Source organism: Microtus oregoni, unplaced genomic scaffold (assembly GCF_018167655.1).
Source record: "Microtus oregoni isolate MIOR12 unplaced genomic scaffold, Mior012 000060F_ref0000265, whole genome shotgun sequence".
NCBI classification, from domain to species: Eukaryota; Metazoa; Chordata; class Mammalia; order Rodentia; family Cricetidae; genus Microtus; species Microtus oregoni.
The window spans coordinates 11,565,221-11,637,309 of record NW_024543870.1 but is presented as its reverse complement, the minus strand read 5'-3'; the positions used below and the strand labels follow the sequence as shown (position 1 = coordinate 11,637,309).

General features: G+C 40.4%; 1 protein-coding gene and 2 pseudogenes across 1 annotated transcript; 2 read left to right on the top strand and 1 right to left on the bottom strand.

The window, feature by feature from the left end:
* Positions 1 to 12,879: 12,879 nt before the first annotated feature.
* LOC121439245 lies at positions 12,880 to 13,931 on the top strand (annotated as a pseudogene).
* Positions 13,932 to 27,466: 13,535 nt separating this feature from the next.
* Positions 27,467 to 28,537, top strand: LOC121439349 (annotated as a pseudogene).
* A 17,156-nt stretch (positions 28,538 to 45,693) lies between these two features.
* Positions 45,694 to 46,638, bottom strand: LOC121439357 (olfactory receptor 1009). The gene has a single exon (XM_041639873.1). The coding sequence runs from the start codon at positions 46,636 to 46,638 to the stop codon at positions 45,694 to 45,696; it is 945 nt and encodes a 314-aa protein (XP_041495807.1).
* Between the last annotated feature and the right edge of the window lie 25,451 nt (positions 46,639 to 72,089).

Below are 72,089 nucleotides of genomic sequence, written 5' to 3'. Positions count from 1 at the left end.
TATATAGTGTTCTGGGCACCAGATCTCATTATAGATGGGTGTGAGCCATCATGTGGTTGCTGGGAATTGAACTCAGGACCTCTAGAACAGCAGTCAGTTCTCTTAACCTCTGAGCCATCTCTCCAGCCCTCCATTTTTTTTTAATTGGATTATTTGTTCTTTTGATGACCAATTTCTCGAGTCCTTTGTGTATTTTGGAGATCAGACCTCTGTCTGATGTGGGGTTAGTGAAGATCTTTTCCCATTCTGTAAGGCCGTCATTTTGTCTTGTTGGCCATGTTCTTTGCTTTACAGAAGCTTTTCAGTTTCAGGAGGTCTCTCTCACTTATTAATTGTTTCTCTCAGTGTCTGTGCTACTGGGGTTCTATTTAGGAAGCGGTCTCCTGTGCCGATGCGTTCAAGTGCATTTGATATTTTTATTTTTATATTCTTTTATTGTGGATGAAGTCAATTATTTGAACTCTCAAATATTTTTATTGTTATTATCTCTTTATTTGTTTGTTTATTTGTGGTTGTTCAACATAAGGTTTCCTTGTGTACCCTTGTATGCCCTGGGACTCACTTTGTAGACAAGACTGGCCTCAGACTCACAGAGAGTCATCTGCCTCTTCCTCCTGGTGCTGAGATTAAAGGCATGCACTAAACACCTCTTTTATATATTTATTTTCCTAATAATTTATTTTATCGGCATTGGTGTTTTGCCTGCATGTATGTCTATCTGAGGGTGTCAGATCTTGGAGTTATCGACAGCTGTTGACTGCCATGTGGGTGGTAGGAATTGAACCTGGGTCCTCTGGAAGAGCAGTCAGCACTCTTAGCCACAGAGTCATGTCTCTCCAGCCCCCACCTTTTTTTTTTTTTTTTTTTTTGAAAACAGGGTTTCTCTGTGTCGCTTTGCCTGTCCTGAATCTCAATCTGCAGAACAAGGGAGCCTTAAACTCACAGTGATCTGCCTGCCTTGGTCTCCCTGATCTTGGAGGTGTTTTTATCATCTCTCTGTCTGGCTATGTAGCTATCTATCCATTCGTTTATTTTTTTGTTTTCTGAGACAGGATTTCTCTCTAGCTTTGGAGTCTGTCCTGGATTCAGACCTGGTCACAGCTGTACCTGGAAACAAAACAAAACAAAAACAAAGCAAAGCAAAGCAAAAGCCAGGCAGGACTGTAATGGTTGACCTTCCCTTTCCCCCTCCCCCATGGGCTCCTCAGAGGGGGTCAGGCCTCCTCCAGGGAATCCACAGAGCCTCTGCCCAAGGCTCTCCAGGGGACCCACTCTCTCTCTCCCTTTCCCCCAGCCCCAGGGCTGCCGGCCACATCTATCTCAGGCAGAGGTGGCGGGCACTCTGGCTATCCAGGCTGTGACAGACACAGATACACACAAGCAGGGAGGAAAGGTGCCCACTCTTTCACTAGGTGTAGGCATGCAGGAGGAACAATGAAAGGATGAGAACTGGAGAGATGGAATTTCTGGAATGTCCAGAAACCACATGGTGGGGATCTAGTGCCCTCTTCTGGTGACAGGGAGTACAGCACAGATTTGGGTTCTTGTGCTCCTGAGACCTACCCCAATTTAATACTGACATTATCCTATCATACCCTATATATCACATATAGGCTTGCTTGATATCACACGCATACACTGCCTACGTTTCTGCCTGACCCCTGTGAGAGAGCCTGGTACCTTCAGAAGGCAGAAGATGGGGTGTGGGTCTGTCTGTCTGTCTGTCTGTCTATCTGTCCATCTATTCTTCCATAAAGTATTTATGTAATACTTTATTCCTTTGTTTGTTTTGTGACAGGGTTTCTCTCTAGTTCTCTCTAATTGAGTCAGTCCTGGAACTAGCTCTTGGAGACCAGACCGAGTGCTGGAATTAAAGGCGTGTACCACCATTACCCGGTTAGAAGTCTTTTTAAAAAGTAGGCAATTAGAGCTACAAATTTCCTCATAGGACTGATTTTACTGTGTGCCAGGGTTTGTGTAGGGTTTTGCTTTCATTTTCTTGAGTGAACCTCCGCCCCCCCCCCCCCCCCCCCCCCCCCGTCTCTCTTATTCTAGAGCTCTGTTTTGTCTTCCATGAGCTCTGAGGGGTACTTGGCTTGAGTGTGATATACACACACAGACTCACTATTAAGGAAAGTTCAAGATCAAGATCCTTTCCTAACTCTGTGACCTTGCAACAGAGAAGTTTCATGGGGTGTGAAGGGTGTGCCTACTGACACTGGCATTCATTTTATCTGCTAGGCAGCAAATGCTATGGATTGTGTGTGTGTGTGTCTCTGTTAGTTTAGGTGTCTTTCCAGTCCACGTTGGTGTAATTACCGTGCGTGTGTATATTCAGTGCTCTGATCCTTTCAAATGGTTGTGAAGGAAGGCCTAGCCTAGGAATGACTTCAGTGACGTGTTGTTATTTTCCTTTCCTAACTCTGTGACCTTGGGACAGAGAAGTTTCAAAGGGTGTGAAGGGTGTGCCTACAGCTCCACTGGCCTTCCTTGATGTGTACATCTGTTGCCTTTCCTGTAGTAAACATTCTTGTTGGAGTTGGGAAATTGCTGATTCGAACTCAGCCAATTTCATGGAATAGCCCTGGCTGTCCTGGAACTCATTTTTATAGACCAGGCTGTCCTTTTGGTGACGTTCTATTTTTTTTTTTCTTCCTCTTATTTTTCTATCTGCAGTCAACATTGGTGTAAGGACTGTGTACCTGTATATTCACTGCTCTGTTCCTTCTTCCTTCCTTCCTTTCTTCCTTTCTTTCATATGTCTGCCCTCTCCCGAAAACCCAAAAATTTCTAGCCTCCCAACGCAATTAAAAATAACTAAAATTTTAGTAAACTGGCATTTAAAAAAGGAAGGCAGGCAGGCAGGCAGGCAGGCAGGCAGGCAGGCAGGCAGGCCTGGATGGTGGTTGTGAAGGGAGCCCTGGCCTAGTCATATCCTCTGCCATGACTGTAACCCCAGTACTCAGGAGCTCTAAAGGGTCTGAGAAGCTGCTTTCATGCTTCTGCTGCTGGGCATTTATTTATTTATCTATCTGGCTTATGTGGGAGGGGAAGGGAAAGCCAGAGCCTTGTCCTATGGGCTCCACGCTCTCAGTAGTGTCTCATAAACTCGAGTGTGAGGGCCCATGTCTGTCATGTCAGCAGCACTCAGAAACTGAAAACACGAGGATCAGGAGATCATCTTCAGCAACTCAGCAAGTGAGAACCATCGTGGTGGGGAAACAGACCCTCTCCAAGAAATGACTAAAGTGACCTGTTTATTTTTTCTGTCCTAAGTGACACATCACTATGACGATATTATTCCCGGAAATGAAATTCGAGTGGGATTTTTTTCAAAACTATTTTTATTTCATTATTATTATTATGATTATTATTTTTTTAAAAAAAACTATTCCACGGCTGTTTTAATTTTCTCCGACTCGGTATTTAGTCTGAGAAGTGTGGGCTGAGGGTGTGGGGAGTGGGGTGAAGAAAAAGAACCGCAAGCAAGCAAGCAAGCAAGCAAGCAAGCAAGCAAGCAAGCAGTGGCCATGGTGAAAGGAGACTTAGATGGCAGGGAACTGCCGTTGCCGCCTCCCTCGGTCCCCCTCGGTCCCCCTCGGTCCCTCCTTCTCACCATGCCCTAATGGTTGCAGAAGCCCCTGGCCTGTCAGACACACTCTTTGTTTCCCGTGAGCAAGCGAGCGAACGATCGATTCGCCTGTTTTCCTAGCTGCCTGTGGTCTCGGTCGTACTTTCGTTTTCGTAGCCCCGAATGTCCAGCCCGGCCCACGTTCACCGTGTTCGGGGGTGGGGTGGGGGAACCGACAGGGGAGTTCCCTGTCCTGCTGTGGGCCCGTGCCACCTCCGGGCGTGAGCGTGGGAGGACGCTGTCACGCCAGAGAAGGTGAAGACGCCGCCGCCGCCGCCGCCGCGGCCGAGCGAGCGAGCGAGCGAGCGAGCGATCTATGGCGGTCGGTTGTCGGGCGCCCCCTAGCGGTGGCCTTTTTCTCCTGGTCCTCGGTCGGTGACGAGGACGGGGCGAAACGGCTTTTGTGAGGCGGAAAGAGTGACGAGAGTCCCGGCCTGGCAGGCGGGTGTGTCCCGGAGTCGGTGTCGTGCTTGGGAACGGTCTCTGTGTAGGAGGTTGTGCCGGAAGTCACCCATGGGTGCATGCGTGCGTGCGTTGGGGATGGAACCGAGTGACGGGACCAGCTGGAGAGGGTGCTGGGAGACTCGAGCGGGTCGACCAGAAGGCTTCAGTCGTTCGCGTACCCCCGCTAGGTGTCGGGTCCTCCCGGGCCCAGGATCGGTGAAATACCCCGGCTTTAAAAGTTGCTTTTCCCTTGCCTTTTCTCTCTTCTAAGAGCCCTGGGACCCGGCGACCCGAGGCCGAGAGGAGGCGATGGTTGATCCCGGCTTCCCCGCTGGGGTCTCGGACATTTTTTTTTCCTCTTGCGAGAACCATCGGTCCTCAGTGCCGGACTTCCTCATCTTGAGGCCGAGAGGAGGCGGTGGTCCCGGCTTTCTCGCCTCCCTGTTCCGGACTCTCGGAGCTTTTTATTCATTTTCTTCCTCTTGTCAGGAACCCTCGGTCCTCAGTGGCGGGCTTTGCCATCCTGAGACCGAGAGGAGGCCGTGGTGCCGGCTTCCTCGCCTCCCTGGTCCGGACTCGTTGGGGTCTCGGAGCTCTACCCCGCCCCTTTCTCCTGCCCTCGGTCTTGCGAGAGCCCAGCGGCGGGCCTCGTGTTGTCGAGGCCGAGAGGAGGGTGGTGGTCCCGGCTCCCCTGTTCACTGGTCCCCGGTTTCTTGGACTCGAGATTTTTTTTTTCCAAGTTTTTTCTTCTTGCCCTTCTCCATTCCTAGCGGCTGGTCGCAGGGTCCTCGGCCGGGAGGAGGCTGGGCGCCCGGCTTTCTGACATGTCCACCTCGCTCTCTCGGTCCTTTCATGGTTATGAGGTCGACCAGTTGTTCCTTTGAGGGTCGGTTCTCTTGTTTATGGGGACATTTTTGGGACATTTCACCCAGCCTCACTTTCAGGAGTTCTGTGTGGTCTGTGAATGACTCCCCGTACCTGTTGTCATTCTTCTAATGGTTGCTATCTGTCCTTATTGTACCTGCAGATAGGTGCTGACACGCTGTCCTTTAATTGGGTGACATTAAAGGACGCTAGGTGGCGGTCTCTCTTCTGAGCCTCACTGGGTGTTATTTTTCCCGTCTAGCCCAGCCCGCGTCTCGCTGCCTTTTGGGGCTGGGCCTGTGTGTGCTTTTCCCGTGCGGCTTTTTGAGATGACCGGCTTCCTTGCAACGGGTCGACCAGTTGTCTGTTTTTATGCACTAATCTCTGCAGGTTTTCCCCAGCATAACCTTGTTATTATCCTTCTTATAAGTTGATCCCTTTTTTTCAAAAATCATCCGGTATGCTTTTCTAAAGTCATTTTTTTGCAGCCTCTGGCAGGGGCATGGAATGTGTTTACTGATGGGTCTTCTACCAGGTGAGCTGATTTTGATATTCAGCCTGTTAATGCTAAATCTGCTCAGGTGGCTGAATTCATCGCCTTACAAATGGCCTTAGAGAAATATGCTGAAATATCCTTTTAACTTTTTTACTGGCAGTCAATATATAAGCAAAATTCTTGCTCCTTTGGAAACTGCAGCTTATATTGCCTTTGTATCTCAAGTCCAGATTTAGTTATTGGCTATTCAATCTTTGCTTTGAGCCCAATCTGTTCCCATTTACATAGGGTATTTGCAGGCTCATACTGATTTTCCTGGTCCCTTGAGCAAGGGGAATACATTGGCTGATCAGCTTACCCACCAAATTTGTACAGTGAGTCAAAAATTTTATAAAGCTACAGAAAAAGCTCATAAGCATTTTCATCTCAATGCTGAGTCTTTAAGATTTCATTTAAAGATTTCTCAAGAACAAGCCACTGATATTGTTTAAAAAATGTTCTCTGTGTACAGAACTTTTAACTGTTCCCCGTTTAGGAATTAATCCTTGTGGGCTTGCTCCTAATCATTTATGGCAAATGGATGTTACCCATGTTCCTTTTTTTGAGTGCATGCAATATGTTCATGTAACTGTGGATACATATTCTCATCTTATTTTTGCCTCAGCCCATACAGGAGAAAAATTACAAGATGTTAGAAGTCACTGTCTCCAGGCTTTTGTCTGGAACATAGGAGTTCCAAAAAACTGTAAAAACTGGCAATGGGCCAGCCTACACCAGTACTGGCTTTGCTAATTTTTGCTGAGTTCTCCATTTCTCATAAAACAGGAATACCCTATTCCTCAAGAACAAGCTATAGGGGAGCGAGCACATCGCTCAAAGCCTATTTGCATAAAACAAAAAAGGGGGAATATGGTTGCACCCCCAGAGACCATTTGTCTTTTATTTTATACATTTTAAATTTTTTGACTGTTGATGCTCAATCTCATCAATTTTTTGACTGCTTCGACTGGCATTGGTGGCCAGATTCTTCCAGGATGCCTCATGTCAAAAGGAAGAATCTAGCAGATGGCACCTGGTATGGTCCAGATCCTGTACTGGTGTGGGGAAGAGGGGCTGTTTGTGTTTTCCCACAGGATACTGACAGTCCAATATAGGTACCTGAGCGTCTGGTGCGTGCTGTGAATTTTTCTGTCCAGAAGCCTAAAGACAGTATAGAGCCAAGAGATCAAATAGACACTGGCTTGTCAACTGAAGAGTTGCTGGGATCCTGAGGAGCTGGCTGTGGTGGTCCAAATGCTAAGGATTATTCCTCTATAAACCCATCCCATGATTATGGTGGTGATTGCTCTGGCTGTCAGAGCGGCTATGGCTGCTAGAGTTTTCATTAGTCAGTTGCTTCTGCTAGCACAATGGATACCTTCTCAGGGCAGGTTGCAAATGCCTTGGCCATCCAAATTGAGCTAAATTTACAAATGAATATTGCAGTTAATTATGTATTGGTTGTGGTTGAAGGACACTGCTAGGTTATATAGCAAAAGGATTATTGCTGTTTTTCACAGACCCTGGAGTGCACTATTTACAAATTGGCTCTTGAGATTATTCTAGTTAACTATACCAGGGTTCCTCCCACCAGTGCTGAAATTTTACTTAAAGGGCTCCAATTTGTAGGCAGACTTATTAAGGACTGAGCAGGTACAGCCTCCTTAAGGAGTGCTTCTAGGTGCTGGAGTATCATCTTCATGGTTTCACGGTGCCAGAGCCAAAGGCAAGCTCAGGTAAATCTCTCTCTCTCTCTCTCTCTCTCTCTCTCTCTCTCTCTCTCTCTTTGGTTTTTCGAGACAGGGTTTCTCTGTGGTTTTGGGGCCTGTCCTGGAACTAGCTCTTGTAGACCAGGCTGGTCTCAAACTCACAGAGATCCTCCTGCCTCTGCCTCCCAAGTGCTGGGATTAAAGGCGTGTGCCACCACCGCCCAGCTCAGGTAAATCTCTTATGTGTTCTTTCAATCTCCAGGCCCTTGCCTGACTCATGTACTGTATAGTGGCACATCAACTGTACTGAGAGGGTAACACAGAATCAGGTGTTCTACCAGTATTGGGGTCTCAGAGATCAAACTAATGTCATCAGACTTGGCAACAGGAGCCTTTGCCCAATGGGCCATTTTGCTAGCACTTGACCAAAACTTCCTGCACAGTATTTATTTAACTAGTTTTTCCTCCTAATAAACACATTGCTCAATTGTACATGCTTCTGCCTCTTCATCTGTGTAATGCCTGTAAGACTGTTTTTATTGTTGTGTTTTCATAATTTATAATTTCATCTTTAGTCAGATATCATGGGTATTGGCAGTATATATTTGGCAGGAAATTGGGTCCCCCCCACCCCACACACAATCCTCTTTCTTCCATCTTTAAATTCAGGCAAGTGGTTGGTAATCTCAGGCTTTAGAAAGAAGAGGATAGGAGTAACAAAAGAGATGTCTTGATGGGGGGGCATTTTGGGGTTAGGGAAAAACATGGTGCCAGGGAAACTCTCAGAAACCCACAAAAATGACCCCATCTAAGACTCCTAGCAATGGTGGAGATGGTGCCTGAACTGGCCATCTACTGTAAGCAGATTGGTGACTTCCTAATTGGCATCAGAGATACTCTATCCAGTAACTGATTGAAGCAGATGCAGAGATCCACAGAAAAGTCTTGAGGAAGAAAGGGAGGAGGGATTGTACTACCCAAGGGGGTCTTGATGGGGGAACCCACAGAGACAGCTCATGGATTCTAAACCAACAGTCAGAGAGCCTGAATGGGACTGACCTAGGCCCCCTGCATGTGTGTGACCATTCTGTATCTTGGTGTCTTAGTAAGGCTTCTCACAGAGCAGAACTTCCCCTGGTAACTTGATGGATTCCCTGGCCCTGGCAGGGGAGGAACTTGGACCTGTCTCAACTTGATGGCCATGCTTTGTGCAAGCCCATAGGAGCCCTGTCCCTTTCTGAATGGAGATGGGGGAGGAGTGGATAGGGAGAGAGGTAGATGAAAAAGAAAGGGGACAGGAGGAGAGGGGGGAGGGAAAATTCTTGGTATGTAAAATAAATTTTAAAATGTTATTTAAATAAAAGAAAATAGAGAAGAGCACAGGCTTCTTTATAATGGAATAAGGGTGAGAAAATCTAAGAATAAAAGATAAATTAGGAACCACTGATGGATTTTAAAATTCGAGAGCACATACACATTGTTTGGTGAAAAGAAAAATTGGATAGAACACAATGTGGGAGAAGTTGTACAAATGGAAGCTGCAGGAAGGGTTAACTGCTGCTCAGGAGGAACAGAGATACAGAAAGCAGGTACACTGTGGATTCTGAATGTTGAATTTGCAGAAGAAAGGTTGCCCCTAAAGGGAAACCGGCATCAGAGCGGGCTGCTTCTGATGGGGACACAAAGCAGACCAACACAAAACAGTGTCACCTTACACAGAACAGAGAGGAGCCATCTAAACAGGTCAGCAGAGAAAGCAGGAGACATTGACAGAGTAGGAGGCAGGGAGGCAAAAACAATTGATGCAGTCATTCTTTCCAAGTAAGGTCAAGGACAAAACAAGGCACAATGAGTTCCCAAAGTGACCCGGTAAGGGTACATAAGGCGAAGTCGCAGGATAAAATGGCTGAAGACTCAAAGAGACAGAGAGACCAGAGAGGACCAGACAAGAAAGCTGAAATTTTAGATAAGAAAATCAAGCTGGGTTTCACTTTCTTTCGGGCCTGGAAGAAAGTACCCCATTAGAACCTAAGTGGGAAGGAATATTGCACATGGCATTGAGGAAACCAAAGACTGTAAAATACCCACAAGAACAAGTTCTGTCAGACTGAGGAGTGCCCAGCACTGAGTGGAACCAGGCCACATGTCTGTGTGACTTTCTCCTGCAGTGTTTGGCAGCCTGGGACTGGGAGGCAAGAAGGCAGATGACGGTACTTACCCATTCTTGGGAATTAGAATGGCAGCTCTTGGGCACGAGAGTGTGACAATCTAATAAAACGACTGACCCTAACGTCAAGGCTGCTTAGGCAAGCAAATGAAGCTCGAAGAGGGACTGACGATCTGTGACAGTGGTGTGCTATCAAGGGATGGGAAGTAATAATGAGACGGAGAACCAGATTTCATTAGCAGAGGAGACATGTGAGACTTCTAATGAAAGGCATTTGTGTGCAGAGTCTGTTGCAGTTTGTATTGGAACTGGTCGGGAAGAGAAAAGTCACAAAGTGATAATTCTAGAATTAAAGATTTGGGGTATGGTTGACCTCATCCAAAGCCACATAATCAATGCCTTCAATTTAATAATATGAATAGTAGCACACAGTGTAAGCTTTGACTAACTAAATAGTCAAAAAGATTCAAGTGTCCATCTGTCTTTACCTTTTGATTGATTATAGGAGGACTAAGCTGTATGAGCTATAATTAGTCCTATTTTTTCTTTTTTATATTTTATTGAGCTATACATTTTTCTCTGTTCCCTCCCTCTCCTGTCCCCTCCCCTGCTGACTGCTGAACTTGCCTAAAGGTGAGATGATCCTTTGGGGTCCCTGCTTCATGAAAGAGTCTGCTAGACATTCTGCAGGATACAGAAGAAAAAAAGGGACAAAGAAACTGCCAATATAGGTGAAACTGTCTTTGAGTTTTCCTGCTTCATGAACATTCATGCTGGATATTATGGGTCTGTAGACTGAAGATAGATGTCCCAATGGTACAGAAAAACTTTGGTTGGCTTTCAAGGCAGCGAGATGTCTGTCCATTCTAGAGTTTTGGAAGTTGTTTACAATGCATCTCCTGTTTACTTAAGTAATATTATATCCTTCTGGAATCTTTGATGAAGTTGAAGAATTTATAATGATAGTTATAGTTTTCATGAGTTATGATAATAGATAAAGTAGATATAAATATTGTAACTGTAATTTTTGCTTGATACCTGTTATATGTAAGTTTACTATGTTAAAGTTATAACCTTCCTTTTTATTTAAACAGAAAACAGGAGGTGATGTGGGAGTCCCTTCTATGTGTTGTAATTGCCATTAATGAATAAAGAAACTGCCTTGGCCTGCTGATAACACAGAACTTAGGTAGGTATGGAGGACTGGACTAAATGGGGAGAAAGAAGGATGGAGTCAGAGAGATGCCATGGAGCCGCTGGAGTCAGACATGCTGAGTCTTTGCTGGTAGACCACAACATCGTGGTAATAAACAGATTAATATAAATGGGTTAAATTAAGATGTGAGAGTTAGCCAATAAGAAGTTAGAGCTAATGGGCCAAGCAGTGATTTAATTAATACAGTATCAGTGAGGTTATTTCAGGATGGGAGGCTGGGATGTACAGGTGGCCTGCTGCTACTCTCTGTTGTAACTACCACCAACTTGTAAAGACCTTTTCTTCCATGAACAAGGTTCATGACCAACAGTAGCTAACTGACATAAAGACAGATGTTTAGAAATCATTTGACATACGTACCATAGCTATTTAACCAAACAATAGACGTTAACTCCTGGCTAGGATCTATGACAACTGTATATATGTTATTTATTTATTTATTTATTTATTTATTTATTATTTATTTATTTTTGGTTTTTCAAGACAGGGTTTCTCTGTAGCTTTGGAGCCTGTCCTGGAACTCCCTTTGTTGACCAGGCTGGACTCGAACTCATAGAGATCCACCTGCCTCTGCCTCCCGAGTGCTGGGATTAAAGGCGTGTGCCACCACTTGTTCCTCATTCACAGGCTTTGTTGTAGGGGATAAACAGGTTTCAGATATAACTTCAGAGGTTTACAGTTTTAGCACTGAAAATGCAGTCCTGATGAACTGATAGGGCCATGACTGCAAGAAGTTTTCTGTAGTGCTTAACTTTCTGCTGATTTTACTGGTCCCAGCTTTAAAACACAGGTTAGGATAAGAGAGGGAATAGAACCCTATAGGTATGTTCAGTTTCATCCTCCTCCACTCACTCGACCTCTTTTGTTCAATGAATTTAGACTTAAATGTTTGTTTCATCTGGCTAAAACCATGCCGTAGGAAAAATGACTTTTAATCAAAGACTTTTGCTTTGACAACAAGTGTAAACCTGTCCCAGTTGTTTTAAAGACACCTGCAGGTTCCTGGGACATGTTCTGCTACTGTGTCAAGAAATTTGGTCTGCTGGAAACAGTCTCCAGAGCCCCTCTTTGACCCTACCTATTTTCAAGCACATTTTGTAGGTTCACTCCTCTTGCCACAGGGGGTCCTCCAGATACATCAGCTCCGGCATCATCTTCATGGATGCTAACTGGGCAAGTAATGGTAGGTTGATCTCAGCCACAAGCCCACTAATAAAGGCACATTATCTGTTAACTTTTATTAACACCTTTAGAGGATGGATGTATTCACCACCTTTGTTGAAGTAGCAGATATGATGCCTCAAGTACTTCTGAAGAACACATCATCCATCCATTTGGCATGCTACCTCCAGCTCCCAAGCTCCTGGGACATCAGTGCTGGTACCACCTTTCCACATTAGAGCAGACATCTATCGAGCAACTGGGACCTAGTTTTCCAAACATGTCACAATAAAGAGCATATCTACTCTCATGTCTCACTCTTTCAGTCTTTTGTACAACCAGGGTACTTATCTGCTCCATTCTTTCTGCCAGTCTTCTTTCTTCCCATGGCTAGTCCAGTTCATAGGGCTGGTGATAATCTATTGTTTCCTTACCAGCCTTTCTTCTTACCCTCCTTAAGGAACAGATGCCTGAGGTCTCTAGGATGACAATTAGCTGCTTTTCCACGCATACCACCTGATAAGCCTGGGCCCACAGACTCCTATCTACCCCTTCCCCTTGTTGTCCCATGCCTCCAGGAATTAGTCAGACTTGAATGTGTACCCATATATCTAAGAACTCTGGGATGTTTATATGGAAGCCCCACCCAGTCTCATTCCTCCCATTCCAGACCCCACCCCTTCAGAAAGCCTGTCAAGGGTCAATTCCTCCTCTGACAAGCACAGGACTGTGCCTACAATACTTATGATGCAATAACCCACCTGCCTCATGGTTACCCCTCATGGTATTCTACTTCCTCACTGAGGCCACCCAGGAGCTGCTTTGGACATTAACTGTAGACTTTTAATTCAGCTTGATCTGATTTTTTGCATCTACAGAAAGACTTAATATCGGGGTATGGAAACATTTCAAGTATAAATGAGAAATTATTAGATGAAGGTTTTAAAACAATTGGATATTATTTTAAGAAAAATGTATTCTTTAATATGTCTTTTTACTAAAATTGCTAGATAGCTAATTTTCAGTGTGTTTTCACCACAATTTCCAGGTATCTAGTTAAAAATTAGCAGGTTTGGAGGGAGAGAGGTTTAAGCAGTCCCTAGGTGAGCCCTCCTTCCGTCAGGCCCCCGGCTTGGGGTGCCCCCCTTCCCTATGGCTGGACACCTGGCTTCAGACTTCACCTTCTCACCCCCACCTGGTGGGGGTGATAGGTCGGGAGGGCTGGAGCCAGGCTGTTTGGACCCTCAGACTTGGATAAGCTTCCAAGGGCCTCCAGGTGGGCCTGGAATCGGGCCAGAGGTTGGGCCAGGCTAAGAGGTGTTGGGGAATCTCCTCTTGTCCCCCGCCGTATGAATTCTGAGGAGGGATGGCATACTGTGGACCTCAGGTTGGACTGGGCCTAGTGCCCCAAGTTGGCCTGGAGACTTCGCAGCCTGAGGATCAGGCAGGAGCAGGAGTGGAGAGCAAGTAGGAGGGGGCCTCCCCTGAGCCCGGCACTGTCCGCCTCGGTGCTGTGAAATTGGAGAAGGTGGAACCAAGTCACGAGGAGTCCCAGGACATGAAAGATCTGCAGAAGGAGCTAGAGCAGTTTGCCAAGGTGCTGAAGCAGAAGAGGATCACCTTGGGGTACACCCTGGGTATTCTCTTTGGAAAGGTGTTCAGCCAGACCACCATCTGCCGCTTTGAAGAGCTGCAACTCAGCTTCAAGAACATGTGCAAGATGCGCCCCCTGCTGGAGAAGTGGGTAGAGGAAGCCGACAATAACGAGAACCTTCAGGAGATATGCAAAGCGGAGACCCTGGTGCAGGTTTGAAAGAGAAAGCGGAAGAACATTGAGAACCGCGTGAGGAGGAACCTGGAAAGCATGTTTCTGCAGTGCTCGAAGCCCACCTTTCAGGAGATAAGCATTATCGCCAAGTAGCTCTGCCTGGAGAAGGATGTGGTCCAGTGTGGTTTTGTAACCGTCGCCAGAAGGGCGAAGATCAAGCACTGATTATTCCCAAGGAGAAGAGTATGAGGCTGCCGGGTCCCCTTTCCCAGGGGGACCTGTATCTTTTCCTCTACCCCCAGGGCCCCATTTTGGTGCCCCAAGCTATGGGAGCCCCCACTTTACCACACTCTACTCTCCAGTCCCGTTTCCTGAGGGCCAGGCCATTCCTACTGTTCCAGTAGCTGCTCCGGGCTCTCCCATGCATTCAAACTGAAGCGCCAGCCCTGCTTGGGGATGAGGTGAGCTAAGACGAGGGGGAGAGAGGTAGACAGAACCTGGAGCCACCACAGTTTTGGGGTGAAGCTCCTTTACTGAGGAGGGGTCGCAAGCACAAAAAGGGTGGGGAAGATGAAGTTCAGTGATGCTGTTTTGATCGTGAGCCTGTCACTCATTTTGTTCTTAAATAATAAATAAAGCCTGGGACACATTGGATGGCAAAAATAAATAAATAAATAAATAAATAAAATAAAATTAGTAGGTTTGAAAGCTATAGAAGACTGGATTCCTGCTTAACTATGCTTTGGATATAATACCATGTGTTCTTGTTAACACTTAACTTTTTAAAGAAGAAAGAAGCATCAAATTATCACTCCATGGATTTTAAAATATTGTGATCAATCACCAGTAATCTCCTTGACAAAAGGGTCATGCAGTTCATAATACCTTCTGACAAGAACTCCAGAGAGGTTCACTGGCACAACTAAAGAAGCCTATGAGTAGAAGAAAATCAAGTATTACACCCTGATCAGAGCAGCATGACTCCAGAGGGAGAAAATAAACATGATGCATGTGAAACATAGTAAGAAGGGAGGACTGTCTCCCGGATGAGATATGCTTTAATATCCCCAGAAGCCCCTCTGACTAATGTAGTTGCTTGCAGACCTTCACTGCTAAGATACCTGTTTTATGCCTTCCAACCCAGAAACATTTTCTTTTTTTTTAATATTTATTTATTTATTTATTATGCATACAATATTCTGTCCAGACCTCATTACAGATGGTTGTCAGCCACCATGTGGTTGCTAGGAATTGAACTCAGGACCTTTGGAAGAGCAGGCAATGCTCTTAACCGCTGAGCCATCTCTCCAGCCCCCATTTTCTTTTTTTTTTTCTTTCCTGATCTTATCTCAGCACAATGGACCAAACCCTAAGCTGCATGCCCTGAAACCCTAGACATTCTTTCTGAATACATCCCATTTCCCATTAGATTGTTTACAGGATTCTTTTACTAAATCTGAGAGTGTTTTTTATTATAACTTAAAAAGCCTAATTTCCCCTATTTATTCTTTCTACAAGGAGCTGGGGGCTATCTCTAGCTTGTCTACTCTATTCGTTTGTTTTGGGTTTTGTTTCATTTTTCATTTCCATATTTTGATGTGATCTAACTCAAGTATCTGAGTAATGTTTATTTTATCTAAGAAGACCTGAAAAATGAAAACATCTGTTTCCAATGATTTGGGTTTGTAAAACGAATGGAGAGGTTATTTTCTTAAAGTGAGATTCAGAGCTCTGTATTCACACTAATCCTCAGAGAAATTGTTAACAATTCTGTGATCTTGAAATGTATCTTCTGGGTGGCTGGAGAGATGGCTCAGAGGAATAGAGCACTGGCTGCTCTTCCAGAGGTCCTGAGTTCAATTCCCAGCAACCACATGGTGGCTCACAACCATCTGTAATAAGATCTGGTGTCCTCTTCTGTACTGCAGGATACATGAAGGAAGAAACCTATATATACACAATAAATAAAAATCTTATTTTTTTAAAAAAGAAATGTATCTTCTGTAGACCACAGAATAGACTTTAGGTTTTATCACTCAAAACTTCCCTTCCTGATAATATTTAACAACTACTTTCCAAATTCACCATGCAAGCTACAATTTCTCCACATCCCCCATCCAAGGTAGTAAGGCTAATTTAAGGCCATACATTGAAGCAAAAATTCATGATTCAAATTCTCTTGTACCAATAATGTTTCCTCCTTTTTTATTTTTGGTCCTAATATTGTCTTCACTACTCACTCATACATTTGTATTTTTTCTACTCTGGCAACTTTAATGCAAATTTTTTGTCCTAACTCCTTTCTTGTTAGTGAATTCAAGGATGATTCATTTAATATTGCTATAGTCTAAACAGACAGTGTAAATTAGATGTATTATAGTCTCTGGAATGGTTTTGACTAGCTGCAAAGGGGAAATCTCAGGTGATAATGCTACAAATAACATCAATGTTCTGTAACAGTATGTGCTAATGTAGTCCCTCTGGAGGGCAGAAAAATATTTTTTTCAAGAATCCTGTGGGTTGGCTGCTATTAAAAGGTGTTGGGCAGGTGAGACTTATGTAGCTGGTCCTCTAACAGGTGAGAGAGATTACCTCCACATTGTGAGTCCAGACATACATTACTACAGATTTGGTAAATATACATATTTTAATATGTTTCAATACACTGTGTGAAATATATGTTTACTCCACTATGCTTTGGAAAAGAAACATTAACTTTAAAAGGACAGTATACTTTTAAAGGATTATTGTTATGATAAATATGAAGTCCTGTCTTTGGAATGAAGCAAATCTCTAAAGTCAATAAATACCACGTAAGAAATGGATATGTGAAAGTTAATCATTATTGTGTGGGAAGAATAGGATACATCTGATATATTAAAATTTAAGATTGTTTCTTGACCTGCTAAAGTATAGAAACATTCCCAAATGTTTTTCTGTAACATTTCTGTTTAAGATCAGATTGACCAAGAACTATTCATGTACACGAAAAACCCAGAAGATTGTATCTCTAACTAAAATTTGGAGAAAAAGTTTGATATGGAATAATGGACAGCACTTCTGGGAGCAGCAGCTTTGTGATGAGCAAGTACAATACTTGAGCAGAGGACTGTATGTCATTGCATAGTATGAATATTCTTTACATGCTTCTAAGGTGATATTATAATAGATATACACCTGAAATTTACTTTAAGAAGTTGACTAACATCTTAAATTTAGATAAATTTCAGACAAACCAAAATGGTAAGGACACATTTTACATATGCAATTAATAATAATAATAAGTAATAATAGTATAGGTGTAATAATAATAATGTATGGGGTGTTCCTGAAATCTCACTGAGAAACTGCTTTTATATGAATGTCAGGTATCACCTTTTCAATCCTAAATCCTTCACAATGTACCTGCTATCTGTCTAGTAAAACTCAAAAAAACCTTGCATAGTAATTACTGACAATTGAGGGAACTAGATGCAGAAAGTCTACTTTAAATGTATTGAATTTGTGTGTTTCTGTATCTCTGCCCAGGAATTTCCCATTGCTCATTTTTGATGATATAGCATGAATCATGGGATTAAGTAACATAGCTTGAGAGGTTTGAGAAGGGTTTATTATGTAACTCTTTAATTTAAGCTCTAAAATGCTAAAGAAATTATGACAGCTAGTTAATATTCTCAGACTGTGCTAACTGATGAATAGAAGTATATTTAGGAGTGAGAGTCTCTGAAAGACACAAAGACAGTGCCACTGAATTCAGGACAGGTGATAAGATAGCATCCTGGAAAAGCAGATTCTTCCCAGTACAGTCTCTTCAAAGCAGTGTAGATCCATGGAAGGGGCCAACAGACACTAATTTCCATCTTTCTGTATTTGCTGCCTTTTGTGGTTTGCTGTTATTTCAGATCTTATCCATCACATCCAATACCTACATAACCTGAGTTTACTATATTTTAACCAGTGTAGCCATTCTAAAGTTATTTGATCTTATTTGAAAAGTTTAGGTTAAGTACAGTTGTTTCCAGAAATTACGCTGTATTCTCCTGCTGTTTGTATTGAGGACATTGAGGTACATTTTAATGACTAATAACCTGAAAAATTGAATTTTTTGCTACTTTTGGGGAGAAATGGAGACAGATATTATTTATAGGTATAAAAACCAAAATATAAATAACAATAATAAATAAAACTCCAAACTAAAACAAAACACCCACAAATCCAAAGATTAAACAAATAAATATGCAAACAAACAATAAACTCATAGTATAGTCAAAGGTGAATATTGTTTTTAACATTATCCTTGCATGCTTCAAAGGTCAAGTACTGATGTCTCAGTTTGTTATGTTAAAACAGCCATTCTTCCGGAAGACAGCATCTCATACTATTCTAAGACGTACAGCACATGGGCCCTTCCATTCCAAGTCATTTAGGAAACTCATTAAGATATTTTTATAAATCTCAGTTTTGTTGGTTCTGTTTGAGTTTTTGTCTTGAATGAATTTGTTATCTTCTGTACATGATTGATAAAATCATCAATACATTAGTTATGTGAATGTCTTCATAATGTGAATGACATTAACGATATTAGATAATTATCACTGCATTCAAATTTTAATAGAGACTATTTCACTTGAAACACCACGAACCTTCTACATTGCAAAAGACACTGAATTTATCTCTGAGAGTATTGCTGAAGATACGTAGATTTCCACAAAAGAAGCTATGTGAAAGGTATGCATAATTATATTTTTCCAATAATGCATAATTTTATGAAAAAGTAAAAAATAAATTCTAAAGAAGTAACTTTATAAACAAACTACAAGTAGAATGTGGATATGAGAAATATATTTTTCTTAAAATACTTCCTCATACCACATAGAAAATTAATTTCTTTATTGACTAGAAATGAATTATATTACATTTACTTTCTTATTCGAAAAATCTTGGAGTTCTTCTATTTAGAGAGATGCAAAACAATTTTTACCCGTCAAATGTAATCATACTTGTCTTTATACATGTTTCTTGTTTGAAGCTTTAAATCTATCACGGATGGAAAAATGATTAAGCAAGACTGAACTTTGTATAAATTAGTCATTAAATGCTTGATGAAGACTCACAATTATATTTATGTTATTCAAATATGAATCTATAATTTTTAGTTTATTTTTAAATATTTACCTGAATGCATAAAGAAACTAACTTCATTATAGAAGTTGACAATATATAGATTGATGATAAACAGACCAAAAGCTATATAGTCAATGAAACTGTAAATCATTAGTATTTATAGGAGTGAGTTTTTCTTCATAATTTGGTCTTGAAAGACCACCTTATATCCTCAGGTTTATTTTTCATTTTATAGAAAAATTTTAAGTAGGAAGGTGAAGGCGTAAGTCACAAACAATGCCACACCAATTCGGGGTTATGATTATTAGGGTGGTATTTATTTAAAGGGGAAAAAACTTACAGATCACTGTCCCAGGCAACAGCCCTCTACACAACCAGGAAAGGAGTCTAGTTCGCAGGCGGAGCAGGAAGTGAAGAGAGAGGAGAGGGAAGTGGCCGCTTTTTTAAAGGGAGAGAAACCACGCCCCAATGGGCTGGTACCTCAGCGGTGATAGGCTGGAGGAATGGGAGGATCTCCCGCAACACCTCCCCCTTTGTTTAAATAAGAGAGTTCTAAACCTACTATGAAATTATATACAATAAGTACAAATATCCTATTCTAACTAGCTTAGGTCTTGTATAATAAATAACTTGGCCAAGTCATGAGAGAAAGTAACTACATTTATATAGTCTTCAACCCCATTAAAGATCTGAGAAGGGAAATAATGTTACCTGGGTAATTAGGAAGTTCAGTAAAACAACTTCCAAAACATGCAACAAATCACAGAGACAACTGGCTACCTGGGCAATCACCCAAAATCACGTTAGCAGCGTTGAAGCAACCAACTTTGGCTAAGGCCTAACATAACTGACATACCATTTTCAAAGGCAAGCAACTTTTCAAAACTATCTTACCCTGTCTTGGCAGGATATGACAGCCCTGTTTTATCCATTGATGCACGCTCTGTATCTTTGTCAATTGTTGAGGTATGGGCATTTCTTTGCCCCAAGGCCAGTTCTGCCAAAAAGAAGGCTCCAGGTGGAGTGTCTTTGGTGCTCAACATTCTCTCGGGAATAGAGTGGTGTTGCCAGGAGCAATTGTGTCTCACTACCACAAAACTCTGAGTTAGATTAAAGGCCATTTTCTACAGCTCTTTGAAGAAGTTGAAGATTATCTATCTATACTGAGTATAATCTCTATATATCTAAAGAACCTGATTAGTCTATTATAAATGACAAACTTAGATGACTATTAGTCTATATAATTCTCAATATCTATCTAACTTAAAGACTAAGACAATAAACGACTGTGAAACAAATGAGGACAATGACCTCCAAATATAAACAATGTACAAATATACATTGCAGTAGGTAAATATATATCAATACACAATCATTATATAAGTATCTTAATCAGAGGTAGAAATGTACACTGCAATATGGTAAATATATACAACATATATATATATATCAATACAATATATGTCAATACATAAAAAATGTTTTAAACAGAGGTAGAAACATGCATGCGTACAATAGTCAATATAATTTAACTTTGTATCAATATACAAGAATCTATACCAATGTATTTGTCTAAAAACAGTAACTCACAATTACAAATCTATTATCCCATCATCCCTCTTTTTTGTTTCTTCAAAATGATCCCTGAGCGTATAAAATTCCTCCCCCAACCCTCAATCGTACACTAATTATAATCAACCCCTAAATGATGTCCCTAAACCCAAGGGCAAACTTTACTGGGAGAGGGGACGTCGTCCTCTAGAATTACTTCCAGCTGTCATGGGGGCAATGTTCTTTCTGGGGGATCCTGTGAAAGTAAAATGATGGTTAAATTTCAAGATCAATGTCTTTTAAAATTGCCAATAGTCTCTGAGTATTTTGTGCAGGTCTGGCCAAAATGTTGTATAAGATGTGCACCATTTCAGCTAACCAAGTTGGAACTGTCTTGTGCAGCTGGTACCAAAAGCAGGTCTTGTAGTAGCGCTATCAGTATCATGACGTCATATCAACCAGGTGGAGTTGTTGTTATGGGGCCCCATCTTCTTCCTGGAAACTTCAAATGTCACTTCAGGAAAAACTCATTGTTCATTATGAAAAACTTAAACATTAATCATATAGACATATATAGACATATATATATTCAATGAAAGACATGATAGATATATTCAATGAAAAGTATGATAGATATGAAGAAAAGCAAAGATGTTTTCTAAACTCATATTTCTTTCTGTCCCATATCATGGCTCTTGACATGAGACAGAAACTCCAGAAACTCTGGGTTTTTCTCTTACTAACAGGCTTGGAATTGGAGAGGGACTGAGCCAGAGTCCAACTTCAAAACCAGCTTTATAAATTTAGAAATATGGTTTAATATTACTTACACAACCCATTCAGTTGTCTTAATATTTCCTATTGGGCAGGTATTTTTCCATCTGTCAGTATCCAAACATCCAGGGTCCCTTGAATTTCTCGAAGATGAGTGTTTTCCTGTGGAGATAAGAACAGAACCCTGCCCCCATTCTATATGTTTTTCTTACCACCTGTATGAATATCATCGTTGTGGATGAGTTGTCATTTCTCCTTTCCAAGAGGTTTCTCCTCTTCAAATCAAAACCTTATTAATTTTGATGGTATCCACAATTTTTCTTCTCCTGTGGAAACAAGAGCAAAACCCCTTCCCCAACGTAGCACATCTCCTGGCTTCCACTGAGAGGTCAGCACATCTTTGAAATAAATCGGTTGATTTAGTTCAGCAGACTTTTCCATTATCCAATGTCTTTCTGCTGCTGTCGTTCCTTTCTCATTAGCGTTAAGAAAATTCAAGGTTAATAAAGCATTATGTAATCTATTTCTGGGGGTATTTTCAGTCCCTTTCTGTTTGTTCAGCATATCCTTTATAGTACGATTTGATCTTTCTATAACTGCCTGACCTGTAGGATTATTTGGTATACCTGTAATGTGTTTTATATTATAATAATCAAAAAAGCGTTTAATTTTCTTAGATACATATGCTGGACCATTATCTGTCTTTATTTGTGCAGGTGGCCATAACTTCCAATAAATGTGTGATTACTGAATCAGCCTTTTCTGAGCTCAGGGCAGTAGCCCATTGAAAACCTGAATACGTGTCTATGGTATGGTGTACATATTTTAATTTACCAAATTCCATAAAGTGGAACACATCCATCTGCCAGATTTCATTTCTCTTAGTACCCTTTGGGTTACTCCCTGCAGGCAACGGTGTTTGATTATAGAAAGAACAAGTAGGACATCTCTTTATAATGTCCTTAGCTTGTTGCCAAGTAATGGAAAATTCTTTCTTTAGGCCTTTACTATTGACATGATGCTTCTTATGAAATTCCGAGGCCTGCAACACACTTCCAATCAATAATTGATCAATCTCAGCATTGCCTTGGGCTAGAGGACCAGGCAGACCTGTATGGGACCGGATGTGTGTTATGTACATCGGACAAAGCCTGTTCCTGATTATGTCTTGTACCTGGATAAACAATGAAGTCAACTCTGTGCCATCTGGTATAAATTCAGCGGTTTCAATATGCAAGATAACTCTTTCTGCATATTGTGAATCTGTAACTATATTAAGAGGTTCTTTAAAATCCCTTAGCACCATAAGAATGGCATATAATTCTGCCTTCTGGACAGAATTATAAGGGCTTTGTTCCACCTTACTCAATTCATCTGACTTGTAACCTGCTTTCCCTGATTTATTTGCATCAGTATAGAACGTACGGGCTCCAGTTATTGGAGCATCACGTACAATTCTAGGAAGAATCCAAGAAGTTCTTTTTATGAGATTAAGTCCATCACTTTTGGGATAGTTGCTATTAATTTCTCCCAAAAAGTTAGCACAAGCTCTTTGCCACGGTTCATTGTCTTCCCATAACTTTTTTATTTCTTCAGTAGTAAAAGGCACTATAATTTCTGCTGGGTCTATACCTGCTAGTTGACAAAGTCTCAGCTTACCTTTTATAATTAATTCAGAGACTTTTTCCACATAAGTTTTTAATTTTTTACTTGGTTTATTAGGTATAAATATCCACTCTAAAATAATATCTTCCCTCTGCATTAGAATCCCTGTAGGAGAAATTCTGGAAGGCAATATGACTAGGATGCAGCTAAGATTTGGGTTCACCCTATCCACATGTGCCTCCTGTAATTTTTCCTCAATCATTGTCAGTTCCTTTTCTGCTTCAGCTGTCAGTTTTCTTGGACTATTCAAATCTTTATCACCATCTAAGGTTTTGTTTAAATGAACTATTAGATCAGGTGTTATCCCAACAGCTGGTCGTAGACTGGAAATGTCTCCTAACAATCTTTGGAAGTCATTAAGAGTCTTTAACCGGTCTCTCCTAATTTGTGCCTTTTGCGTTTTAATTTTCTCTAACCCTATTCTGTAACCTAGGTAATTAATAGAATTTCCTCTTTGAATCTTTTCAGGGGCAATTTGTAATCCCCATCTAGGCAAGACTTTCTTTACTTCTTCAAACATCCTTTCTAAAGTATCTTTATTTGAATCAGATAACAAGATGTCATCCATGTAATGATAAATGATGGACTTGGGGAATTGTTTACGAATTATTTCCAATGGCTTACTTACAAAATATTGGCACAGTGTAGGACTATTGAGCATACCCTGTCCATTGATATCTCCTATTAGGCTGAGAATTATTATAAGTAGGCACTGTGAAGGCAAATTTTTCTCTATCCTTTTCTTGTAACTGTATAGTGAAAAAACAATCTTTCAAATCAATAACTATAAGAGGCCATCCTTTTGGTAACAGAGAAGGCAAAGGAATTCCAGATTGTAGTGGGCCCATAGGTTGAATTACTTTGTTGACAGCTCTTAGATCTGTCACCATTCTCCATTTACCAGATTTCTTTTTTACAACAAACACAGGAGAATTCCAAGGGCTGGTTGATTCTTCAATATGGTGAGCATCTAGTTGCTCTTGCACCAGCTGTTCCAATGCCTGTAGTTTATCTTCAGCTAGAGGCCATTGTTTGGTCCATATTGGCTTCTCAGTTAGCCATTTTAAAGGTAGGGCTGTTGGTACCTCTAAAGGTTTGGTATTTGCTGTATGTTCTTGTACAGCCTGAATGGCTGGTGACCTTTTTCCATAATACCTCATCATATCCTTCCCAGAATTATGAGTTCCTGGAAATACAGGAATGTTAATCTGGGTATTCCATTGCTGTAGCAGGTCACGGCCCCATAAATTTATGGCAATATTGGCTATATATGGCCTTTGTCTTCCTATTTGCCCTTCGGGCCCTATGCATTCAACCCATCTTGTGCTTTGTTTTACACGAGATAGGGTTCCAATTCCCAGGAACTGAACATCTACCTCTTGAAGAGGCCAATTCGGATGCCAAGATTCTGGGGTAATGATACTTACATCCGCACCTGTGTCTAATAAGCCTTCAATAAAAGTGCCATTTATACAGACTCTTAGCTTTGGTCTTTGATCATTAATAGAAGTCTGCCAAAATATATGTTTACTCTGTCCTATTGGGTTTTTTGACTCATCCTCCACACATAATTCTTCATTTAGACCAGTATTACTTTTTACAGCAGAAATTGGAGCTTTTAATTTTCTTGGTGAGGCACGTTCTCCACTGTGACTGGGAATGACTGGGCCACTTTTGGCTTGGGGGCCTGCGAGAGGCCCCCCAAGGAGTTTCCCGATGATATCGGATTGCCCCGTCTGTCTGTTGTTGACTTACATTCGTTGGACCAATGCCTGCCTTTACCGCATCTCCTACATATACCTGAAGGCTGAGGTCTCCTATTTTTGTCATTCCCAGAAGAGATATTATTCCTAGAAATTCTTTGCCTGCAATCCCTTTGCAAATGTCCTAATTTACCACAATTAAAACACCTGGCAGTTTGACGTCTCCTCATTGCTTTGGAAATCGCTTCTCCTACCCAAGATTCATCATTATAGCTAAATGTCTCAACATTCATCGTATGCTGAATCCATTCATCCATAGGTGCTGATCTAGACTTTAAAGGTCCAATTATCTTTTTGCATTCTATGTTTGCATTCTCAAAAGCTAGAGATTCAAGAAGTATTCGTCTAGCTTCTGGGTCTGTTACCCCTATGTCCAGAGCCTTAATTAATCTTTGCAAAAAGTCAATAAAGGGTTCTCTCTGTCCCTGCCTAATTCTGGTATATGATTCAACCCTTTTTGCTGGATCTTGTATCCTATTCCAAGCATTTAAAGCTGCTTGGTGACATAGACACAGTACTTCATCGTCATAAAGAGCTTGGACCTGTGGATCAGCATATTCTCCTGCACCAAGAATTTGATCTTGGGAAACCTCAATACCTTTTGCTCTTCCTTGCTGTTCCATATGTTTGGATTCTTCTCTGAAATAAATTCCAAACATCAAGGAAGGTCCATTATCTAAAACTGCAGACACTAACTGATGGAAATCATGGGGAGTAGCTCTAGCATTAGAAGCCCAAGTCCTTATCATTTCCTTTACATATGCATTGTGCAAGCCAAAATTAACAACAGCTTGCTTAATTTCTTTCAGATCACTCATTGCTATTGGCATCCATCTAGCTTCTCTGACTCCCTTTGAACCTTTAGAAGTTGATGCTTTTTCAGAATTAAGTATAGGGTATGTCGCTAGAACCCTGGGTAAGCCAGTTCTAATAGCTGGTGGAGGCATTGTATCCTGTCCTTGTGCCTCCTTACTCTGTTCACCAGCTACAATAATTTCCCCAATCTTTTCAAATATTTTTATCATTGTCTCTCTTAAATCCTGAATCTCCTGACCTGTATATATTTCCAGTGATTTCACTGAGGTATCAATTTTTTGGTCCCCATTCTGCACCTGTGATTCCAAAGCTTTAATTTTTTCCTTCAAAGATAACATGTCCTCCTTAAACTTTTCTTGTATATCATGTAGATTCCCATCTTGGAGGTACATTCTGTCTGTTACCTTATCAAAACTTTGTGATAAAGTCTGAAGGTCAAATTCAACAGCCTGAACCCTTTCAGGTAACTTTCTAATACCCTTGGATATGGAATCAATTTTGTCTGTCATAGTATCCACTTGTTCAGATAACCTCTGATTTTCAATAATTTTAATCCTGTCAATTAGTTGTTCATTATTAGTTCGTAAAGATTCTATCATTCTTAGGAGTGCCATATTCTTCTGTTCATTATTAGTTTGTAAAGATTCTATCGTTTTTAGGAGTGCCATATTCTTCTGTTCATTATTAGTTTGTAAAGATTCAATCGTTCTTAGGAGTGCCATATTCTTCTGTTCATTATTAGTACGTAAAGATTCAATCGTTCTTAGGAGTGCCATATTCTTCCTTAATGATAGAATATGGAAAAGAAAACTGAGGCCTAGTAACAAGCAAATTAAGGTATCCCCATAATCATATAAACCTTGTATGATGTAATTCATTGTATTAGTAAATATAAGTTTACTAATCCATTGTATTAGTGAAAACAAAGCAGTAAAATTTGCGTTAGAAACGAAAACTGCCATATTACCTATTATCCAGCAGGTGGCGCTGTTGCAGAGTCGTGGTGAAAACATGGTCCTGTTTCAGTGCCTTAGTAGATGTTAAAAACTGGAAAATGCAAGTTTCTCAACAAAGTAAATGTAATTAAATCAATTCCTGAGACGGAACCAGAAACCCAGAATCCAGAGGTAGAGAAGAGCAATCTGGAAGCCGCTTATGCCTCCACGTGACAGAGTCACCCTGAGGGGTTGCAGCTTTCAGCAACCGCGTGCTCTGGTTCGTGCCACTTAAGAGCTGTGCTTGCAAGGGAGATTTAAAAATGACTCAGAAAAGAGCAAACCACGCGGGTAGAGACTATGCGGGCCTGTGGAGTTTAAATCCACGTGGGGAGTCCAAGGCCGCCGCTTCAAGGCACAGGCGGCGGCTGAGGAAGGGAGGGCTCCCGCCTAGCCAAACTCGCGGCTGCCAAGCCAGACTCGCAGCTGTGAGCGGGGAAAGGAGAGGTTCTGAAACCAAACGTTGGGTGCCAAAATGAAGGCGTAAGTCACAAACAATGCCACACCAATTCGGGGTTATGATTATTAGGGTGGTATTTATTTAAAGGGGAAAAAACTTACAGATCACTGTCCCAGGCAACAGCCCTCTACGCAACCAGGAAAGGAGTCTAGTCGCCGGCGGAGCAGGAAGTGAAGAGAGAGAGAAGAGGGAAGTGGCCGTTTTTTTAAAGGGAGAGAAACCACGCCCCAATGGGCTGGTACCTCAGCGGTGATAGGCTGGAGGAATGGGAGGACCTCCCGCAACAGGAAGGCTTTAGTCATGATTTTGAAATTCAGATATCAACATTTGCTTCCCTGTGGTTTGAGTTCTTGTCAGAGATCAACCATAAATTTTGTTATGCTTTTATCATTAACACCCAAAAGTGAGTAGCTTGATTAGACATTTTTATATTTTTTTAAATATTGGACTAGAACTTTATTCAAAATAAGAAAAATAGATTATAAAAATCATACCCCATCAGAAGTTTTGCCCATGAACAATTAGTTAAATAAAAAAGGAAAGGATATACTACTTCATGTTATATTAATTGAAGTGTAAATTTAATAAGAACCATGCTAAAGTCAGTGAGTTTATATATGGATAGTATTGTGGAAAAAGTGTTAATTTCATGAGCTTCTGTGATATTAATACAGATCATGAAAAGCAATTTAATAATCAAGAAGTAAAATATATAAGTATAGGAAAAAATACGTTTATTTTAACTATGTCATACTACTTGTTAAAATTAGTTTATCTTTTGTAGATGACACATTTTATACACTTTCCTTCTCATTCATGAGCCATGCAGCTAAGTATCAATGTGACTAATTTTCTTCTCCTTGGCTTAATATAGGACCCCAGGAGGAAGAACATAGTGTTTGCCATTTTCCTCTTTTTTTTTTTTTTTCGAGACAGGGTTTCTCTGGTTTTGGAGCCTGTTCTGGAACTAGCTCTTGTAGACCAGGCTGGTCTCGAACTCACAGAGATCCGCCTGCCTCTGCCTCCCAAGTGCTGGGACTAAAGGCGTGCACCACCACCGCCCGGCCTTTCCTCTTCTTTTATATGGGGACATTAGTGGGTAACTTGCTGATCATTGCCACCATCAAGACAAGTCAGGAACTTGGGAGTCCCATGTACTACTTTCTGTTCTACTTATCCTTGTCTAATACCTGCTTCTCTACAACTATAGCCCCTAGAACCATTGTGGATTCACTCACAAAGGAGGCCTGTATCTCTTTCAGTGAGTGCTTAATCCAAGTCTTTGTATTACATTTATTTGGCACCCAGGAGGTCTTCATTCTCATCTGCATGGCTGTTGACCGCTATGTAGCCATCTGTAAGCCTCTGCACTATATGAACATCATGCGCCGCCAGGTCTGTGGGATGCTGGATGGGATCCTGTGTGCATTCTTTAGTGCAGATATTTCTGGCTTTGAGTTTACCCTTCTGTGGTCCCAACGAGACTGACCACTATTTCTGTGACTTACAACCACTGTTGAAACTTGCCTGTTCAGACACCTATGTGATCAACCTTCTCTTTGTGGCCAATAGTGGGATCCTTTGTACTGTGAGTTTTCTCATGCTCATGGTCTCATATGCAATCCTTTATTCCTTGAGAAACCACAGTGCTGGAGGGAGGAAAAAGGCCCTCTTTACTTGTATCTCCCACATCATTGTAGTCATCTTGTTTTTTGTGCCTTGCATATTTATATACACACGTCCTGCATCCACCTTTTCTATAGACAAGATGATATCAGTGTTTTATACAATTTGTACACCCTTTCTCCACCCTCTGATTTAAACACTGAGGAATGCAGAAGTGAAAAATGCCATGAGGAAGCTCTGGAGCAGAAAAGTCTCAGGTGATATATAAGGAATCAATTGTATTTATCTTAATAAAAAATCTTATCTTTCATTTATATGATTAGAATAGAAATATCTTAGCAGTGGTGATTTGGTTCCTTCTAGAGAATGGGATAATGGATAAATCCTGAAGTGAATTCCAAGACAATGTTTTGTAAAAGAAGACATAGGAAGAGGAAGTGAATATTTATCTCATTCATGTTTTAATAAATGTTCATCGCTAGTAGGCCCATGTTTATGGAAAACAACTTAGATTCAGAGCCTGTAATGTTTATCCTCTTTCAAATGACTTCCTTTATTATAGATGATGTGTTTTCTCATGACTTTTCCATTAACATAACCTTCATTCAAAGGAATGTATTATGTTCATAAATTTGTAGATGTTTTCTTTTCTTTTTTCTTTCTTTTTTCTTTTTTTTGGTTTTTTGAGACAGGTTTCTCTGTAGCTTTGGAGCCTGTCCTGGAACTAACTCTTGTAGACCAGGCTGGCCTCGAACTCACAGGGATCCGCCTGCCTCTGCCTCCCGAGTGCTGGGATTAAAGGCATGCGCCACAACCGCCCAGCCTTGTAGATGTTTTCTTATAAGGTGCAGTCATTGTGTGTTATTTTTGAGTGTGTGTGTATGTGTGTTGGCATGAGTGAGCATGTTCTTCCTTTTCACATACTCCTTATTATTTTTCTGAAACTTTGTTTTGGTTCTTGGTGAATTTCACATCATTCATCTCATTCTCTCATTCCCTTCCTTGCTACTACCCTCTGCCTTTTCAACCTTCCCCCAAAAGCAAAATATAAAATGTCAAGAAATTATCCCTCCCCCAAAATACAATATATATGCTTGGTATGAAATGGAAGCTATGGTGTTGTTGCCCCCTGAGTCACACAGTATACCCTTTGGTTAATACAACTTTACTTTTAAGTATTCATTGCACTGAGTCATTGATCTGGATCAAAGCTATGCTGTTGAGAGTCGGCTCTCACTGGGCCTCTTCTTGGATATCCTGTTGTTGCCTTGTGTCATAGTGAGCATGTAGCTTTGGATTTGCAGATCTGCCCCCATGTTCTAGAAATTCCTAGTTGAGATAGTTGTTGGGGTAGGTTACCTATTAGTCCTTGTTCTAGGCCTGCATAGTAGCTGGGTTGGTCATCTTGCCAGCTTCCCTTCATTGTCAGCATCCAGTTGAGCTCTCCAGCACCACCCTGCCTAGCTCACACAATGAAGCAAAGAGCAAGGAGCAGTACCATTTCTCCTGCTCTCACAGCTTGAGTACGGCTAACCTGTACTCACATCACCAGAGCCAGCTCTACTGTTTTGCCCAGATGAAGTACAGGGCATACTCTCTGATTACTGTACTTCCTGAGGAACAGACACAGCTCTTCTGTTCTCATGCCTCTGAGAGGTTAACTCTCCTGCCTGTCATAGGTGCCAAGTGATGAGGGGTGTTGTGGAATTTTCCTTTATACTGTGTAAAGATGTGTCACTGATTGCTTTAATAAAGACCTGTATGGTCAATAGATAGGCAGAAAGAGGTTAGGCATGACTTCTTGGGACAGAAAGGTCTTGAGGAAGAATAGTGAAGAGACTAGCCAGATCCAGAGAAAACAGGATATGGAGGACGAGATAGGTAAAAACTATGAGCTTTGTGACTGGATACAGATTAATAGAAATGGGTTAACTTAAGTCCTAAGAACTGGTTAGAAACAAGCTGAAGCTACAGTCAAGGTTCAATTATAAGTCTCTGTGCCATGATTTGGGGGCTGGTGGTACAATAAAGCCTGCAGCAGAGGGAGGAGCCTATTCCTATTCCCCTCATCACCCTGTGGCATACCAGGGAGGGTGGGGGCAGCTCTACTCCATTCATACCTATATGCACAGCTCACCTGGGCCCTTGACAGCAGGATCATTTCTAGTATTCTGCTCTTGCATGTGTTCCAGTTGGTGAGGTGCAGGGCAAGGTTTCCTATTCCTGTAGCCCTGGGTCCAGCTATCTCATCTGCCACAGGAGTCGTGGAATGAGGGGAGGAAGGGCATTTTTTCTTCACTCAGGCTACTACATGCAGGATGACAGGGGAAGGGATTGTTTCAGTTCTCCCTCTTTTATAATCCCAGGATGCTCACCTGTGCACCACCAACAAGGACAGCTCTATCTTGCCTAGCCCATAAAAATACCTGGCCCTTTTACAATAAAGAGCTTGTGCTTTGGAATCTCTGAGTCTGTATCATTGCCTCCCTGTCTTCTAACTCCCTGCTCCTGGCCCCCTGCCCCACCTCCTGGAAACAGGAATTGCACAACAGGCAGAACCAACAAGCTTTCAAAAACTACAAGGGAGTGAGATCATCCCTCCATTGCTCCCTCCACCACATAACAGACAAAAGATGAGGTCAGATCTCCCAAGTGTATTTGTGTTGCTGGATTACCTGTGCCTTTGTCAATGGGGTCAGCTCTACTATGCTGCCCAGACTAGGTGCAAGGGTGCACTATTCTGAGTGCTACAGCCAGTGAGGGGTAGGATCAACTCTCCCACTTTCAAGGTCCTGGGACCAGCTATTCTACCCTGCTGTAGGTGTTAAGGGATGAAGTGCAAGGAACAAGGAGTGTATCTCTTCTTCCCACACACCACAGCATGACAGACCAAGGGGCTAGCTAGCTCCTCCACTCTTGCATATTCAGGGACAGATTATGCGGATTCCCACCTGCAGGAACAGTTTTACTGTGATGCCTGGGGGAGGTGCAGGGTTCTGTTCTCCAAAGTGTTGTAGTTAGCGGTAGGGCCAATTCTACACAGCCCTATTCTCACTGCATTCAATGGTTTCAGGAGCCATGAACATCAGTGTAGGTCCAGGCAGAGCCAAGGAACAAGACATAGCCCCAATGGCAGCACAGGATTGTATGAGGCGCTGGCCCTGGGTGACAGCGTATGTTACTCAGGTTGGGATGGGTGCAACAGCAGCATAGCCCTCAGGCTTCAAGAAAACCACAGGTGGAGGCCGAAATCCTGGGAAACAGTGTGGTCCTTTGTGGCAACATGGGTCACAAATAACAACAATGACTCAGACTGTTGTAGAACCACGAACACAGATATGGTCCTTGGCAACAGCCCAAACTGGATATCATCATGGTCTTACTTGGCCTTGCCGGATTGCTCAGATCAGCATGATCAAAGAAACAGCATCATCCCCAAACACCAGTATGTCCCCAGGTCCACTCAATCTTAGATGGTAATAGGAGCCATAGACATCAGCACAGACCCTTGCTGTGGTAGGGCCACAGATACATATACGGGCTACTTCTACAGTTTGGGACTGGATGACGCCATGACCCTGCGTTACATTATAGTTCTATATGGCTCTGTATGGCATCTAGACCCGTTAAGATCGGCATGGTCTCAGGATTCAGCCTGGACTGCAGTCCTCAGTATGAAGCTTAGTGGCAACAGACCCCCACATCTGCATTAGGGTCACGAACCAAGTAATGACCTTTGGAAAAAGCCCAAATCAAGACATCTGACCCAGAGTCGCAAGTTGGTCATGTATCTCAGTTCATTCTTCTCTGTACCTCAGTTCATTCTTCTCTTCCCTCCGCCTCTTCAGATCTGTCTCTCTCCTCAGCACGTGCAGTATTCTGCACCCCCCCACTCCCATTTTGCCACTCTGAACTTACCATAAAGGTGCCCAGACTGCCTGGTGTGATAGGTGATGGGCAGGCTCCTGGGTGGAATTCTTTCTGTCCCAAGTCTAGAGACCGGGGGCAGAGCTGTGCTTATCCTCCAGAGTCTGCCAGGTGGCTCTAAGGTGAAATTCTGTCTGCCCTGAGTCTTATTCTTTTTTTTTTAAAGATTTATTTATTTATTAAGTATACAGTGGTCTGCCTGCATATGTCCCTGTAGGCCAGAAGAGGGCAGTATATTTCCTTACAGATGGTTGTGAGCCACCATGTGGTTCCTGGGAATTCAACTCAGGACCTTTGGAAGTGCAGCCAGTGCTCTTAACCTCTAGGCCATCTCTCCAGCCCCATGACTCTCATTCTTATAATTAAACCAGGATACGTCTTTAATCTTAATTGATATTGTGATTGTTACTATGATTAGATTATATGCATTAATATATACAGCTGTCTCTCTCTCTCTCTATATATATGTATTTAGAGATGTATATATACATATACATTCACACATACATATGTGCAGCTTAGAGTTCATACTCCCAGTGTCACACATCACCGTGGCAGAGGCTCTACAGAATGTATCCTAATGTAGTTGTAAGTTTTCTCTGTCTTGCTTGATTCTGCCAGACAGGTTTCTTTTCTGCCCATCAGTCCCGCAACTGCTTATTAATAATCCCTGAGAGGTAAATATTAAATATAATGGTTTGGCCAATGGCAGGCATTATTGATTAGTTCTCATGCTCTGGCATCTTTTTCCTTTGGCAGCTACATGGTATTTCTCTTATTGGGCATCTGACTCACATTCCTCTTGACACTGTCCTAGTTTGTCTGTTTATCTGTTTGGATTTCCTGCCTAGCTATACTCTGTTTTGCCATAGGCCAAAGAGCTTTAGTTATTAACCAATGGGAACAACATATATTCACAACATACAGAAGAACATCCCACCCTTTTCTTCCCATTTTCTGTCAAATTAAAAAGGAAGGTGAAAATTCAAGCTCATGTTCCAGACACCAAAGATAGAGTTGCTTTTACTGCTATGCCTTCCCTGCCATGTTGAACTGAAGGGTCTCTGAAACCATGAGCAAAAATTACCTTTTGCTTCTTAAAGATTCTTCTGTCAATATCCTGTCACATTAACAACAAAAATTACTAATACAATCTGTACATGTTCCTAATCCAGATATAAATTTTTATGTAAAGGATAATTTAATTGTATAAGAAATTGTGGTAGGATACTGAAATAAAAACAGATCAATCTAATCACATTGTTTACTATTTTTTATCCTCAACACAGGAATAATTTTATCACAGATATGAATTCCTTTAGAGTTCCCAGTATTACTAGGATAGAGTAGCTGGAGCAGATATCAAAGTATTTGAAATAAAGTATAGTGCAACCATGTGGATAGTGGTTGTAACTTTTGTTTCTGTATACCAGCAAGTTGTCCATCATTTCACGTTACTCTAAAACATCAGAAAGGTAGGTCCTAGACCAGTTTATGATCGTAACTTATTCTATATAGAAAAACAGGTTAATTCCCTACTTATTATTTGGTTCCCTCATTTAAGGAATATCACAGATCACATGTAGTGTATACTTTTTAGTCAAGCATTCTCATAACTACATAAAACTTTTCATGAATTTGGAGCCTGGGCTACAGTACTTAATGCTCCAGAGAAACAATTATACTCTTATTACCAATGCAGGACTGGGTCTCCAAAGACAAACAATTCCTACAGATCTTTCTAACAAGATGCCATGAGCATAATTAAGACTTATTGGGTGCTCAGAGACAAATAATTAGAAAACTAAATAAACGATCTGTCACACTTCTAAACAAGTTTCAGAGGAACCAATTAATAGGGACAATTAAAACTTCCTGGGTGTTAATTGGTGTTCAACTCTGAAGTTATCTCCCAGGACTTGGTAGATAACAAAGAGGTTTCAGTTCTGATGACAGCCAGGTTGGTGAAAGGCATAAAGGTCAATATGTAACATTATTGTTCATTAACGTATGTCTTGTTGTCTAAGCCTTTGACTCTTTACCCTACAAATGAAACAGAATGCAACATAACACATTCAATCCACAACAACCAACAGATCAAATACTAAAAACAGAAAGCTGTATGAGAAAGTGAAATTCAGATCTTCATCATGTGAATAGCAGAAGTCTTTTTAGATAGTCACACTGAAATACCACCTTTTGATCTAGAGAAACTGTCAAAAACTCTAGAATTCTCATTCCCTCCATGTAAAAGGAAGTTATTGATTCATCACTGAAGAATTGCACAAGATGATTATTGAGTGTGTGCATGGTACATAAAAGAAATCAATACATGTACAATGTCACCATTGTGTAGTTCCCTTTTTCCTTCTCAATTCTGGGCTCACTCTTAACTGAAACTAGATCAGGTGGTTCTGGTCAATTCCAACTGATTGACTCTAGACTCAGAAGCTCTGCTCTTGGCCCTTTCCTCCAGAAAAAAGAGAAACAGATTCTATAATTTCAGTGTTGAAACTTAATTCACTAGTATTTAAATTATCAGTCAAAACTAAGTATCTAAAGGCTTGAGAGGAGGCTCAGTGTTTAAAGTGTTTACTGCACAAGCATGAGAAATTGTGTTCAGATTCTCAGCACAAACTAAAAGCTGGGTCCTGTGACACACATCTGTAATCTCAGGGTGATGGGGTGGACATAGACATATTCCTGGTGCTTACTGATCATCTAGTCTAGCTGAAATTAAAGCCACAAACTCACTGTGAGACTAACTCCAAAATGAAGGTGGAGGCTGATAGAGGAACACACCCAACCTTGACCTCTGTCATTTACACATACATGCACAAAAGAACACACACATCTAAGCACACACAATTACTTATGTAGTTTTTCTTTCCATAAGACATGAGTCAAAGGTATTTTGTTGAACATAGTGGCAGAAAGAAGCTAGTGAAGACAGTCAATTGCAAATATGTATTTATCAGCATTTGAGAATCCCATTGGTGCTATAGGTGACATATTTAGGTAAAAAATTCTATTCCTAGACATTAATTGCCGCAAGGTTAGACCTAATTCAGCAAGCAACAGTAGAGTCAGTTTTTATGTATGTATTAAATTCATTGATCTGAAAGCTCAAAGAATCAATCCTAAAAGAAAAAAATACAGCAAAGCAATAGTTGGAGAGAATTAGTGTATACCAACAGAGATAAAGTTATGGGAGACAAAGAAGAAGGTTACCAAGCTAGACAGATATTCAAGCTCAAGTTTTGCAAAATCTGCAATCCAAATCTCTCAATATAAGTGTAGCTCTCACCCTTAGTTAGAGAAGGTCCTTTTACAACAGATGGAGATGATTACAGAATTCTACAAGGATCAAAATGTATAGAACAACTTTAGGGATCCCAGCCTTCACTGGTAAACCTACAACGCAACCCTTACACCTAAGGTTGAGGGATATTGTAGGAGGAGAATGACTGTAAGAGTCAGGGGAACATCTTCTGTAATAGAGTGTCTTTCAGACATGACAAGGATGCTATCATTGTCTGTGAATAAGACTTGCATAATGACAACTCCAGTTTATATGCCAATGTAGATGGAAGAAATCTCACAAAGTCCTATCCCTAGATTACGAACTTTAGGCAATAATGGCTGCTTAAGAGAATCAATTTTCTGCAGAGCTGAGGCCCCCCAATAGGTTGCTCAATTCCAAGTGGTCACCTTAAAATGTGAACATTTTGGGCAGCATTAAATGGAATATATAATACATATTATATAATAATTACTTATATATGAGTGTAACAGTAATAATTAAGATATAATCAACATAAATATGGATGTAAAAATAATAAGGAAAAAGTCATAAATTTGAGAAGGAGTGAAAGGATAAAGAGAAGTTAGAGGGAGAGAGAAAGGGATGGAAATGATATAAATACAGTACTTATCTATAAAATTATCAGAAAGTCAAATTTAAATTTTAAAAGAATGTATACATCAAAAACAACATTATTGGAAGAGAGAAAAGACAAGGGTGAAATGATATAATTATTATCTCAATAACTAAAAGAAATATTTTTAACGATATCAGTTTATAAGTTTCACAAAATAAATGATTATGTGTCAACAGCAGGTTTTCTTCGTCTGGAAGCATAAAGATATCAGCAATGGAGCTGTACAATTTTTTGGAAACCAGATTGCATTTTCCAATGACTGGCCGAAATCTCAGGTGAAACACAAGGTATCCTGGTGTCCAGTCATCTTGGAGAAGCTTGGACCTACACTCTGGCAGGGTCTCAGGTTCATTCCCGTGTCTCTATCCTCTCACTACATTCAATCTCACAACCAGTATTTTTGTGCAAAGATGTGCCAGATACGAAAATCCTAATTGGAATTATGTTCATCTAGTTGATAATTTTATAGAGGAATTCCTCATAAAAGAATATCTGATTTTAAAAGGATTACGTTCTCTCTGTTCCTTTGTTTGTCTATTTATCTGTCTTTCTGTCTGCCTGACTGCCTGTCTGTCTATCTATCATCTATCTCTACATCTATCTACATGTCTTTCTCTCTATATCTATATCTCTGTTTTTATCTCCCTATCCCTATATCTATCCCTATCTCTAGCCATGTCTCTCTTTGAAATAAGGTTTCATATTAGTCCCAGCTAGTTTAAAGCTATGTGTCTAAGGATGGCTTGAACTTCTGCTCTTCTTTTCTCTACTTTCTAAGTGCTGGGATTATAAGTGTGTACCACCATGCTGGGCTTAGGGGGTGCTGGGGATTGAGCCCAGAGCTTCGTGCATTGTAGGTTAGCACTTTACCAACTGAGCTATGTCCTTAGCCAAAATTTCACTTTTAATTGAGGAAAATTAATCTAAGTAAATATAAAATGTTTTACCAAGAAATTGTATTCGTTCTATTTTTCCTGTCTGGGAAGAATACTGGGCAAAAGCAATGTAAGCAAGGAAGCCTGATCATTTTGTTTTAGTTTTAGTTTTCTCCTGTTAGTGGTTTTATGGTACACTCCACAATGGCTCTAAAGTCATGACTGCTGAAAATGAGGCAGCATTCTCAGGAAATGGACAGAGGTAAATTTGTGTGCTCAGTACATTTTTTTCCTGTTTTTTTCTTCCAGTCCAGGAACCCAGTCCATGAAATGATACTGCCCACATTCGGGAAGGGTCTTCCTGGAAACCTCACAGATGCATCCAAAAGTGCACCTGCGAGACGATTCCAGATCTGATGGCAAAGGCAGCAAAGATTAACGACCACTGAAATAGATAAGCACAACTTCTAAAATATTAGGCAGGCCACAAAAGAGCCTTTAGTAATAAATATTAGAGTTATCAAAAAGTCTAATAGTTAGCAATTAAGAAATAAAAGATGTAGTAATAAATGTTTTATCTAAACAAATGCTAGAAGCAAATTGATCATATTGACACAGACAAGGAGGCTGAATGAAACAAGTATCACTGTAAAATATATTTCTTAGTCCAACACAAATGTAAAAGAAACATTTTGATGACAGGGAAGTAGTGATAGAAAACTAAGCAGAATATAATTTGATATCCGCGTGGGGGTTGTCTTGTTTTGTTTTGTTATTAGGGAGCTTCGTGAAGCCAGTGACACCTACAAGCCTCCTCCTCTTTGTCTCTCAGAAGAGGATGATTCCTACTTTATAATGTCATCTTGAAGCAAAATTATTTTTACAGGTGCCACAATACCACCTCCATAGTTTTTCTGTATTCTATGATGACAGCATATTTTAAGAGTTCGACATTTGTCGGTATTTTTAAATTTCCATTATGTATCTAGCATAGTGAACATAGATTTATTAAAGAAAAGTGAGAAAGAACTACCAAGAGCAAGAGTGCCACCTAGATTTGAAGACCTACAACCTCTGTTATTGTATGTGAGCATTGCCCCACAAAAAGAAAGAAGGTTTCTCTTAGGGTACTTTAAAGTTCCTGGATGATGAAAATAAAATCAAAAAAAGTAGGAAAACAGAACAAATATTCTAATAGCCAACTACAGGAAGAGCAATGAAAGCAACAGCAAACATTTATTCTGTGCGCCTTAGAAGTAGCGAAGGACCAACTGGAAAGATATTTGCAGCTAAGAGAGCAGAACTGTCTTATCTGTTATTGCTCTGATGGCAGCAGACACGTGAGGATGTTTGACAAGTCAGAGCTAAACTCTGTGTCTCTAGGATGGGCATATCCAAGCTCTTTTGCATGTCGTAGGAACCCTTTTATCCTCTATAATTAGTTCTACAATCAAAAGGCATGTCAACACCCATCCGTGAGGATTAAATGATTACGTGATGATGAAAGTTCATAAGCCAATTAAAGTGCCGGCCTTTCTCTAGGGAGTCAGTGCATACAGGCACACTCTAAACTTTGCTTGATCTCTCAGCCCACACAAATCATTTCTCCAAGTCTGTCATCTCCCTAATACTACGGGAAAGGAAACATGGATAGGCCGTTTTAAATGTTGTTTCTATGCTGATGCTGCCATCTAATGGCCAGATGCGGCAAAAGCATAGTAAGAAATGGCTATTTCACAACATTGGAAGGCCTTTATTGAACACACCTGATATTTCCCAAGCAGGTGATGACTTAAGAGATACAGGGAGACAAAAAGAGAGTTTCTCAGTTCTGTGAAATGGTTCATGTTGTGAATACCCTCCTGCCTTTAATTTCCAATTGCTTTAAATACCCTAACTCAAAAGGTGGGAGTAAGACAAAAACTGAATTAATATGATAAAAGGAAATGAACAAACTGAAGGTTGCAGGCTACATTCATAGTTAAACATTCTGTTGCTAGAACAAAATAAGTCACACTCACACCCTAGACCATTCTGTAAACCCCAGGTAGATTCCAAAGTTATCTCTTTAAAGGAACTGAAACTTTGTTGGATCTGCAGACTTTTGTTTGAGGTAGGAGCAAATCTACTTCTCTTTTCTGGAAGTACAAGGCCTGGCTATTAGCCACAGCTATTGACAATAACCTTGAGAGAGCAGGACTCTCTGGTCTAAATCCAGGTGGGACCTTTGAGGAAGAAACACAATAACCTTGAAGGAGTAGAGGTTAGTTCCAACTCTCTGACCTTTGGTCAACATGGAAAGAGACGCACATTTTCGGGAAACAGTGATATAGAGTCATCGGATCAGTCATAGTGGAGACTTGGAGTAACCCAGTACCCTACTGGTTGAACCAGTCCTGCCCCAATGCCACCCCAGTCACCCCAGTGAACATGAGTCCTGACCAGAGCTTCATTACTCCAGTAATCAGTGTGGGTGTATGATTGACTGTTGGTCAAGTTAGCAAAATAGCTTTTGTTTTGTTTCTTTTTTATTTGAGGGTTTTAGTTAAATACCATTGTATATTTTCTCATTTAAATCATAGAAGAATAAAATCAATACATGAATGTACTCCATAACATCAGATTCTGTGGTTAGAAATTCAGTTGCTGCCAGGAGGTGGCAGCACAGTCCTTTAATCCCGGCACTAGCACTAGGGAGACAGAGGCAGGCAGATCTCTGGTGAGTTCAAGGCCAGTCTGGTCTACAAAATGTGTTCCAGGACTGGCTTCAAAACTACAGTGAAACCCTGATTCAAAAAAAAAAAGGAAGGGAGGGAGGGAGGGAAGAAAAAATAAAGAAAGTAAGTGTGTCACCTGAAAGAAGAATGCAGATCGCAGGGTATATACAGTTATTTTTTCTTAACCAAGTAAAGGAAGCAATAGCAATGGTGGCAAATGAGGTAGAAACACAAATCCTGCCTAAATAGCTATTCCTTTGCCTGTGACTCAGAAACATCATTGAATAACCGGGAACCGTAGAAACATTGCAGGTGTATTTGCTTTCCCTGGAAGCTCTTCTAAGAGTCCCCCACATGTTTTGTCTGTGCATCTGTGTGTGTGTGTGTGTGTGTGTACATGTGCATGTACGTGTATGTTCAAGTTTAGTTACATATGTGAAGGTCAGAAGAGAGCCTCAATCATCTGCTTGCATTTTCCATTTTGTTTGAGATAGAATCTCATATTGTTCACCATTGTTACTGGCAGAGTAGCTGACCTACAAACTTCTGGAAGGTTCTCTGTTTCCACCTCCCAAGGAAGCTGGCTCCACAGATGTGAAATTCTGCATCAATTTTACATGAGTTCTGGGGCTCTGGACTCAGGTCCTGATGGTACCCACTGAGCTGTCTTCCCATCTCTATAAGCTATTTTTACTCTATTAACCAGCTGAAGTGGATCTAGGTCCTCTTCTGATGGAGGAAGGTCATTGGCTAATAAAGGAACTGCCCTGGCCCATTTTATTGGTTAGAGGATAGGTGGGAGGAGTAAACAGAACAAAATGCTGGGAGGAAGAGGAAGTGAGCTCAGAGACTCCACAGCTCTCTCGGGAGCAGACGCCTGAGAGAGACGCCATGCCCCACTCCCAGCATGAAGCTCCGACCCAGGATGGACATAGGCTAGAATCTCCCCGGTAAGCATACCTTGGGGTGCTACACACAGATGATTAGAAATGGGCTAAATTAATGTGTGAGAATTAGCCTAGAAGAGAATGGGCCAAACAGTGATTAAATGAATACAGTTTCTGTGTTGTTATTTCGGGGAATAAGCTAGCCGGGCAGGCGGCTGGGGTGTTGGGGACGCAGCCCCGCCGCCGCCCTTATTACTACATATGGCGCCCACGTGGACAACTGAATCCACAGAAAGCTTGAAAAAGCTTGGGAAAGAGTAAAGCATGTTTTCTTGATAGTGACAATTTCTCGGGTCTACTCTGCTTGCTAGAGGCAAGCAAGCGCCTCATCTAAGAGAGGCTTCCTGACTCAGCTTTAGCTGCAAAGCCTGCAGCTCATTAAGAGATCCTGCCACGAAACACTTAAACGGTGTTGACGAAAAGCTGAACACATGCTTTTCAGTTTTCAGCCGTAGCAGGAAAAAAGCTGCGCCGTTTAAAAATGCCAGCTTTCTGGGCTGTCCTGCCAGGGCAAACTCTGACTCTTATGCAGACAGTTTGTGCGGTTTACAAGCACAGGCTGCTGAAGCTCGCTTGCTGGCTACAGCCAGTACCTCAGCCATGAGGCTGTAAAGCTAAGGAATGGGCTGGATCCAGCCGGCAAAGCCACGCCTTTAATCCTACTGATATTGCTTGGTAATTTAAAGGCTCATGTGGTCAGAAAAAGAGAGATATACAGTAAAGAGAGATTCAAAGACAAAATTTCTAAATGGTTTGAAGTGTGTTAAAAATATATGCAGACTAAAAGTTGAAGTTCTTAAAGTAAAAAACAGAAAAAGGAAGAGAGTTGTTGTGTGTGGTAGCACACGCCTTTAATCCCAGTGCCTAGAAGGCAGAGACAAACAGATCTCTGTGAGTTCAAGGTGTAGTAGTGTACACCTTTAATCCTGAATGCCTGGGAGGCAGAGACAGGCGGATCTCTGAGAGTTCAAAGACAGCCTGGTCTACAGAGTTACTTCAGGTCAAAGATACAGAGAACCTGTCTCAAAAAGCAAAGAGTTAAAAGTAAAAATAAACAAAATAGAGGTTAAAACAAAGCTGCACAAAGATGGAAAATACACAGAGAATTTTGATACTGTATGTTATTATGCTCTCTTTGAATTGTTTAAATGCTGAGGAAGGAGAAACAGATGCTAAAAGATATTTATTTATAAATACTGCTGAACTAATCCAACATAGATATTATGAATTTGGATCTAAGGATATGATACTTTGGAAAGGAGTTTCTTATTTTGTTTTCACAGAGGATGAGACACTGTTCATTTCTTCTATTCCAATGTGGTATGATGGACCACGCCCTCCTGAAGGGTTGCAGTGAACATCTTCAAAAAATTACTTCACTCAACTGCCAACTGAGATAAACCTGGCACACAGGTTACACCCTAAATGATCTGATTAACAGCGCCCCCATTCAGCAGGAAGCAGTTTGGAGAGAAAAAACTGCGCCCATGTTCCCAAATATGGTTTATAAACGTTCTTTTACATTTAAAGGGGGATATGATACAGATATGAATAATTTGCATTAGTATAGATTTTGCTTTATTGATAGAGAATTAAGGTCAATTTTGTTATATGTATAAATGTTTCTGATTTTGATTAAGGTATTGTGATTGTGTAGTTCATTTAAATATGTACTGTATAATTAAGAAATATAGGTTGTTAATGGATAATCATCGATAATAGTAAAGCTTGTAGTCATGTTAGTTAGATTTTCTAGATATATAGAGATATATTTTAGATAGACATTCTTCATGCCTTTCAAAGATTACAGAATAGGACATTTAATGTTTTAATAACTGAGGACTTTTCATGACAATGAGACACTCTGCTCCTGGCAGCACCAATGTACTTCAAGAGGAAGATGGGCATCGAAGAGGCTCGTTATGGAGTTTGATAGCCATTTGGGCAAGAAACTGCTCTTGCCTGGACTATTGCATAAACTGGACACAGAGAACCTGCAGAGAGAAGACTACTGAACTTGCCTAAGGTGAGATGGTCTTTCGGGGTTCCTGATTCATTTTGAAAGAGTCTGCGAGACATTCTGCAGGACACAACAGATAGTGACTGAACTGACTTTGAATTTTCCTGCTTTATGGAAATGTCTGCTGGATACCATGGGCCTGAAGGCTGAAGATGGATGCCCCAACAGTACAAAAGAACTTTGGGTGACTGTCCAGGCAGTGAGATGTCTTTGTCATTTCTAGAGTTTAAAGTTTCTTGGTTCTTGTTTACTTAGGTAATATTATATCTTTCTGGAGTCTTTGATGGAGTTAAGAATAGTTAGTTATAGTTATAGTTTTCCTTAGTTATGATAAATATTATTGTAACTTTTATTTGATAACTGTTTTGTTATATGTAATTTTGCTATGTCAAAGTTAAAGCCTTTTTTTTTTGTTTAAACCGAAAAAGGGGAAATGATGGAGGAAGGTCATTGGCTAATAAAGGAACTGCCCTGGCCCATTTTATTGGTTAGAGGATAGGTGGGAGGAGTAAACAGAACAAAATGCTGGGAGGAAGAGGAAGTGAGCTCAGAGACTCCACAGCTCTCTCGGGAGCAGACGCCTGAGAGAGACGCCATGCCCCACTCCCAGCATGAAGCTCCGACCCAGGATGGACATAGGCTAGAATCTCCCCGGTAAGCATACCTTGGGGTGCTACACACAGATGATTAGAAATGGGCTAAATTAATGTGTGAGAATTAGCCTAGAAGAGAATGGGCCAAACAGTGATTAAATGAATACAGTTTCTGTGTTGTTATTTCGGGGAATAAGCTAGCCGGGCAGGCGGCTGGGGTGTTGGGGACGCAGCCCCGCCGCCGCCCCTATTACTACACTCTTCTCTGTAGGAAGTCCTACTGTTGGTAGGAATTCCTATCAGAGACATCCTAGTTCAAAATAATTATATTTTAAAAGTCAGAAAACCTCACTATACCTAATAAATAAATATAAACTTGGTCCCCATACAGGATGAATTTTTATCACAATTGCAAGGAGAGGAGACTGTACCTTCCAACAGCCGAAAGGGTTCTCAGCTTTAAAAAAAAAATCAGACAGTTAAAACACCAGGTTAACTACACAATTGAAGAATCACAAACTAGAGGATGAAAATATAAGACTCTCTGGTACTGTTTTATCGTTTTATACAATTAAAGACATTGGATTGGGTACCAGAGTTTTCAGTGGCAGACCAGTTAGGAGACAGAGAAAATGGGGAGACAGTGAGCACAGAGTTGAAGCTTGCCCAGCACTGTGACAAAATGTCAATGGATTACCAGTGACACAGGAGTGTGTGCCATGGTTGACAGGAATTCTGAAAAAAAATCACAGATTCAAAGAACCTTGCTGTCAAGTACAGCCCAAGCTTGGATAACTTTTTAAGGTAACAAGCAGTCACTTTTTTTTTTTTACCAAAAGTGGCAAGCACACTCATATCTGAGATTGCTCATCCTAGCCTCCATCTAATTGTTTAAAAAAATAAATTACAGAAGTTAAGTGGAAGAACTTTCTGAGCTACAGTATGAGTCGGTTTTATGTTCCCCTATTGGCACTGTTCTGTTTCCTTAGTAACTTGGCTCAGAATCCAGGCTTTCATTCCGAGATAATTGCAGCATACAGTCTTGTATATGTGTCCTTTGACCTGTCTGGGTCTGCAGCTCCTGAGAGAGCCTGAGCAACCAGTCTGAACCCAAACCAGTCTATCCTCAATCATGGCAAAGTGCTGTATTTAGAGGGACTCCAACACTTGAAGCAAGTCCGACTGCGCTGTGAAGAAAAGAAGACTATAATACTGTTTTACATCAGGATCTAAAGACCAGGCATGCTGAACCATGATGCTGTTTTACATCAGATTTTCCTGACCAGGCATGCTGGACCACGATGCTGTTTTATACCAGGTTCTCCTGACCAGGCACGTTGTAACCCAGCAACCTCATTGTGAAATCCTTTTGAGCAGGACTTGAGATAGATCCACAGTCTGGTTTTTCCTTGTATCACTACAGTATACTTCACGTGTTTTTATCTCCTCAGTTATAGTCTTGTTAAGAGGCATATAATTGAAATAATTTTATTTCATACTATATACAACCAGCATAATTAAAAATAATGATAGATTCTGATTTCTTTCAAAACATCACTTTCAAGTAAAGTCTTTTCAAAGTAACCAGAATATTTTATTCTTCGAACATTTCATACAAGCATCTAAGACATTTTGATCAAATATAGCTCCTTCCTTGTTTTTTAACTTTACGTTTTCAAGTTGGCAGAAAATTAGTAAAGTTGTCTATAAACTTCATCAACTATTGTTTATTTTGATGTACAAACAAAAAAGCTTGCATAAAAATAAATTAATTGAAATTACTTTCACTCTAAGCAAAGTCTTCTGCCTCTTACTTTCAATTTTATATGTAGGAAAAAGGGTTATACATCCTACAATGTACCACTCATATCTGTTGTTTCTGTATTTATTAAATTTTACTTTGCTTACAGTAATAAATATATTTAAGAGAGAAAACACACTTATGTAGTGAGTTTTAACATTTGTAGTTACATGATTAAATAAAGCTTAATTACTTATTTAATAAAATAAAATGTATTTTATGTAGTAAAATAAAAGCTATGTGGAAGGATAAGGAAGGTGCCAATTATGCCAATTACAAATTCTGCAAACTATTATGTTAGCATGATGTCTAGGTAGATTTGATCACGTCTATCAGCTTTGCCTTGAATCTATTTTCGGGGTATTTTTGGGGGGGATAGTTTTTGTATTTTGTTTTTGTTTTGTTGTTATTGTTGTTGTTTTTGGAGGTATGTTTCTTGAGACAGGGTTTCTCTGTAGCTTTGGAGCCTGTCCTGGAACTAGCTCTTGTAGACCAGGCTGGCCTCGAACTCACAGAGATCCACCTGCCTCTGCCTCCCAAGTGCTAGGATTAAAGGCGTGTGCCACCACCACCCAGCCCCTGTATTCTGTTCTTGATGACAATTTAGTTTTTAAGGAAGAATTTAGCCTTGGTGACTGTCCTGCCCATGGCCGCTTTCACCTCCTTATTCCTCAGGCTGTAGATGAGTGGATTGAGCATGGGAATCACCGCTGTATAGAACACAGACACCACCTTATTGAGGTCTAGCGAAGAGATGGCACTTGGACGCACATAGATAAAAAAGAGAGTCCCATACAAAATGGAAACCGCTGTGACATGGGATGAGCAGGTGGAGAAGGCTTTCCGCCGTCCTTCAGCAGAGCGTATCCTCAGGATGGCCATGAGGATGTGGAAGTAGGAGATTAAGATGGTGGTGCTGCTGACAACCAACACAGCTCCAGCCACAATGAACACCAACAGCTTATTGATTCGTATGTCCGCACATATGAGGGAGAGGATTGGAGACATGTCACAGAAGAAATGATTGATAATGTTGGAGCCGCAAAACGGAAGTCGGAAAGCAGCTGTAGTGTGAGTCATGGTGTTGAAGAAACCAACAGCATAGGGTCCCATCACCAGCTGTATGCAGAGTCTCTGGGACATGGCCACCGAGTACAACAGTGGGTTACAGATGGCCACATAGCGGTCATAGGCCATGGATGCCAAGAGAAGGCACTCGATGGCCACAAAGAACCCAAAGAACCATTGCTGCAAGGCACAGCCCATAAAAGAGATGACTTTCCGTTCTGCAAAGAAATCCGTGAGCATCTTGGGGCCCACAACTGATGAGAAGCAGATGTCCACAAATGACAGGTGGCTGAGAAAAAAGTACATGGGAGTGTGAAGACGAGAATCTACACGAATGAGGATGATCATACCCAAGTTTCCTGTCATAGTAACCAGGTAAAACAGTAGAAAGAGCAAGAAGAGGAAGACCTGCAGCTTAGGGTGGTATCTCAAACCAATGAAAATGAACTCTGTGACCCTTGTGTAGTTGTCATACGCCATCTGTAAGGTTGGTTTCTATGGAAAGAAAAATGAAAAACTATAGGAGAGCCATGTCTCTCAATAATGCACAAGAGAAGAAACTACAGACTGAAGCTACAGCACTGAATTTTAGGATTAACAAAAAATACTAGCAAATCAAATATGTGTTATCAGAAGAATAACATGAGCTAAAATATTATATAGAAAATGAAAGGGTTCAACATTACCTGTAAAATCATCCACCGCCTTTACAGTCAAAAGGGAAAAGCATTGTTATTTTCATTAAATTTTTAAAAGAATTCAAGGAAAGATAGTTCTCAATATAACCTTTTCAAACTAGACATAAAAGTAGTGATTTGTGTTTGGGTGGAAGCTGAGTGAAACAACACCTTACTTAGTAAATGTCAGACTCTAGGTTTGATCCTAATTGGAAAAGTATTTAACTGAATAAGGAGAATGTCCCTGAAAATATATAGTGTAGACACTGATCATGTCATATGAGGTTAGTAGAAATTGTGGACTGAACATGATTGAACACTCTATAAAAGCTGTGAAGAAGCCGGGCGGTGGTGGCGCACGCCTTTAATCCCAGCACTCGGGAGGCAGAGGCAGGCGGATCTCTGTGAGTTCGAGGCCAGCCTGGTCTACAAGAGCTAGTTCCAGGACAGGCTCCAAAGCCACAGAGAAACCCTGTCTCGAAAAACGCAAAAAAAAAAAAAAAAGCTATGAAGAAAATAAAATAAAAGAATTATAAAAAATGACTAGGAATATAGAGATTGCTCATGGTTTAGAGCACTCACTACACTTCCAGAGGATCCCAGTTCAGTTCCTAACACCCATTTTGGAATCTCCCAGACAGCTATTACTCCTGTTCCAGGAATCTGATGTACTCATCTGACTTCCTTGGATACCTGTGTACATGAGTGTACACACACACACACACACACACACACACACGCACACACACATTAACAAATTAAAACAAATCTCTTTGAAATAAGTAATTACAAAAATAAAAACTAGGAAAAATGTCACCTTTCAGCAAAATTCTACATAGAAATCTTTGAAAAATCAACTTAGATAGTTGGGGTGCTGATGGTATGGAGGAGTTGCTAAAATGTGTGGGAGGAGATAATCAAAATATATTATATACACACATGAGATTGTCAGGTGATAAAAGTTAGCACTACAAAGGAGCTAGAACTCTTCAACAAAGCATAAACAGTGTGAAAAGTAAAAAAAAAATAACTGAATACAAGTTTCAGAGGGAGACTATCACATTATAAAGATCAGTAGTTAAAATTGCCATCAAGAAACCCAGAATGGAATATATATTTTTTCTGTGAAAAGAGCTCAGAATGTAGTTCAGTGGTAGAGCACAAGTCAAGAATATTCAAGGTCTTGGTTCCATTCTCAGTGTGGCAAAAGATGGTTGTAAAAGTTGTTTTTAAAGTTTTTAATTAAAAATATAAGTTATGGAGCTCAATGAAGCAAAGAAATGACTAAATAAATTGAAAAGATAAAAGTATGCAAAAAAAAATCTCAGTGGTAAAGATACATTTCCTTCTAGAGGACAAAACAAAACAAGCTCTCATTGTGAAAGCAAACACTCACTGGTCTGTTCTTCAAGCCGGGTGACAGACACAGATAAACTCGCAGTGACATCAGAAGGAAGAGACATTTTTCACAGAGATATTTCCCACTTGTTCAGGATCCTAGCAGCATATTCTTGTCAGTGACTACACTCTTTCCTTAGTGAGAAATTTTATTTTTTAATATTAATCTCTCTATTCTTCACTGTTTGAAATTACATCCATAGCTGAAGTATTGTAGTCTTTTGTGGAATACCTACGCTGCCTTAACAAGGTGGAACAATCTCAATTTGTGACACATGAATCAATAAAAGGAATGAGGGCAAACAGGATGCTCACAGTTCTTAATCTGTGCTTTACAAGGTGAGAGTGAGTAGATGAGACTTTTTATGACACAATGAGTCTGAGGCTTCAAAGAATGTGGGACAATGGCAAGAACTGGTCAGTGTTCAGAGGTCTGCTACCCCCAAGCTCCTTTCAGGATTCAGTGCATTTGATCCCACCTACGTCAGCTTCATCATCACTGTACAGAACAAACTCTCACAGCCTTAACTGTGAAAAGGGATGTATCTAAAACACCAGGGAAGATGTCTCCTAAAAGCATTAGGAGATTGTTTTATCATCTTACACTTGACATGACTCAGTGTATCTGGGCTTTCCGCATTAAGACTTGTCTGCCGGGGAACCTAAAATCCCCCAATATCCTTACGAAACCCTACACGTTTTTGTAGAATACAAAATGTCCAAAGCTTAACTGTACACCTAATAGTGAAGTGATTGTTAAATCCAAAGAAATGGGGGAAATCCTGCTTGGGGATAAAGTTTGACTAAAAATTGTGCTGTCATGTGTAGCTTCCTTGTGATCTTCAACAGGGGATCATCTCTAAGTACAAAGTAGCCTAGAAAAACTTTACAGATGCCAACACACACACACACACACACACAATGAGAGGCCCAGAAACTTTCCTTGCCCATTCTGTGTGACCTAAAGAGGTATCAGTTTTGTGTACATGAAGACTGATTTAATTTTAACATAACTTCCTTCTTCTTTTTCCAGTTCAGAGTAACTTCTCTACAAATTTTAGTATAGTTGTGATGGGATAAATTATATCTCTCTATGCCACTTTTGAAATTTTCTCATTTTTTGTTTCTTATAAGTCCATTTAATGCACCTCACACTTCTTAAAGAATAAACAAAGAGACAAAACTGAATTTTGAAGGTGACCTAAACTTACATTCAAATGGGTTTCTTTCTTCTTTGGAGGTGACAAAAATAATCAAACTTAAAATAGAACATAAACTGGGTTTCCTCTCAAAATGCAGCCATCCTCAGTAGTGACTGTGCCTCTGCACAAAGAAGCCAGGTCTTCTAGGACTTAATTCTTATTTATTCTTGCTTTTCTCTCCAAAGAACAAGTACATATCATTTCTGGAACAAATTGTTGTTTACCTACATGAAATTCCCAGAAGTTACATCATTTCCTACCTTTAGGGAGTTTATGTTTCTAATGTGTGCTGCATCTTGGGAATTCTGATTTTGACTGAGAAGTACTTGCTATCATGAAAATTCTGCAAAGAAAACTCAAATGAGAACAACTTAATTTGTTTTGCATATTTGAGTAAACAACCTTATTTTAGTGAGATAATTCCAAAACAATAAAAAAGTTTGAGATAAATTGCTTTAATAAGTAAAATAAGTAATGCATTTATACATTAGAAAAGAGTTTGATACAATGTCTGTTTAACCAAACCATAGTAATAAGTTCCTACTCTAGAACCTATTACTTTCATTGGCCATGGACTTTTGACCAGGCTTATAGTACCAGGTTTGGATTCCTTCTTGCAGAACAGTCTTCATATACAAGAGTTGTTAGTTACTCCCATAAGAGATGTGCCACTCTCTCAGCAGGGGGTACATCCTGCCTGGGAGTTGGTGTTGTAGTTCTAACTCCTGGGCATTTATAGGACAGTAGTGTTCGTACTTGGGTAAGATCCCTGATGCCTTTTCCTTCCCTAGCAGGCTGTGCAGCATCTTCCATCATGCTGAAAGCCACCAAGTAAGGATGAAGCTCACAGTCTAGTTCCAGCATTATTTCTCTATATATCTTGAGGCCAAGGTTTGTAATGTCTGCAGCAACAAGGTCTTACCAATAAGCTCTGTTGAACAAGAAAAATGGCAAGGGTCTGTATAATTTGGGGGAGCCTCTGAGGTCTCTTCTTTGACTAACAAATCATAAGACAAAACTGGGTCCCTGGCACAAGGATTTGTGTTCAATAATCCAAAGCATCTGGGAACAACCATTTGAATGTATGTTTCTTTTTTTTTAATTGGGAAAGGAGATGATTTTTTATTTTTTTATTTTTTATTTTTATTTATTTATTAAAGATTTCTGCCTCCTCCCTGCCACCGCCTCCCCTTTCCCTCCCCCTCCCCCAACCAAGTCCCCCTCCCTCATCAGCCCGAAGAGCAGTCAGGGTTCCCTGCCCTTTGGGAAGTCCAAGGACCTCTCACCTCCTTCCAGGTCTAGTAAGGTGAGCATCCAAACTGCCTAGGCTCCCACAAAGCCAATACGTGCAGTAGGATCAAAACCCAGTGCCATTGTTCTTGACTTCTCAGCAGTCTTTATGAGCAAGAATATGTAGGACTTATCTTTCTGTATCTGAGTATTGTTCAGTATAGTCTTTGCTATTTCCATCTGTTTATTTGTGAATTTAGCTAAATAAAATTCCAGTGTGTACTTATACAATTTTGTGTTTTGTGACCTGAATTAAGTACCTTGAGACAGTTGTAAATGAGTTAAATTGTAATAAATATGTTAATCTCTCTCTCTCTCTCTCTCTCTCTCTCTCTCTCTCTCTCTCTCTCTCTCTGTGTGTGTGTGTGTGTGTGTGTGTGTGTGTGTGTGTGTGTGTGTGTATGTGTGTTTGTGGGGATTAGAGAATCCAGAGAAAGGAGTATATCCACTGGCAAATGAGTCACTCACCGGCCCTGCTTCTCAACAAGGAAATAAAAAACGATGTACTCCATTAAACTGGAAAACCTTTAAAAAGTGGATGGATGTCTAGTTTCAACCAAATCATCAAAATTAAACAAAAAGATCAACATCCTAAAGATCCCTACAACAAATGAAGAGATAAAAATAATAATTTAAAAGATAATACTTTCCAAATTTAAAAAAATAAGTTCAGGGTCACTTAGATCCACAGTAGAATTCTCATGGAGATCTTAACTAGTCAATAAAATAGATACATAATGAGTGCTCCGAAACTCCTTTTATTAAGTCAGAATCTTTCTAATACCAAAACACAGCAAAGACACAACAACAACCACAAACACCACCAAAGGAACAACAACATATAAAACTATGGGACTATATCCCTGATGAACATAGACTTAAAAATGATCAGTACAATTCCTGGGAACAGAATGCAAATATACGTGAAAGGATTATCCACGGTAATCAAGTTGGCTTTATCCCTAGAATGCAGGAATATTTCAATATATACAACTCAATAAATGTAATAATCCACATGAGTGGACTTAAAGACAAAAGTCACATAACCATATCAATAGATACAAGAAAGCCTTTTACACAATCCAACATGCCATCATGGTAGAGGGAACTTAACACAATAAAAGCCATACATGAGAAACATACAGCCAATATCATCCTAACTCATGTTGCATTCTTTAATGCTGATTTTTAACTCCATGAAGCTGTGAATCTTTGCCTGTCTAAAACACCTGATGGTCTAATAAAGAGTTGAATGGTCAATAGCAAGGCAGGAGAAAGGGTAGGTAAGGCTGGCAGTCAGAGAGAATAAATAAAAGAAGAAATCTGGGAGGAACAAGGAAAAGCAAGAGAGAAGAAGGAGAGGAGTTTACTAGGGGCCAGCCACCCAACTATGTAGGCAGCCATGGAACAAGAATGAAAGTTAGATACCCAGAAGAAGAGGGAAAAGCCCAGAGGCAAAATGTAGATGACATAATTTAAGTCCCAGAAAGCTGGCTAGAAACAAGCTAAGCAAGACCAGGTGTTTATAAGAAAGAATAAAACTCCTTCCATGTGTAATTTATTGGGGAGCTAGGTGCTAGGTCCCCAAAAGAGTCCAAAAAGCTAAAAGAATAAGAAGTGAAACAACCATCAATATTTTGCTGTTCCAGCATGGGACTAGAATAAGAGAAAATCCAACTACACTTGGAAGTCATAATATATGTGCAGAGGTCCTGGTGTAGACCAGTGCAGGCCCTATGCATGACGCTTCAGTCTCTGTGAGTTCATAAGATGTTGATTTAGAAGGTATTGTTTTCTTGGTGTCCTCCATCCCCTCTGGCTCTTACTTTCTTTCCAACTCCTCTTCCTGCACCATGAGGGGAGGGATTTGATGGAGAAATCCAATTTAGGGCTGAGTGTTTTTAGGTCTCTCACTCTCTGTATATTGTCTCTCTCTGGGTCTTTGTATTTGGTCCTATCTCCAGCTAGTAGTCGATAAGTAGGTGGAGAGAAATTTTCTTCCTTTCCCTCTCCTTCTTTTCTTCCCTCCTCCTTTTTTTTAAACAAGTTCTCATAATGCTGCCATTACAAACTGCAAGTTCAAGATTACCCTGCCTCAGCCTCTTGGTTCTAAGATTGTAGGTATGAATCTTTCCTTTTCACAATTTACAGTTGAAGAACATCTACAGTGGACCTGCAAACACGTGCTTCTTTAAACTCTGAAATCTGCAGACATGATTTTGTTTCTGAATGTGGTTGTATAATGTTACAAGACAAACTAGATCTTTGGAAGGAGAAGAAGAGAGTTTTGGGCTTAGAGATACAATCCATCATGAAGGAAGGGAAGTCAGGGTGAAAGCCCCAGGAAGAAACTTAAGCAGAGTCCATGAGGAAGCACTCTTTTCTGGCTTGAACACTATGGCTCATTTAGCTCGCCTTTTTATATGATCCCGGGCCACGTGGCCAGTGGCTGGACCACTCACAGTGGGTTGGGCTCTCCCACATAAATAATCAGGAAAATACTCTACACTAGGTCTTAAAGGAGGAAGATGCAGTATAGAGCAGAGGTTATTTGTACCACCTACAAGTTGAATAACTCAGAGAACGTTTCCATGTTGGCAAGGATTGTATAGATGTGTCCCTGGTCTTCTGAGGATGGAGGTACATTTGAGGAGGAACATAAAAGGCATAAATGTCTGGGTGAGGTTCCTGACTGGCAGCTGTTTAAGGACAGGGATGAAGGCTCCACAACTGCAAGGAACTAAATTTTTCAGTCAAATTCTTTCAGTGTTACATTCTTCCATAAGGTATCCAGAAAATACTAAACATCCTGACATGTTCATCTCAGTCTTGCATGAGTATAGAATGCAGTTGACAGTTGCCTGGACTCCAGATGACTAGGACTGAAATATCCTACATTAATATTGCTTTAAGTACTGTGTTTGTGACAATAAGCTATGCATCAATAACTATACCCAGAATATTTTTTCTTTATACTGTAACTGTTATTATTTTATTTGTAGAATTATTATAGATACAACAGATAAGTCTGTAAACAAAATAGCATGTACATCCTATTTACTAATGGATTAAAAATAAGATGAGATTGCTTACAATCCAAATGAGTAATTCAGGATTAGCGGAATGACTTCTATCCTAAGCTATAATTTAAATATAAGTAATATAATTACTAAGTTTAAAATCTATTGCAGAAAATAAAATGATCCTCAAATATCTTTCTAGGCAAACAAAACAAAATTGGTCAATTTTCAATTTTCAGAAATGCCATTTTTAGTACAGGTAATATCTTTTCCCTAAGAAAGCATGGTATGATGTCTTTATCCTCAACCTGTAGGTTTCCAAAGCACATAAAAGGTACAATGAATAAAGATATCTCAAGGAGTAGCACAAACCAGCTTGAATACTTTGCTCTCTTTCCTGGACTATATATAAGTCTCTGAGAATATTGTGTGGAGAATCCCTTTCACCTTTTGTTGCTTCTCTATACCATGAGAAGCCATACTAAAAATATATTCTTTTCATCTCTTTCTACCCCTAACCTTTTTACAAGTTTTTCAGTATTGTACCTAAAATACAGCCTTATATATAGTGTCTTGGATTCCTGATATCTTTACTCACAAAATTCTACATATTCATTTTAATTTCTGATCAATTACTCATTTATTTTCTTTATTAATCCATACCTTCCATGAGGATTTTTATTCCTAATATGATAATGTCCAATGACATGTCAGACCCATAGGAGACACATTAGTTAAACTGATACCAGCATTTTTTTATTCCCCCTCCTGCCATACTTTAACAGAGTCTAGTAGTTTCTTGTCAGTGTTTGTTGCAAACTGGTAGGAAGCATGGTGAAAAAACAGAAACAGGCTAAAAGTTATTCTACAACATTTGTTATTATTTATATCCTTCACAGTATCTGAGCTAAAAGAAACTCCTCAGGGAAGATCTTCAAAGAAATGCAGAAAGTGGTTTTTTTTTATTTTTATTTTTCCATTCAAAAATTTACAATTCCTCCCCTCCTCCCATTCCCCTCCCAGTCCCCCATTCACCCTTCTCCTTCCCCCTCCCTCCTTAAGAGATGGCAGGGAACCCTGACCTGTGGGAAGTCCAAGGCCCTCCCCACTACATCCAGGCCTAGGAAGCTGAGCACCCAAATAGACTAGGGTCCCAAAACTCCAGTACATGCAGTAGAAACAAGTCCCAGTGCCTTTATCAATGGCTTCTCAGACAGCCCCCATTGTCAGCCACATTCAGAGAGTCCAATTTGATCACATGCTCATTCAGTCCCGGTCCAGCTGGATTTGGTGAGCTCCCATTAGAACAGGCTTGCTATTTCAGTGGGTGGACCAACCCCTCAAGGTCCTGACTTCCTTGCTCATCTTCTCCCTCCTTCTGCTCTTCAGCTAGGCTTTGGGAGCTCAGTTCATTGCTCTGATGAGGGTCTCTGTTTCTATCTCCATCTGTCGCTGGAGGAAGATTCTATGGTGATATTCGAGATAATCATCAGTGTGATAGTGGGGCAAGGACAATTCAGGCACCCTCTCCTCTGCTGCCTAAAGACCTAGCTGGGGACATCCCTGTAAACACCTGGGATCCCCTATAGAGCCAAGTCTTTTGCCAACCCTAAAATGGCTCCCTTAATTAAGATATCTTCTTCCTGCTCCTATATCTGCCCTTCCTCCATCTCCATCCTCCCACTCCCCCAAGCTCTCCCCAGTCACTTCCTATGTATAACCCAAGTAGTACAGACAATAAGAGCAACATTAAATGAATGGAACTGAGAGGCTTCTGTAAAGCAGAGGACATTGTCATTAAGACAAAAAGACATCCTACTGAATGGGAGAAGATCTTCACCAACCCCGCATCAGACAAAGGTCTGATCTCCAAAATATATAAAGAACTCAAGAAACTAGACATTAAAATTCTAATTAACCCAATTAAAAAAATGGAGTACTGAACAGAACAGAGAATTCTCAACAGAAGAAGTTCAAATGGCCAAAAGACACTTAAGGTCATGTTCAACCTCCTTAGCGATCAGGGAAATGCAAATCAAAACAACTTTTTTTTTGGGGGGGAATTAGTTTATTCAAAGAAGCTATGGTCCAGAGGGGCCAAGTGTGCCTGTCAAGCTGGAAGCGGAATTTCATAATAATTTGTGACATTTTCCCACATGGTACTTGTTTAGACATCATGAATGTTGCAAAATAGAAGGAGTCATAAAGAACACTTGAAGCTTGGCACTGCGCAAGGATAGCAAATGCCATTTTTGAAGCTTGAGCTTCAGTTACAGTGGAAACCCTAGGATTGAAGCTGTCCTAGAGTGAAGTGAAGTTCAGGTTCTGCATCATGTGATCATAGTCCCCTAAGAGGCAGGAGAAGCGGTTAGTGAAAGTGCAGTCTGAATGGACACTCAGCATATTGGAGGTATCAGGACGATGGGAGGAAGACCTTGAGATCTTGAGGGTTAAAAAAAGAAGAAAAGTTTATGCTTTAATAGTGATGTATTTGAATATCAAGTTGACAAGAGGACAATTGTGTTGGTTAGTTTTACACAAACTAAAACCAACCGAGGAGAACCTCAGTTGAGTAATTTTCTTTATCATATTGGATTTTGGGTATACCTGTGGGGTATTTTCTTGACTAATGTTTGGTGTAAGCGAGTGCAGCCCAATGTAACTGAATTGTATGTAAAAGCAAGCCTTTAAGAGGCACTAAAATCAAGTCAATAGCAGTTTTACTCCGTGTTTCATGACTCTGATCCTCCTTGAGTTCCTGCCAAGACATCCGTCAATAGTGTACTACGATCATCATACATAATCCAAACAAACTTTTTTCTCCCCAGTGTGGATGTTGTTAGGGCTTTATCACCGTAACATCAAGTCAAACTAAGACAATATATGTATCAATAATTAAAGGACAGGTTATGAATTTGAGAAGGTGAGGGAAGAACAGGAGAGGACTTGAAGCAAGGAAAGGAGGGTGGAAATGATGTAAAGATGACCTTAATGGATAAAAATTTCAAAATAAAGATTAAAGGAAATTTAATTTTTAAAAAAGATGAAAAATTAGATACATTTTAGTGAAATACAGATAATCATTATAACATACCTTCAAGTCTTTTTTTAACTTTCTTTTTGTTTTATTGAGAAAAAAAATTTCCGCCTCCTCCCAGCCTCCCACTCCTCTCCCCGTTCCCCCACTCCTCTCCCTCTCCCCCCACTCCTCTCCCCCTCCCTCTCAAGTCTGAAGAGCAGTCAGGGTTCCTTGCAGTGTGGAAAGTCCAAAGTCCTCCCCCCCGACCCATCCTGGTCTAGGAAGGTGAACATCCAAACTGGCTAGGCTCCCACAAAGCCAGAACATGAAGTAGGATCAAAACCCAGTGCCATTCTCCTTGGCTTCTCAGCAGCCCTCATTGTCCGCCATATTCAGAGAGTCCGGTTTTATCCCCTGCTTTTTCAGTCACAGTCCAGCTGGCCTTGGTGAGCTCCCAATAGATCAGCCCCACTGTCTCCGTGGGTGGGTGCACCCCTCTTGGTCCTGACTTCCTTGTTCGTCTTCTCCCAACTTCTGTTCCTCATTGGGACTTTGGGAGCTCAGTCCAGTACTCCAGTGTGGGTCTCTGTCTGTATCTCCATCCATCGCCAGATGAAGGTTCTATGGTGATATGCAAAATATTCATCAGTATGGCTATAGGATAGGATCATTTCAGGTTCTCTATCTTCAGCTGCCCCAGGAACTAACTGGGGACCTCGCCTTGGGCACCTGGAAGCCCCTCTAGGTCCAAGTCTCTTCCCAACCCTAAGATGGCTCCCTTAATTAAGATATGTGCTTCCCTGCTCCCCTATCCAACCTTCCTTTATCCCAATCATCCCGTTGCCCCAAGTTCTCCCCATCCTACCCTTCTCACTTTTCTCTCCCCATCTCCCCTTACCTCCCCCCCCCACCCTTAAGATCCCGATTTTTGCCTGGCAGTCTTGTTTACTTCCCCTACCCAAGAGGATAGCTATATGTTTTTCTTTGGGTTCACCTTCTTATTTAGCTTCTTTAGAATATCCAATTATAGACTCACTGACCTTTATTTAAGGCTAGAAACCAATTATGAGTGAGTACATCCCATGTTCATCTTTTTGGGTCTGGGTTACCTCACTCAGGATAGTATTTTCTATTTCCATCCATTTGCATGCAAAATTTGAGAAGTCATTGTTTTTTACCACTGAGTAGTACTCTAATGTGTATATATTCCACACTTTCTTCATCCATTCTTCCATTGAAGGACATCTAGGTTGTTTCCAGGTTCTGGCTATTACAAATAATGCTGCTATGAACATAGCTGAACAAATGCCCTTGTCAGATGATTGGCATCTCTTGAGTATATTCCCAAGAGTGGTATTGTTGGGTCCAGGGGTAGGTTGATCCCCAATTTCCTGAGAAACCGAAACACTGCTTTCCAAAGTGGTTGCACAAGTTTGTATTCCCACCAGCAATGGATGAGGGAACCCCTTCCTCCACAACCTCTCCAGCAGAGGCTATCATTGGTGTTTTTGATTTTAGCCAATCTGACAGGTGTAAGATGATATCTCAAAGTTGTTTTGATTTGCATTTCCCTGATCGCTAAGGAGGTTGAGCATGACCTTAAGTGTCTTTTGGCCATTTGAACTTCTTCTATTGAGAATTCTCTGTTCAGATCAGTGCCCCAATTTTTAATTGGGTTAATTAGCATTTTAAAGTCTAGTTTCTTGAGTTCTTTATATATTTTGGAGATCAGACCTTTGTCTGTTGCGGGGTTGGTGAAGATCTTCTCCCAGTCAGTGGGTTGCCTTTTTGTCCTAGTGACAGTGTCCTTTGCTTTACAGAAGCTTCTCAGTTTCAGTAGGTCCCATTTATTCAATGTTGCCCTTAATGTCTGTGCTTCTGGGGTTATACCTAGGAAGCGATCTCCTGTGCCCATCTGTTGTAGGGTACCTCCCAATTTCTCTTCTATCAGGTTCAGTGTGCTTGGACTGATATTGAGGTCTTTGATCCATTTGGACTTGAGTTTTGTGCATGGAGATAGATATGGGTCAATTTTCATTCTTCTACAGGTTGATATCCAGTTGTGCCAGCACCATTTGTTGAAGATGCTTTCTTTCTTCCATTGTATACTTTTAGCTCCTTTATCAAAAATGAGGTGTTCATAGGTTTGTGGGTTAAAATCTGGGTCTTCTATACGATTCCATTGGTCGATTTCTCTGTTTTTATACCAATACCAAGCTGTTTTCAATACTGTAGCTCTGTAGTAGAGTTTGAAGTCAGGGATGGTAATGCCTCCAGAAGTTCCTTTATTATATAAGACTGTTTTGGCTATCCTGGGTTTTTTGTTTTTCCATATAAAGTTGATTATTGTCCTCTCAAGATCTGTGAAGAATTTTGATGGGACCTTGACGGGGATTGCATTTGGTAGAATTGCCTTTGGTAGAATTGCCTTTGGTAGAATTGCCATTTTTACTATGTTGATCCTCCCAATCCAAGAGCAAGGGAGATCTTTCCACTTTCTGGTATCCTCTTCAATTTCTTTCTTCAATTCCTTAAAGTTCTTGTCAAATAGATCTTTCACTTCCTTGGTTAGAGTTACCCCAAGATATTTTATGCTATTTGTGGCTATCGTGAAAGGTGATGCTTCTCTGATTTCCCTCTCTGCTTCCATATCCTTTGTGTATAGGAGGGCAACTGATTTTTTGGAGTTGATCTTGTATCCTGCCACATTACTAAAGCTGTTTATCAGCTTTAGGAGTTCTTTGGTGGAGTTTTTGGGGTCGCTTATGTACACTATCATATCATCTGCAAATAATGAAAGTGTAACCTCTTCCTTCCCAATTCGAATCCCCTTATGTTGTCTTATTGCAATTGCTAAAACTTCAAGCACTATATTGAAGAGGTATGGAGAGAGTGGACAGCCTTGCCATGTTCCTGATTTTAGTGGGATGGCTTTGAGTTTCTCTCCATTTAGTTTGATGTTAGCTGTTGATTTGCTGTAAATAGCTTTTATTATATTTAGGTATGACCCTTGTATCCCTAATCTCTCCGAGACTTTTATCATAAAGGGATGTTGAATTTTGTCAAAAGCTTTTTCAGCATCTAATGAAATGATCATATGATTTTTTTCTTTCAGTTTATTTATATGATGGATTACATTGATAGATTTTCATATGTTGAACCAGCCCTGCATCTCTGGGATGAAGCCTACTTGATCATAATGGATAATTTTTCTAATGTGTTCGTGGATACGGTTTGCCAGTATTTTGTTGAGGATTTTTGCGTCGATGTTCATGAGTGAGATTGGCCTGTAATTCTCTTTCTTGGTTGAGTCTTTGTGTGGTTTTGGTATCAGAGTGACTGTAGCTTCATAAAAGGAATTTGGCAATGACTCTTCTGTTTCTATATTGTGAAATACATTAAGGAGTACAGGTATAAGCTCTTCTTGGAAGTTCTGGTAGAATTCCGCATTGAAACCATCTGGTCCTGGGCTTTTTTTGGTAGGGAGGTTTTTGATGACAGCTTCTAATTCTTCGCGACTAACGGGTCTATTCAGATTGTTCACCTGGTCGTGGTTTAGCTTTGGTATATGGTATTTATCTAAAAACGTATCCATTTCTTTTACATTTTCCAGTTTTGTGGCATACAGGCTTTTGTAGTAAGATCTAATGATTCTCTGAATTTCATCTGTGTCTGTGGTTATGTCCCCCTTTTCATTTCTGATCTTATTAATTTGCATATTCTCTCTCTGCCATTTGATTAGTTTGGATAGGAATTTATCAATTTTGTTGATTTTCTCTAGGAACCAGCTTTTTGTTTCATTGATTCTTTGGATTGTTTTCTGTGTTTCTATTTTGTTGATTTCAGCCCTCAGTTTGATTATTTCAAGTCTTCTACTCCTCCTAGGTGAGTCTGCTTCTTTTTTTTCTAGAGCTTTCAGGTGGGCTGTTAAGTCTCCAATGTGTGCTTTCTCTGTTTTCTTTAAGTGGGCACTTAGTGCTATGAACTTTCCTCTCAGGACTGCTTTCATAGTGTCCCATAAGTTTGAATAGGTTGTTTCTTTATTTTCATTGAATTCCAGGAAGACTTTGATTTCTTTCTTTATTTCTTCCTTGATCCAGGTGTGGTTCAGAAGTTGACTGTTCAGTTTCCATGAGTTTGTAGGCTTTCTGGGGGTAGCATTGTTGTTGAATTCTAACTTTAATCCATGGTGGTCTGATAAGACGCAGGAGGCTACGAATATTTTTTTGTAACTGTGGAAGTTTGCTTTGTTACCGAGTATGTGGTCAATTTTCGAGAAGGTTCCATCAGCTGCAGAGAAGAAGGTATATTCTTTCCTATTTGGGTGGAATGTTCTATAGATGTCTGTTAAGTCCATTTGATTCATTACCTCCATTAATTCTCTTATTTCTATGTTAGGTTTCTGTCTGATTGACCTGTCCATTGGTGAGAGAGGAGTGTTGAAGTCTCCTACTATTAGTGTGTGCCGTTTGATGGCAGCCTTGAGTTTTAGCAATGTTTCTTTTATGTACGTGGGTGCTTTTATATTAGGGGCATAGATATTCAGGATTGAGACTTCATCCTGATGGATTGTTCCTGTTATGAGTATAAAATGTCCCTCTCTATCTTTTCTGATTGATTTAAGTTTGAAGTCAACTTTGTTAGAAATTAGTATGGCCACACCTGCTTGTTTCTTGGGTCCATTTGCTTGATAAGCCTTTTCCCAGCCCTTTACTCTGAGTAGGTGCCTGTCTTTGTGGTTGAGGTGTGTTTCTTGTAAACAGCAGAATGTTGGATCCTGTTTTCGTATCCAATCTTTTAGCCTGTGCCTTTTTATAGGTAAGTTGAGTCCATTGACATTAAGTGATATTAATGACCAGTTGTTGTTAACTCCGGTCACTTTTTTAGTAGTAGAGTTTGTGTGTTTCCCTTCTTTGAGTTGTTCTGGTGAAGGGTCTCTAGATGTTTGAGTTATTGTGGTCATTGTTGGACTCCTTGGTTTGTGATTTTTCTTCTATTACTTTCTGTAAGGCTGGATTTGTGGTAACGTATTGTTTAAATTTGTTTTTATCCTGGAAAATTTTGATTTCTCCATTTATAGTGAACGAAAGCTTGGCTGGGTATAGTAGTCTGGGCTTGCATCCATGGTCTCTTAGTTTCTGAAGTACATCTATCCAGGACCTTCTGGCTTTCATGGTTTCCATAGAGAAGTCAGGTGTAAGTCTGATAGGTTTACCCTTATAAGTAACTTGACCCTTTTCCTTTGCAGCTCTTAATATTCTTTCTTTATTCTGTATGTTTTGCGTTTTGATTATTAAATGACGAGGAGATTTTTTTTTTTGGTCCAGTCTATTCGGTGTTCTGTATGCTTCTTGAACCTTCAAAGGAATATCTTTCTTTAGGTTGGGAAAGTTTTCATCTATAATTTTATTAAATATATTTTCTGGACCGTTGAGCTGTACTTCTTCTCCTTCTTCTATCCCAATTATTCTTAGGTTTGGTCTTTTTATTGTGTCCCAGATTTCCTGAATGTTTTGTGATGAGGATTTGTTGGTTTTGCTGTTTTCTTTGATCAGTGTGTTTATTTTCTCTATGGTATCTTTAGTGTCTGACATTCTTTCTTCTATCTCTTGTAATCTGTTGTTAGTACTTGTCTCTGTAGTTCCTGTTCATTTACCTAGATTTTCCATCTCCATTCTTCCCTCGGTTTGTGTTTTCTTCATTGCTTCCATCTCATTCTTCAAGTCTTGAACCCTAACCTGTTTGATTGCTTTTTCTTGTTTTTCTTGCGTGTCTTTGAGCGATTTATTCATTTCCTCTATCTTTTTGTTTGTAATCTCTAATTGTTTATGGCAGTTTTTCACCTCCTGTTTAAGGTCCTCTATTATTTTCATATAGTTCACTTTTGAGTCGATTTCTTCTGGAGTAGGGTGTACAATTCTTCTTATTTCGGGATCCCTGGATTCTGGTGGTGTCATGTTGCCTTTCAGGTTGTAGGAGGAATTCTTGCCTTGGCGCCTTCCAATCTCTTCCTTCAAATGGAGCCAGGAGAGGCCTGGTGTCTTGGTCCAGTCTCTCCTGTGATTGACTCTCTAGATGTATCTCTTCAGTGTAGAAGCAGGAACCGTTCCCATCCAGATGGGATTCCTCAGCAACTAAACAGGGCCGCTGGTAGCCCAATGATCCAGGGACTAAGGATGAATGGAGCAAGGGGAGGGGCGGGGCGGTATCCAGAAGAGCCCAGGAAGCCTGGCGCAGGAGCTGGAGGTGCACGGGCTCCCTTGCAGGGGACCCTGAGGCCTGCCCGGTAGGCAGGCACTCACCGCTCTGGGTGGGTAGCCTTAGTGTAGGAGCTTAAAACTGTTCTTGAGCACTGTTCCTAGCATACAGCAGGGCAGGGTTGGGGAGGGGGACTGGGGTGCTGGGTCCTGCGAAAGAAAGACAGCCCTGCAGAAGGAGCTGGGGGAGGGGGGTTTGTGCTCTCTTCCGGGACAGTCTGCCCCTGGATAGCACACACTCACCCGTCCAGATGGAATTTCTCAGCAACTAAACAGGCAAATCAAAACAACTTTGATATACCATCTTACACCTGTCAGAATGGCTAAAATCAAAACCACCAATGATAGCCTATGCTGGAGAGAATGTGGAGTAATGGCAACACTCATCCATTGCTGGTGGGATTGCAAACTTCTGCAACCACTGTGGAAATCAGTGTGGCTGTTTCTCAGGAAATTGGGAATCAACCTACCTCATGATCTAGCAATACCACTCTTGGGAATATACCCAAGATATGTCCAATCATACTACAAAAGCATTTGTTCAACTATGTTTGTTGGTACTAATTGAGTCCTGGCCTTCAGCTGCTCTTCCCTGCTAGAGCCTTCTAATTGAAGTTACTAGAAGCTGTGCCTTAACTGAATAATCAGAGGTGGGATTTTCACCTGTTGGCCATTGACGGCTATGTATTTAAGCCTGCATGGTGCTATTAAAGAAGGGCTTTTGTACCAGTGATTAGATGTCCATGTGTCTGTCTGTGTGTGTGTTTTCTCAACCTCCAGCACCTTACCTGAAGCTCGTGACCTGGATTCTAGTGCATAGAGCGCAGACCAGGGGTGCAGCGCATGGCAATGTTCATAGCAGCATTATTTGTAATAGCCAGAACCTGGAAACAACCTAGATGCCCCTCAATGGAAGAATGGATAAAGAAAGTGTAGAATATATGCACATTAGAGTACTACTCAGTGGTTAAAAAAAAAACAATGACATCTTGAATTTTGCATACAAATGGATGGAAATAGAAAACACTATCCTTCTGCTCCTCATTTGGGCCTTGGAAGCTCAGTCTGGTGCTTGAATGTGGGTCTCTGTCTCTATCTTGTTCCATCACCAGATGAAGGTTCTATGATGATATGCAAGATATTCATTAGTATGACTATAGGATAGGGCCATTTCAGGCTCCCTCTCCTGAACTGTCCAAGGAACTAGCTGGGGACATCTCCCTGGACACCTGGGAACCCCTCTAGAGTCAAGTCTCTTGCCAACTCTAAAATTGGCTCCCTTAATTAAGATATATACTTCCCTGCTCCCATATCTACCCTTCCTTTATCCCAACCATCCCATTCCCCCAAGTTCTTCCCATCCTCCCCTTCTCACTTTTCTCTCCCCATCTCCTCTTTCCCCCATCCCACCCCACCCCCAGTCCCCAGTTTTTGCCTGGAAATCTTGTCTACTTACAATATCCAGGAGGATAACTATATGTTTTTCTTTGGGTTCACCTTTTTATTTAGCTTCTCTAGGATCACAAATTATAGGCTCAGTGTCCTTTATTTATGGCTAGAAACCAATTATGAGTGAGTACATCCCATGTTAATCCTTTTGGGTCTGGATTACCTCACTCAGGATAGTGTTTTCTATTTCCATCTATTTGCATGCAGAATTCAAGATGTCATTGTTTTTTACCGCTGAGTAGTACTCTAATATGTATATAGAACATGAGCAAGGAAGTCAGGACTGCGAGGGGTGCATCTACACACTGAGACAATGGGGCTGATCTATTGGGAATCCACCAAGGCCAGCTGGACTGTGACTGAAAAAGCATGGGATAAAACCAGACTCTCTGAACATGGGACAATGAGGGCTGCTGAGAAGCCAAGAACAATGACACTGGGTTTTGATCCTACGACATGTACTGGCTTTGTGGGAGCCTAGGCTGTTTGGATGCTCACCTTCCTAGACCTGGATGGAGGGGGGAGGCCTTTGGAGTTCCCACAGGGCAGGGAACCCTGACTGCTCTTCGGGCTGGAAAGGGAAGGGGAGGGGGAGGGAAATGGGAGGCGGAGGCGGAGAGGAGGCAGAAATTTTTAATAAAAAATAAAAATAAATAAAAAAAATTACAAAAAACTGTTGTTAACATTTGGCAAAAAAAAAAAAAAGAAAACACTATCCTGAGTGAGATAACCCAGACCCAAAAAGATAAATATGATATATACTCACTCATTAGTGGACTCTAGCCATAAACAAAGGACATAAAGCCTAGAGAAGCCAAATAACAAGGTGAACCCAAAGAAAAACATAAATTGATCCTCCTGGAAGTTAGAAGCATACAAGATCACCAGGCAAAAGTTGGGAGCATGGGGGTGGAGGTAGGGGTGAGGTTGGGGAAAGGGGAGATGGGGAGAGAGAAGGCAGAATATGGATTTTAAATGAGTTATTTATCTATCCTTAAAAGTATTGATTGTATCCCCTCATTCTTGAGGTCTAATCTGTGTTCCAGTAAAGAGACACATAACAATGACTGTAAGAACATCACATCAAGAGGAGAAATGAGCTGCATCACCAGGCTACAGAAAAGGTGTTGATTATCCCTGGCTATCAGGTTAACTATCACCTAGCCTATGTATGACACAAAAATCAGTAACAGTGGAGACCTGTCACTTCATTAAACATTTGCAATGTAACAATTACTTTGTGTAAATAAATATTTAGAAATATCAATAGGCTTTTAGTTCCATGAAGTCTGTGATTAAATAGAAGATCTTTTTTTTTATTGAGAAAATGAGAAAAAAAAAACAAGTTTCCACCTCCTCCCAGCCTCCCATTTCCCTCCCCCTCCTCCCATCCTTCTCCCCCTCCTCCCATCCTTCTCCCCCTCCTCCCATCCTTCTCCCCCTCCTCCCACCCTTCTCCCCCTCCCCCCACTCCTTTCCCCCTCCCTCTCCAGTCCAAAGAGCAGTCAGGGTTCCCTGCCCTGTGGTAAGTCCTAGGTCCTCCCCTCTCCGTCCATATCTAGGAAGGTGAATATCCAAACTGGCTAGGCTCCCGCAAAGCCAGCACATTATGTAGGATCAAAACCCCTTGCCATTGTCCTTGGCGTCTCATCAGCTCTCATTGTTCACCATGTTCAGAGAGTCCAGTTTTATCCCATGCTTTTTCAGTCACAGTCCAGCTGGCCTTGGTGAGCTCCCAATAGATCAGCTCCACTGTCTCAGTGGGTGGGTGCACCCCTCGTGGTCCCAACTTCTTTGCTCATGTTCTCCCTCCTTCTGCTCCTCATTAGGACCTTGGGAGCTCAGTCCAGTGCTCCTGTGTGGGTCTCTGTCTCTATCTCCATCCATCACCATGGATGGAAATAGAAAACACTATCCTGAGTGAGGTAACCCAGACCCAAAAAGATGAATATGGGATGTACTCACTCATAATTGGTTTCTAGCCATAAATAAGGGACACGGAGTCTACAATTGGTGATCCTAAAGAAGCTAAGTAAGAAGGTGAACCAAAGGAAAAACATATAGTTATCCTCTTGGCTATGGGAAGTAGACAAAGTTGCCGGGGAGAAAATTGAGATCTTGGAGGTGGGGTGGGATGGGGGTAAGGGGAGATGGGGAGAGAAATGGGAGAAGGGGAGGAAGGGGGGAACTTGGGGGAAAAGGAGGATTGGGATAAAGGAAGGTTGGATAGGGGAGCACGGAAGCACAATTCTTAGTTAAGGGAGCCACCTTAGGGTTGGCAAGAGACTTGAACCTAGAGTGGCTCCCAGGTGCCCAAGCCGAGGTCCCCAGTTAATTCCTTGGGCAGCTGGGGATAGGGAACCTGAAATGACCCTATCCTATAGCAATACTGACGAATATCTTGCATATCATCATAGAAGATCTTTTTAAAACATAAATATACACATTTGTAAGAGAAGCATTACAAAAGTTTAAACCATATATCAAGTTCCACAAATTAATAGTGAGAGACTACAAATGGACAGGCCTGCCAGACATAAACTTAACAAAGAAACATAAGGGAACTAACAGATATTATGGCTAAAATGGACCTAACAGTCATCTACAGCACATTTCACCCCAATACAAAAGAATATAACTTCTTTCTCAGTACCTCTAAAACGGATCTCATACCCAGTCATATAGCAAATCTCGACAGATACAAAAAACTGGAATAACACCTTTTATCTTACATATCACCATGGGTTAGAGTTAGAGGTCAACAAGAAAAACTTCATAAAGGATACAAACTCGTGGAAACTGAACAAATCTCTACTGAACCACTACAGGGTTAAAGAAGAAATAAAGAAATTAAAGACTTCCTAGAATTCAAGGAAAATGAATACACAATATTCCCAAACTTATAGGACACTGTGAAAGCAGTGCCAAGAGGAAAGTTCAAAGCACTAAGTGCCTACATAAAGAATTTAGAGAAATCCTACACTAGTGACTAAACAGCACACCTGAAAGCTCTAGAACAAAAGAAGCAAATTAACCCAGGAAAAGTAGATGGCAGGAAATAATCAAATTCCTGGCTAAAGTAAATAAATAAGAAACCAAGAGAACAATACAAAGATTCAATGAAACAAAGAGTTGGTTATTTGAGAAAATCAACAAGGTCATAATTCAAAACTCTGTACTCCACGAAATTGGAAAACCTAAAAAATTGAACAAGTTTCTTAATAGGTACCATATATGAAAAATAAATCAAGACCATAAAAACAATTTAAATCGACCTATAAGCCCTAAGGAAACAGAAACAGATGTTAAAAATTTCCAAACCAGAAATCCCAGGGCCATAAGGTTTCAGTGCAGAATTCTATCAGCATTTCAAAGAAGGTCTAAATCCAATACTCCTCAAATTGTTCCAAACCATAGAAACAGAAGGAACTTTGCCAAGTTCTTTATATGAGGCCACAGTTATCCTGATAACCACACAAAGACTCAACTAAGAAAATTGTAGACCAATCTCCCTCATGAACATTGGTTTAAAAATACTCAATAAAATACTGGCAATCCAAATCCAAGAACATACCAAGAAAGTCACCCACCGTGACCAAGTAGGCTTCACCCCAGAGATGCAGAGATGGTCTAACTATGAAAATCTGTTACTACAATCCACCATATAAACAAACTGAAAGAAAAAACCCATTATCATTTCAGTAGAGCTAAAAAAGCCTTTGGCAAAATCCAACACCCCTTCATGATAAAGGTCTTAAAGAGATCAGGAATATAAGGAACATACCTAAACATAATAAAAACAATAAGCAGCAAGCCGACAGCCAACATCAAATTAAATGCAGAGAAACTCAAAATGATTCCACTAAAATCAGGAACAAGAAAAGGCTGTCCACTCTCTCTACATTTATTCAGTACAATACTTGAAGTACTAGCTAGAGCTATAAGACAACAAAAGGAGATCAAGGAAATACAAATTGGAAAAGAAGAAGCCAAATTTTCACTATTTGCAGATTATATGATAGCATAAATAAGTGATCTCAAAAATTCTACCAGAGAATTTCCACAGCTCATAAACATATTCAGTGATGTGGCTGGATACCAGATTAACTCAAAAAAATCTGTTGCCCTCCTATATACAAATGATAAATGGGGCTGAGTAAGAAATCGGAGAAACAACACCCTTTACAATAGCCGCAAATAAAATAAAATACATTGGCGTGATTCAAACCAAACAAATGAAAGAACTGTATGACAAGAACATTAAGTCTGTTAAGAAAGAAATTGAAGAAGATAACAGAAAGTGGAAAATCTCCCATGCTCATGCATCAGTAGGATTAACAAGTAAAAATGGCAATCCTACCAAAAGCAATCTACAGAGTCAATGTAATCCCCATCAAAATTCCAACACAATTCTTAATAGACCTCAAAAAATACCCAACTTCATATGGAAAAACAAACAAACAAACAAAAAACAAGATAGCTAAAACAATCGTGCACAACAAAGGAATTTCCAGAGGTATCACCATCCCTGACTTCAAGATACAAGTATTGTATCAAACTATACTATGGAGCTATAGTAATAAAAATAGCATGGTATTGGCATAAAAACAGACATATTGGTCAATGGAATCAAATCAAGTTCCTGAGTGATGGGAATAGTCTGTGATGCTTTGGGAATCACTGGGACCTCCCTGACTAATTAGTCATAGGGTGGTATTCAGTCCCTTGTACCGTGGTTTTTGTTTAATTGACCCAAGTAACTATGTGTATCTTTTTCCACCTTTGCTGGATAGTTTTATTCAAACATTTTTTTTTTTTAGTTGCATGTTGAAACTAGCTGATTACCTAGTGTGTTTCTATAAGACCTTTTCAGGACTCTTTAGTTTTAGCAAATCCAATTACTACTTTTTCTTCTTCCACATTTCTCTAACTCTACATCCACTGAATTCTTTAACCCTCAGTAGTCAGGCCTGCCATCTTATTTTATTTCACATGTGTTTATCTCCCACTTATTAGATAGATAGATAGATAGATCGATGATAGGCAGATAATCTTAAATATATAAGTACAAACTGTTCAGTCTTTTTCAGGACTGACTATTTGGTATTGGATAACCAACTTGTGTGCCCTTCCTTTGGTAATATTATTTCTCCAGTCTCAGAATTCCTTAATTACCTGTAGTTCTCTAGGTAAGATCTTCATGATCTTTCACCTGTTCACCTCAGCTTGTATATTGTTGTCATCCTAGTTCAGTTCATATGTAGGCAATCAAACTGATGAGATCTTATGTCTGTGGCTTCTGATATTACTAGGAGACACAATCTCACAACAAAGCCTCTGATCCTCTGGCTCTCACAATCTTTATGCTTCCTCTTTCTGAAAGATCCGCAAGTTTTGGAGTTCAGGAGTTGTGCTGTTGATGTATCAGTTGGATAAGTATCAGATAGAGACTAACCTTCTCACCTCTGAATTTTGATGAGTCATGACTTTCTGTGAAGGTCTTTGTCTGTTCCAAAATAATTTCCATTTTGAGGGGTGTTGTATAATGAGAAATATTTAGAATGCAGGTTTAAACATACTAGTATAGGAAAATTGCTGTATGTTCTCCTTAAAGACTCAAGACTTCACTAGTCCCAGGTAGTTGGAAACCTTTCTAGTACCAGGCATGGTTTCCCTCTTGTTGAGATGACTTTAAGTTCAACCAGAGTTGTTGGTTGCCACAAAGTTATGCATGGCTCAGCTGTATCCTTTGGGTTATTATGCCATGTTGTTTGTTCTTGTGATTCACATGCTTCCTAGCAGGGTAGGGTTATAGGTTGATTCCCACCTATGGGAGTTTATATAGTATCTTCTGGTACTATAAAAGCTAGTCTCCAGAGAAGAGGCCTTTGGACCATATCTTGGTCCTTTTGTGTCCTATGTCTGAAGTCCATGGTGTCCTTAGCCATAGAAAATTTCCTTCTACCTCTGGGGTCTAAGAAAACCAACAGTAGTAGCCTATAATGTATTGGAAGTCTCTGTGACAACTCTTACCAATAACAACTCAAGAAAGATCATCTCATGCTTGGTGTTGGGGCTTTTGTTAGATGGTCTGCTGCTCCTGGGAAGATCACTCTCAGCCCAGATAGGAACATATCTTTTATACATGAGTATTATACACAGACATGGATCTACATATATTATAAGTATTTCAGAAAGATATTCAATAGCAGGATTCCTCATAACATTTTAAGATATCCCTGCTATTATTTTACCTTCTTCATTTCTTCTATTTTTATCTCTTTCCCTTCCCTTAAAAAGCTCCCACCTTTTGACATTTTATTCCTTCAGATAAATCATTTGTACCTGCTATTTCCCTCTTTGTAGCTTCCCAACCTTGCAACAATTCCCCTTTACTCTCTAGCTTCTTCAGTTACTACAGGTTATATACTCAAATCTAAAGACCACATATTTTTTGTTAATATTCTGTCTCCCTTTCTCTCCATTTCTCTCTTTCTTTTCCTCTCTCAACTCTAAACGTATATAACATGCTTCTTTATTCTGTTTTTGTATATTAGTTAAAATTAAGGGAAGATTCACTGTGAAATAACATATTACTAATTTGAGGTGACTTTTATATATAAAATGTGTCATTTTCTACCATAAAAGTTTTAGTACAGATAATCAAGCATATTAATTTGTTAGGAACTCCATAAGGAAATACCACACACTAGGCAGACTAAACAAGCATTTATTTTCTCAGAGTTCTGAGGGCTCAAAGTCCAAGTTCAAAAGGTTGATAGAGCTGGTTTATTCTGAGGGTTCCCTGCCCACCTTGAAGGCGACTCCTCTATTCCGTTTCCATAAGAGACCTCTCTGTTTACTAATGTCTCTCATGTCTTTTTGCACATCACGTCATTGGGTGAGAGTCCACTCACTTTCTCCTTTGATCTTAACCACCACTCTAAAGGCCATGTCTCAGAATAACTTACAATCTAAGGCACTGGACAGTCAAGCCTTTAAAATATTAACTAGGGGAGACATAAATCAATTTCTAAAACTACAGAGAGATGTGGTAGTCTATACTAGAAGGAAAGAATATGGCAATAAAAATATTGGAACAATGACATAGTGTAGAAAACTCTGAGTAGCATAAATTGGAAAAGTTCTATCCTCAGACATTGTGTGTTTATGTTATGACTTATTTGTATACTCTCAGCTTGTAACAAAGCACTACTCCTTTGATTATACCCTAATTAATGCATTATCCCAAAACTCTAAGTGAACTCTAATTGTGTCTTTGGAGAGTGAAGTCTATATTTCTGATTACTATGTAGAAGAAATCTATTTCTGGTTACTATGTAGATGTAATTGCCCTCAATGGGCAATTGAGGAAATAAATATTGGGTCAAACAAAGACAGACCAAAATATCAAAAGAAAGAAAATTGTGTGACTTCCAAGAACTGTCTTTGCAGACAAAGGGTAAGTAGCTGAGATGAGGGAAACCTAAGCAACTTTTTCTTGTTGGGACTTCAGCTACAATAAACAGGAGAAAACTGTGTACACTCTGGCTTGGTCACCCAAAGATCACTGCTATGCTGAATATGAATACAGATGTACACACACACACACACACACA

What these genes read in the sequence shown, in the direction of transcription:
- LOC121439357 (XM_041639873.1), bottom strand. Translation starts at nt 46,638, where the DNA reads ATGGCGTATGACAACTACACAAGGGTCACAGAGTTCATTTTCATTGGT.